At 36.8% G+C, this 72,089-nt stretch overlaps 1 protein-coding gene across 1 annotated transcript; it reads left to right on the forward strand.

The window, feature by feature from the left end:
* Nucleotides 1-12,189: 12,189 nt before the first annotated feature.
* On the forward strand, nucleotides 12,190-59,382 carry LOC149939355 (ATP-binding cassette sub-family C member 3-like). The gene is made up of 25 exons (XM_090179143.1): nucleotides 12,190-12,239; nucleotides 12,353-12,481; nucleotides 12,610-12,724; nucleotides 16,696-16,833; nucleotides 16,901-16,962; nucleotides 17,722-17,874; nucleotides 19,501-19,675; nucleotides 30,068-30,322; nucleotides 30,680-30,883; nucleotides 36,059-36,205; nucleotides 36,270-36,372; nucleotides 36,431-36,622; nucleotides 36,855-36,931; nucleotides 37,423-37,599; nucleotides 38,346-38,513; nucleotides 39,602-39,825; nucleotides 47,153-47,270; nucleotides 47,853-48,383; nucleotides 49,047-49,246; nucleotides 51,737-51,863; nucleotides 54,614-54,715; nucleotides 55,790-55,936; nucleotides 56,836-57,161; nucleotides 58,109-58,303; nucleotides 59,201-59,382. Exons 1-25 carry the CDS (start codon nucleotides 12,190-12,192, stop codon nucleotides 59,346-59,348), a joined length of 4,263 nt encoding a protein of 1,420 aa, XP_090035269.1. The 3' UTR covers nucleotides 59,349-59,382.
* The last annotated feature ends 12,707 nt before the right edge of the window (nucleotides 59,383-72,089 follow it).

The following is a 72,089-nucleotide window of genomic DNA, read 5'->3' on the forward strand; positions in this document are numbered from 1 at the left end:
CCGTTTAAAATGAATTTCTAATTTGCAACGAAGCGGTCCAGGTGTCGTTGGTTCTACGGTAGATCACTCGCCTGCCAAGCAGGAGGGCCCGGATGCTTATCCCACCCGACGCTTTCACATGTTGATAATAAGACGTAAACCGTGAACATTTGGCGGAATCCCTGCCATTTTGATGCTAAGACGTTAAACGTAACCGTCCGTCCCAAAAATCAATAACTAGTAGCAGAAGGAGGGTAGAAAAACCAAAACCCAAAAATAATAATAATAAACACAAACAACAATTAAAAACACTCCAACATATACACAATACAAACTCACAATGGAAACAAGAACGGTTTTGAAAAACACCTTTGGCACAATTTGAAAAACTGCGAACGCGGTGATTATACTTTACCCGATACTACAAACGGGCTCACAACGAACAGACAGACAGTTATGGTGAATAATAAACCTCTCTGTTAGCATAGGCCAAAAGAAAAACAGTTTTCTATATGGGGCAATAGTCATTAAAGGAATGTCATAAAATAGGTTTTAGCATGTGATTTATCCAAATGAAAAAACAACTGAAACCTACTAATAAAAGATTTTTTGTTGCTATAACGCAAAGGTCGGTTGTCGGATCCTACTTAAAGCGACATCTTTCAGTTTAAAACCATTCTCTAACATTTATTGAGTCTAATCAACAACTATACGACTTTATCATCGTGAGAAGGGCGCTTTTACGGTCGAGTTTTTTTTTATGGATATGCCAATAGTAACGATCATGGAGTTAGTCAAATGTTAAATATTCGCTATCCCGACAGAAGACCGAGTCACAACATCGTTTTCGCAGCTGTTCAAGACTTCGACAACTACAGAAACGTCGATCCCAGGTTCCATAGAAATGGTCGGCAAAACCTCAACAGGGAAGAAATCATTCTAGCGTACTTTGATGCGTAACTTCGAGAAAGAATTAGAGGTGCAAGAGCCGATCTTAAGTTATCAAGGACCTACGTTTGGAGAACTCTTCAGAATCACCAATTTTATCCTTATTGAGCTACCTTCCACCAAGCTCTTCACAAAGGAGATATGAAAGAACGGTACGATATCTGCAAATGGCTATTTAAATTGTCTAATGATGACTTAAATTTCATCACTCATCTATTGGTGAGAGAGATGGACTGCCAAAACAAAGACTAGTTATGAAAATCGACACTGAATTAGTTACCCTTACCATCGTGACCAACAATTTCGACTTAATGTTTAGGCAGGTTTGGTCGGAGATAGAGCTATCGGCCCCGTTGTGCTTCCCAATCGTTTTAATGGACCAACTTACTAGGCACTCTTGCAGAACGAAGTAGCAGGCGCGTTAGACGACATTCCTCTGGAAACTTACAGAAAACTAAAGTATAAACATGACGGTGCACAACCACATCAGCCTCGATCTGGTGTGGAGCATCTGAAGAACGAGTTCTCTCAGCGTTGAATTAGTAGAAACGGTTCCGTTCGAAGGCCTCTGAGGTTTCCAGACTTAACGCCGATGTCCTTTAACTTTTGGGGTTTCATCAAGAAAGAGTTAACGAGATGCCCGTCGCGAGCATAGATAAATAACGACCACGAATTAGTGCAGACTTCGCACTTCACACTCCTGGTAAGATCGCCGGCTCGTTTCGTGTCCGAATGGGCCTTAGCCTTAGGAGTGAGTACCGTAAGTTCTGTTGGAGTAAGTTTTTTTGGTGACGATTGAGAAAGTTGGGACCCGGATGGTCGTTTGGTTTGACGGGATGTTAGTTTTGGTGTGATGAATTCGGTATTTTTTGGTTTTTTGGGCAATTCTTTGAAAGAATTGAGAAAAGCTGGATTTAAAACTGGCAAAATCGGTGACATATCAAAATCGGTGGAAGTGGGAACCTTGAGTGTGTTTTAGGATGATTTTGATGGATCAGATGAAAGATTGGGTAGAACAGGCTCCAAATCTGGCGTAATCGGAGGCATATCACAATCGGTGGTTGCCTCTTCAGATGTGGTGCGAAGCACATCCTTCGAGGGGTGCTGTGTGTCGAGTTCGGGAATAACGAGTTGCGGGCAGTTTCCGCGGACATGACCGGTAACGCCGCAATGATGACATTTGATAGAAGTAGAGATGAAAAACGTTAATGGCGAATCGTCGAAGTCCACGAAAACACGATCTGGCAGTGCGTCACGGGCTGCGGAAGAGGCAAACTTCATATTGACTTGACGGCGGAAACTTAACATGGGTGGAAGGTCTGGATCAGAAAAAGAGGCTCTTAAAGTTTTTATCGGTCCTATCACTTGGCCGTATTCGGACATTATTTCGAAACTGGACGGAACATCCGAAACAGTGACGCGAGTGGGCGGTTGCCCAACTGGATGGCATCGAAAGACCATCGAAAGACCATCGGTAATGAGTTGCATGGCCCAGGACAAATCATTAAAATAAATTTGAAATTGACCTTGCACGCGTGAGAATGAGTAAAACTGTTGAGGAGGTACGTCTTTTTTGATAACGTTGATATAGTCTTGCGTCGAGTAGGTATAGATGGAAGCATCAATGACGAGGCCGTGATTTGCTGGAACTTGAGCGCGGTGACCGTTGCGAGGTTGAGAATATGATGAGGCGGAGGAACGAAAAGTAAAACGGTGACGAACATTTGTCGTAGAACGGGACGGGTTTAGAGTTGAAGAATACAAACGCTGAGATTGGTCATCGTTGGGTCGAGTAGGGTTGGTTGAGGAACCGGAAGCAAAATCGTTTACATTTATATCGTTGGATGAAAGCGACGGCCAAGCGTTAGGCGTAACGCCTGTTGCCATGGCGATGTTTTTTTTATTTTACGAAAGCGCGCGCGCGCAAAATAAATTCAAAACGTTAGGGTTAAAAAATCGCGAAAAATAAACTTTTTTATAACTCGACCCACCAACCGCAAAAAACGGTGGTGGGGTCGCTAAAAACCGGAAAACACGGGAAATAAACGTCAGACTTTGTAACGCGAAAGTTGACGAGCCGGAATATATAAAAAATTCAACGCGCACTGTGGTTTTTCTATCACTATAATCAGAAAATACGGAGCACAATTATAGCATGACCGCACTTAAAGAACACGAGAGAGAGAGAGAGATCGAGAGAAATCGAGAGAGAGAGAGATCGAGAGATCGAGAGATCGAGAGAGAGATCGAGAGAGAGATCGATCGAGATCGAGAGAGATCGAGAGAGATCGAGAGAGATCGAGAGAGAGATCGAGAGAGAGATCGATCGAGATCGAGAGAGATCGAGAGAGATCGAGAGAGATCGAGAGAGAGAGAGAGAGAGAGAGAGAGAGAGAGAGAGAGAGAGAGAGAGAGAGAGAGAGAGATCCGCGCGTCTGGGTCACGAGGGGGGTGTGTCTCTAGCGCACCGGCCGCTATCCACGTGGGAAGGGGGTGTGTCACGGGAAAACCTTTTTTGTTATTGTCAAAAATAAAAATAGTATATTTTATTTCATTCTGGTTTCAGCTACGCGGTGATAATGTACCCTTTTTATCACAGTTGTAACATCATACTTTGCGGGCCTAGCCAAAGTGGTAAGACATATTTCGTAGAAAAACTGATTAAACTTTTAAAACAAATGTTTGGACCTCAAATTGAAGAAATCCACTGGTTTTACGGCGAGGATCAGCCAGGTTACGATAAACTTAAAAAATATAACGTTATATTTCATAAGGGTTTACCAGATCCTGACTTATTTGACGGCTCGAAACGTATACTAGCCGTTTTAGACGATTTAATGGGAGCGGGTCAAAAGGGAGAAGTTGCCCAATTGTTCACCAAAGTCTCGCATCATCGTAAGGTTAGCTTTATCTACATAAGTCAAAATTTATTTCATCAGGGTCGCGGGTGTCGCGAAATTTCCCTCAATGCGCACTACATACTTTTAACGAAAAATGTACGGGACAAAACACAGATTAATTTCTTAGCGCGTCAAATGGCCCCTGATAATTCAAACTTTGTTATCGAAGCGATTTCTGACGCGAATAAGGAACCAAACTCTTACGTATTGATTGATCTTCAGAAAGATTGCCCCGACGCACATCGGATCAGAACTAATATTTTCCACGGCGAACAAGTCTCAGTATACATCCCGAAATAATAATAATTTTCCGAGGGTGGTTAGTTACCACACACCCACAGCGAGTCGAATTCATTCGATGTACAATGTCTCGACGGCAAATTAAAGGGCGTTAAGAGACGTTATATTTTAATTAACGCCAATAAAGAGTTGATCGAAGCGATATCCGATTGCGTGTATAATACGCTTATAGGGAATATACGTCTAACCACGAGGCAAAAACTACGATTAAAAATACACCGTAAAACGTTACGCAAAATTGCCCAGAAAAAATTGGGCTGGCAAACTAAAAAACGAATATTAATCAATCAAAAAGGTGCAGGATTTTTCTCGTTTCTTCTGCCTAATGTGTCGTCGCTCGTGGGAGCCCTAACAGGTTGAAAATAAAAAAATGTTGAGATACTCGAAAAAGATGACTTTAGCGCCGATTACGGTACCCCATCAACAACTCAAACCGGATATTGACACGGAAATGGCGGATATTTTAAAAAGCGAAGCGATCGATGACCGAACCAAGTGGAAGATACACGAAGATATGCTACTGAAAAAGCACGCTCGAAATAAACCGATTGAAAATAACGAAACGCCCAGTTTCGAAACATTAGTCAATCTGTTCCCGCTAGGATATAGAGCGAGCGCCCGAGCTATATTTAATCATTTGATATCGGACAGCGGTCGACTAAGGTGGGATAGCCAGGGGCAGATTTTATTAGACTGTGAAATACAAACTGATGCTGATATTGTTGATTTAGTGTATTATCTAATAAGTCCCCACGCGCCGAGACCCCAGAGTTGTTCAAAATTTAATAACCTGGTGGGTAAACTACGAAAAATCACCCCTCAAGCCTTCCCCACCACCACCCCATTGCCGTCTACTTCGTCTTCGTTCGTAACAGCTTCCGCCCCCCGGGCCCCCAACTTTCGCTCGCATCCTCCAAACGAAAGAAACCTTTGTCGTCAGCGGTCGGGCCTAAATCTTTCGCGACACTTCGACAGTCACCGAAACTTTGGTCTCCTACTATTAAGAACCGTTACCGTAAAAAAAAACGCCGAGTGCCAAAATTTTGAAATGGGAGAGTTACCGATAAACGTTACGACTAGACTCGAAAAAATATATTTCGATTCTCGTAATCCAGCTAGCTACGGGGGTGTTGAAAAATTGTACGACTCTGTCAAAGAGCTCGGAATATCTCGGGATAATGTTGAAACGTTTTTGCAAACTCATGACGCCTATACGTTACAAAGACCAGTTTTTCGAAAATTCCAAAGGCGAAAGATTCGTGTAGGAAACAGACTAGACCTCTATCAGACTGATTTGGCGGATATGCGCTCTTTAGCGAGCGAAAATTCCGGATACACATTTACTCTTACTTGTATAGATTGCTTTTCGAGAGTGGCATTTGCCGTCCCCCTAAAACGTAAGACCGGCGCGGAGGTTGCCCACGCCCTGAAAATAATTTTTAAGAGCGGGGGAAGCCCCGCGCTATACAGTTCGACCGTGGGTTGGAGTACGTTAATTCGACTATTTTAAAACTCCTAAAAGAGGAGGGCGTTAGACATTACCATTCCGAAAATAGCGACGTTAAAGCCGCTATGGTAGAGCGTTTTAATAGGACCCTGAAACAGCGCATGTATCGTTTTTTTACTCATAAAAACACGAGACGCTATCTCGACGACCTGCCCAATTTAATTCATTCGTATAACGCCAGTTATCATACGGCAATTAAAATGGCTCCCTTCGATGTAAACGACAAAAATATTCTTAAAGTTTATATAAATATTTACAAACCAGGGCAGTCTCAGACCGCCGCCTTCAAGCCCCGAAAATGCCGCATCAAAGTCGGCGATTACGTAAGGATTACCCTATCTCTCTCTCTCTCTCAATCTCTCTCAATCTCTCTCGATCTCTCTCGATCTCTCTCGATCTCTCTCGATCTCTCTCGATCTCTCTCGATCTCTCTCGATCACTCTCGATCACTCTCGATCACTCTCGATCACTCTCGATCACTCTCGATCACTCTCGATCACTCTCGATCACTCTCGATCACTCTCGATCACTCTCGATCACTCTCGATCACTCTCGATCACTCTCGATCTCTCTCGATCTCTCTCGATCTCTCTCTCTCTCGATCTCTCTCTCTCGATCTCTCTCTCTCGATCTCTCTCGATCTCTCGATCTCTCTCTTTCGATCTCTCGATCTCTCTCTTTCGATCTCTCGATCTCTCTCTTTCGATCTCTCTCTCTCTCTCTCTCTCGATCTCTCTCTCGATCTCTCGATCTCTCTCGATATCTCGATCTCTCTCTCTCTCGATCTCTAACGCGGAGACGGCGACTCTCGACCGCGGAGACGGCGCCTCTCGACCGCGGATAAAACCCGAACTTTGTCCATTACGGGTCGATACGCTTTTTCCAAGTCGACGCTAACGAGCGTATGATCCAGAAGTCGGCGTATTTGTTTGGGCAGAGGCACGGCAAACGCCTCCGGTATTTCAGTTTCTTCGTCAGTCACCCCTAGCATAGTTTTTAAATTTTCGCCGTTAATGATATGCTGATTACCGACATTAATTCGAAATCCTTTCACTTTAGTAACGTTAAATTTTTCGCCCGTATCCGGATTTTTCACCCAAAACGAGTAATTTTTCGGCCCGCCATACGCGGCTTCGTAAATAAAAGAATTTTTTCCATAAACTGATAACTCGCTGACCATATCGCCCAAATAATGTCCCGTAGTTAAAAGGGGGTGCTTCGAGACGTACTGGATGGCGTCAGTGTCCAAATATAACGCGTTCTCTCCGACTATTTCTAGATATTTTAACAATACTAATCTCGCTTGACAGGTTGTATAAGCGGAAATTACGCAATTTGTATGTTTTAGAGGTATTTCCGCTTCGTTGAGGGGGGCTGATTTCACTAGAAGAGTCGTATCGTTGACTGTCAAAACCGATTTTACGTTGATTTCCGGATTTGATAACAGTTCAAAGAATACTTTGGGTCGCGAACGATTTCAGTTTTGGTCACAATGGAACGCTGACCGAGTTTTCTGGAAAAAAAATCTCGTTTTAATATCTATCACACTACCCAATATGATTTATAAGTCCCATAGGCTAATAAAATCCATTCAGACCCCCACATGGAATTTAGTATTAGTTTAGAGATGGCGCGAAGTTCCTCGTTTTTCGATACTTTGGTGGGGTCCAATTTGACCCCTTCATGACGCTCGAAAGCCGCAATGTATTCGGCCCGGGCTTGGATAGTCTGACATTCTGACGGCCAGCCGCTCGCCTCCACCTTGGTTTTTAGGAAACAGTCGACGTAGTCTCGAAAAATCCCACCACTGTCCGTTACAGGATCGTACTACATCACCTTGTACGACCAGGCCTCGATTTTTTTTATAATTTTGTATCCGCGATTTACGGCCCATCTTAATTCGTCGATTACCCAAACGCCTTTAAGCATTCTTTCATCGTCAGAATGGTCGCAGTCACCCTGGTACCGTAAATCGGCGCACGTCCGGCATAGGGTAAACGTTAACTTCTTGTTAACGAACCGATACGGAAGGAAAGGATGGAATAAATTGGTTGGCGGGAGCACGTTACATAACAATAATCCCTCAAAATCGTCAATGGCTGGAATATCGGTACCGAGCAGAATTGTCGGTCGGCCAACGGGGACTTTACCGCTATAAAAAGAAAAAAAAACACTTAAATATTTGTTTTCGTCATATATGTTTTTTGGTATAATACCGTTTGTTTATATAAGAGTACAGGCTGCAAATATCCACGTAGAAAATTTTATCGTCGGTCCCTTCAACGTTACAGTACGATCGAAGGGCTGATACTCGACCGCCGAAAAAAGCGGCTCAGGGATCTAAACGCTCAGTTAAAGTTTCCGAAAAATTATAATTTTTTAAAAATGCATTTATGGCAGGATTTTGTTGTTTTTCAAGCACCCATTCGCACCCCCATTGTTGAATGACGGTATAACCCATTTCTTTAAGTTTATTGGTTGTCCTCATCGTGTTGGAAAATCGTGTATTAAGGGTATCGCTCGCGTTAGCGTATAAAGGCTGGTTCCTATTTACAGAGTCCCCGAAGCAAGTCCTACATCCGTGAAACCTTTAGTGAAAAAAAACCTGTTTATATTTTGTCTCTTCGAACTTTTTAAAATAATACTTACCAACAGCCTTGATATTCTAGAGCGTTTTTCTTACCGATTAGACCATCAATTTTAATTTTTCCAGCACGCGGTTCTCGGCCATTCAGAGTTGATACGATGGTAACATTCCGGACATGCGCTTCCCAAGCCAGCCATTCTAATGCCTCGGTGGATTGAGGCTCGGATAACCAATACAAATTAGCCGGTATTATGCCAATCGTTTCTGGCTCCAAAATTTTTTTCCTTAGCACGCACGTAACTACACACTGACGCGATAGTCACACCAACGCTAAACGGATTAACTTCGCAGAAGTCCTGAAATAGTTTCATAAACTTTAAACATTCTTTAGCTAGTATGTGGGTATCTCTAGAACAATAGAGTTTTAACATTTCAAGGTAATTAAATTCCGAACTCTTTTCGGTTTCGAGAGCGTACCATTTGTTAAAACTTTCGCGGTCTTTCACCGTGAAATATTGGCCACCGTAAGCTTCCAAGGGGGCCAGCGCGTTCTCCGAGACGTTGTTTGTTTGCTCGGGTTTGTAAATGTCAAAATTATTATCAACTACGTTGAATAGAAAATGGGGAAAAAAATCTTTCGTATATTCGCGGCCCAGATCGAACGTATCCGCGAATTTCGACAGAGGCATTGGTATATAATTATACGAATCCGATAGAGTTAAATTGTGTAGTTTCAGTTGCAAGATGCGAGTTCCATTTATTATCGGATCGGGCTCAAACGAGTCGGCACTCTCCATTATAACTTGCAATATGAGTTGCGTGTCGTAGTTACTAGCATTATGTCCCAGCGCGGTCACTCTTCTTATCCGAGCCAGTGTTCTTAAATATTAGAAAAAGTTTCGCGCGGAATCTGAACCCAGAAATTGTCTTTGGCTAACGCCGCAAAATTTACGTGCTACGTCGGGGGTATCCACGCACGCGCAACAATAAGTTTCCGACACGCACAAGATGGGTTGGTGAATATAACAGTTTTTCTTAACAGGGTGCCGTTTGGTTTGGACCGTTTCAAAATCGTAAAATATCCACATTTGCGTAGGCTGACCGTTGGAATCGAAACGTGGTGAGGGCCGTCGAGGGTCTTTGATGACTTGGATGTAACATTGATGTCCCAAGGGGGAAAACTTACGACAACCGGTACAATACTGTTCGTTACAAGAATGCCGCTGGCCTTCGCGTTTAGTCAAATCGATTAGAATCGAACATTCCGAGCAATGAAATAAATTTTGGCACAATGATAATTTATCGCCGGTTAATTTAATTTTATGATGCGCGTAGCACTCGGACCCCGTAAAATTACGTAAACAGTCGGCACACTTTATTATACCTCCGGTACATTTTATGGCCCTGCAACACGCGAAACAATAGTCTGAACATGCGTGGGATCTATCTTGTCTGTACCCCTCGAGACACTTTGAACACAACTTTTCTTTCCCGAATAAGGGAGCCAGCTTTTTAACTAGATTGAAATGCGCCCCCTCGTTTAAAAGTACAATACGTTTTCTGTCCATACAGGCTCGTATTCTAGAATCGTACACCAAGGTCGGCCAGCTGTTTTTAATTTGATAGATTAAAATATCGTATTATTTGAGGTACGTTCTAAATTTTCTAATCGACTCTGGCGACGCGCATTCTTTGTTAGGTCGGACACCCGATTTGACGCATAGGAGGAGCGCCTCGACTCGTTGGGCCAGATTGTTTTCTTTGGTATGGGACAAAGTTTCATAGACCGTTTTTAGTCTTTTGTTTTCGGGTTCGTTTTGGTATTTACACAGCGCCACACCGACGCAAAGAGCTCTAGCGAGACAGATTGAGTCGCTGTTCGCAATACGGACAATTGATTGTCTATTCCTAGAAAACATAGCAAATGTCTCTAGTCGTTTCCGTTTTGCGTAGCCACCGCCTTGGGGTAGACGGACAATGGAAAATATTAAATTAACGGGTGCCATGAAAAACGCTACTTCCTCATCTGAATATATAGATTCTGAAATCTCGTCGAGAAGGGCCTCAATATCAATTTGGTCACGCCTCCTAAATGAAATGGTAATATCGGGATGCGCCGCACCCAGCGCCGAACTACGGATTACTAGTTGTACCATGTCAGCGGGGTTTACATCGCGTAATACCCGTTCAGTGACCCTGGCAAGCCCTTCCGCTTCCAATTCAATTCCCGTCTTATTGAAGTTCGGGAACTGTTTTTCGTGCTGACCCAAAATTACTCAATTAGGGTGCTCAAATTCAATATATCCCACAATTGGGAAATCTCCCTCCTCCTCCCCGTAACCGCTTTGGTTAAGTAGTTCGTTGAAATATTCGTCCACCATTTCGGCGGATTCACGCGGTTCGGGGTCTTCGACCGTGACGTGGTCTCCAGTATCATCGGCCGTGACAATTTCAGGGGTGTTTATAAAAAATATATATTTTTTTTAAATTTCTTATTTTTAATACGCGGTACGAGAGAAAAAAACTTACTCTTCAGGTAGTCCAACACAGGTTCGTCATATTCGGCACCCAACATAGCATTCCACTCGAGTTCGAGTAATTCTTTTTCCCTCTTTTTATATCTCGCTTCAATAATTTCGCCTAACGGAGACGGTAATGCTTGATTAAATAATCGGACTTCGGCTACCGTTTGGCACGCTTCTGGAACGTGGGGTATAGCTTGAACAGTTTCAAAAATTTCAATAACCGTCAAAATTTATTTAAAACTCAGACGGCTAAAAATTTCGGGTAACTTATTTGGTGCAAACCCCGGCTCTAAATTTAAAAATAAACATATTCCGTAATAAAATTGCAGCAGTTGTGGTACGGACCAGGGTCTATTTACCGCCAAATCGTCTAGAAACCAACATAAGCTTTTGCTATCCATTTTTTCTAGGCGCTAAGAAAACGACTTCCAACTTGAGAATTCCGCTGATTAGTGAAGTTTCTTTGACCGATCGGGCTCTATTTATACGTATCTTTTGGGGCTGTATAAAAATAATATCACGTCGTTAATTCGAAACTCTATTATATAAAACTCGATTGTTTTCTAAAAGATGGGCCCAATGTTTTTTACGCCTATAAATTTAAGGATGGATAGTGATCAATTGCTACTTTAATGATAGCCCCATCCCCCATAAATTTGGTGGCGGTTCATCCTTTTATCGCTGACAAAAGTTTTTTTTCAAAAAAAGAGACGAAAAATCTTTTGACTATTTTGACAAAGCTGGATGAATATACGAAAAAAAACTTTTTGACGGTGCCCTTCTTGTTCTCCGAGCGGCCAATTTTTTTTTACGAGCCGCTGTTTTATTAGACACCAAACCCTTAGGGTGGAATCCTTTGGGCCCACGCCGCTCGAGCCTTAATTGAACGATGTAGGCCCCACCGGTCTTTTTCTTGGAAGGGAAAATGGTTTAGGGCTCTTTTTTTGTATAAACCCTAACCTTTTTTACGATGCAAATTAAGTTTGTCTTTGATCCACGCGCGACTCCTGAATTTAACATGTCGCGTCAAATTGGGTATTGTTAAAATAGTGCGATTTTTTTTCGCACCGAAATGTTTATAAAAAGCGATTGTTTTCACAGCTGTTTTTAAGCGTAGAAGGATGGTCATGGTAAAAGAGGTGACAGTTATATACTCAAAAACCTTTTAAAAAAAGACGTTTCAAAGTGTTAGATATTTTTTGGGGACAAACGTTTTGTCGAAAAATGGTTAGAAATGAATGTTGTTGCGCGTAGAATTTTATGGAGCCCCATAAACTATGTGGAATAGATCCTCTTAACTATTTCAGTTTAAACTATGAGGGATTTTTGTTTTTACATCCCAAATGGCCCCAACGTATGGGGTGCCCCTCAAAGAGTGTATGGGGGTCCTTTTGGTATAAAAACCCTGGAACTGGATCCCTAAGACATCACAACTCTGCTATCATGACATCCAGAAGTCCATCGCCACTATTCTCGGATGAGGACGTCGACCTGTGAGTTTTTATCAATTTTTAGTTCGGTGATCTCTAAATGTTATTTTGATATTTCCCAAATAAACCTTTTTTCGATTTTGGCTGGGGTTTTTAATAATAATATATATTTTCAGCTTCGCCTTAATACAAGAGGGTGAATACCTGTTCAACCCGCAGGGTTTGGAGGATGCTGCTGAGGCGGGTAGCTGGAGTCGCTCTTCTTCGGAAGTTATCCGGAACAACAATTCCAGCCACCAGCCGACGTAATCCCCACCGCCGGAATCCCCACCGCCGGACCCGGTTTCGTCATTGGCGGGGATGGGTAAGCTTGAATTTATACCTAAATATTGATAATAATATATTCCGTATTTTAAATTATATATTTGTTTAGTCTCATCAGAGACATTTCGGCCCTCTTTGAGGCCCGGGCGTTCCTGACGGTGACGACCTCCCCGTCATTGGTGATGTCGGCGGTTCAGCTGGAGAGCGACCTCCAAACCCGGAGGGTTTTATTAGACCTCATTTTTCATAACAGGGTGTTCTTATAAAAAATAAAATGCTTTATCTTATACCTTGTCTCTTTTTTTATATAATTCTATTATTAGACACCCCATATCAGGCTGTGATACCTTTAGAGCCGGTCGACTTAGACCAAATTGACCCTAGGCTCCGGTTATTCCCGCCTAGCGACTCGCTTATAACGTACGCATATATTTTTTCTACAAAAAACGCCGTGTTGCTCAGTCTTATTTTCTAAAAAGGAACCTCATGGGAGCAGACCCCCGACACCACCAACCCAGTCTCGAAGTCGTGGCATTCCCCCACAGGTAATTTTAATTTAATTCATACGATTTAAATTTACGTCACGCAACGGCACCACACCTTTTTTTAGACTTTCTCTCGAGATAAGCGAGTTGTGTCGGTGGAAGGTTGGAGCGTGTCTCGCGTACGCCGACAGCGAGGAGCAGTCCCAAGCTGTATACGACACAGAGGGGCTGTTCCACGACATGCTCCAACAACTACTCGTCGACAACCAATAATTATTGTATATATATTTTTTTTTCATTTGTTAATAATTCCTTTGTATATATTAGTTATTTGTCAATATTTCTTTTTGTATATTTTAGTTATTTGTTTATTTTAATACTTTGTATGCCATTTGCTTTTATTATAAAATATATAAAGTTTAAATCCGTTTTTTGGTTTATTGATAAATTTAGTTTAAAGATAACTTCCGGTAAGGAAGTTTCTATTCCCGCCTCTCCCGTTAGTCGGCTTATCGCTAACAATCCTAAAAACGCATTACTAATCGCGTTGATTTTACTTTTAAAAGGACTTGTAGAATTTCTATATCTTTGGTTTACCAATATGGGCGTCGCTATACACATAACACCGCAAAATTTGACTAATCGCGTGAGTCATTGAGTCAACCCATTACGTCATCCTGATTACGTCATCAAATTATTATCTATATATAAGGCATTCACCCCCGTCATCCATCGGCAGTACACTACAAACCGTTTCTCGAGCATCATGTCTAAACGAAGCTGTGTAGATAACGTTCCAGGGCCTACTAAAATGTCTTAATTTGATCCGACTCAGCGTAAAGTTAACCCTCGTTATTCATTTTCATCCGAGCTTTTCGTTACTACGGGGTTAACGTCTGAACTCGATATATCTGTAGCTCTATGCAATAAAGTCTCACACCAGGTCTTTGAGATGTCTTCGCGCGCCTGGGATGATTTATACGGCCACTGGGAACAAATAAATGACCCCAACGGCTGCCCTTTCGATCACCGTTCCCGCTATCTGATGCGCTAGTGACCGCCGCCATGTCTGACCAAAAAGAATTAACCTTGCAAAGTACGATATCCGAAGCGTCGGTCGTAATCAAAGCGCCTGAAACTCGAGAATTGGACAGACTCAAATATTTCATTAATTCGCACATTCAACTCCTTAAAGTGAACCAAAAACTCTTTGAATTAATGGGTTACGTTATAACCGATAATTATCGTAAAATTTACGAAATATTGTATAAAGAACCATGAGCACCCAACAATTTATTTCTATCGGTTTAACATGAAAGGTATGATACCGTTGTACGCTACGCGTCCAATTACGTAACAGCATTTAAAATTATTGAAGATTTTAAAGAAACAGTTGCCAACCAAAATATGTTTTGCGTATTTAACTTTTACAATTTGTTCCCTATGGTATCTACAAACCATAAATATATAAAAAATAAATTATTTTATCTTTAAGCGTTTTTTTTTCATCGGCTTAATGTACTGTAACTTTGAATGTATAAATAAAACCTTATAATTTGTATACTTTCTGCTCTTTTTTTCCAAAACACTTTTACCGATGACCACCCACTATTTTACGGTACCCTTTTACAACCCTTAGGGGCCCTAAAACAGCGAAAGTGTTTGAAAGTGTTTGTCGGCGGAAACCCTTTGAACTATTTATTACCAACTCGAAAAGACAGGTGCCCTAGGCCCGACATTCATCTAACCTATTGACCTAGGTTTTATGAGGTGGTATAACATCGTAAATCATCTAACCTATTGACCTCGTAAATCAGCTAACCTTTTGACCTACCGAAAATGTACGCAAAATGGGGGGAATGGGGGGAATGCTTACCCCCCAGGGGCCTGTTTCACCCCCGTTTCCCCCGCCCGCGGGGACCCCTATCGGTAGACACACTCACTTATCTCTCACCTTATCTCTCTCTCATGCTTAAATATTATCAGCTCGATCGGAAACAGTGAAAACCTCTGAAAATCGATAAACACGGTTTTTACTACACGGTTTTAAGGAATCAAAGAAGAAGAATCCTTTTGGTAATAAAAGATGTATCTGAAGTAATAATTAAGCGTTCTTAATTGGCCGAGAGAACGAAGCGAGGAACTACTAGTGGAGTTAAAATATTTTGTGCGTGTGTTAGTAAAAGTTTATTCGTGACGCAAAAATAAAAGCTACATAAACCTTAATTGTTTAAAATATGGCATAACATGGATAAGTTTGCTATATAGATTTTGGTGAATCTGCGTAAGAGAGATAAATACCGTGGAAAGATCAGAGATGTTATTTCATTCAGTTCCATCTCAAACGTCGTATGCAAAATTAAAATTTTAATGAGTACTCTTAGATTACATTTTACCAGATAACCCACAATAAGCGGTTTTATAGTAAAAAACTATTTAATTTTCAATGAAGTTATGAACGTGTTGAGTCAGTTAATCTAGAATGTAGAAACAAATAGACTTTTAAGGTGTTATTGTTAATTTAAGAACTTGATGATAGTTTTGATATAAAATGTAGGAATTAATATCATCATACAGGGTGTCTACATTTGATCAGCCCAGGCATTTTTTCTCAAAAACTTTACCTTCTATAAATCATTGTTTTACTTGTGAAAATGATTTGGCTCAAAACATGTTCATTTTTCACAGACAATCATTACAATAACATGAGGCCTAAAAACTTTTGGGTAGTACCAACTTGTTTTTTTTCATGACCTATTATTTCAGTGACAAATGAACGATTTTGACCATATTAATTCCATTAAAGGTTTTCGAGTATGCTCTACAACTTACTCATTGAAACGTTTCGTCTACCACCTAGCGTTCAAAAACTACAAATTCTAAAACCGTGAAAAATTTCACGATTTTTGTGAAATTCACAAATAAAAACGATCTCCACCGAGAGAGTACATACTGAAAATTTCACGTTTCTAGAAGGTATAGTTTTTGAGAAAAATGCCTGGGCCGATCAAATGAAGACACCCTGTATAGGCTAACGGTTTCTATAAAAGCAGAGGCTTAGATGGTTAGGAGGGATTATAATTATATTAGTAACGGTGATGATAATTTTGATAAAAAAAATTATAATTATATATCTTCAAAGAAATTTTGAAAGACATACCCATAACAAAATGTTTATTTCTTCGGTAAAGTGCGAAAAAGAAGATACACCCGCTAAAGTAAACTCGTCAGAAGTATCAGTGAAATAACATATTTCATTTAAGTAAATTCCATTTCTATTTTTTCTGCAGTTGTCAGCACCATTTTGACCACTGGTGATTAATTTATTGAACCAAGATTTTTATATAAATTTATTTTGCCTGTCTTAGCCATAACATTTACTAGAATAAACGTAAAGTTCTTCCAAATCAAAGAGCCGGGTTAATTTATTATAAATTTTTTTTATAAGCAAAATACCCATCAAGCCACTAAATTATCAACTTCGTTTTTCGTAAATTAAAAATGTCAAATTTGAAAAAGCTCAAGCAAATAAAATAAGAAGTGTCGAAAGAATGGGTAATTTTTTACCACAGATATATTACTTATTTATCTGATTATAAAATATTTGGTTTTTACAGTCTTTTAACAGACCACTTCTATGTTGTTGGTCATATTGAGACGCAGACTTGCCAAAAAATGTTTTTACTAATTATTTTAATTTTTCCGTTTAGCAATTTATAGAGCATCCCGTTCCTTTCATTTTATATATGATCGAATACCCATTGTCGTGTTTGATGTTTGCATTATCGTTTCTTTCGGATCAGAAGTCTATTTATCGAACCGCAAATGACGACGATTCAGATACATTGGTAAGTTTAACAATTAAAGCTTAATGAGCGTTAATGGTCATCTGATATTGCTTTTAATGTTTCACAGAACGAATCCCAGGAAAACGACGCGTCTTTCGTTTCAAATCTTCTGTATTCATGGATGAACGAGTAATAGTTTGATTCTATCTTTTCTATTTTTAATTCGCTTTGTTGTTATCATCATATAAATTTAATTTCTTGACTATGATTAAAATAGTTTTTATAATATTTTTTAAATAAACGTAATGGTTAAAATTTTTATTAGTTAAAAATGACCGCGTTTGTTAGCCTTTTAATACAAGACCCCTTTTCAAGCGCCTACACAGTGTACATGCAGACAATTTCTCAATCAATTTAAACGTTGTAGCCACTTGAAAACGGGTCTTGTACTCAAAAACTAGAACACTCTCAAATTTAAACTAATTCAAATATTTACCATGAAGTATCATCAGTCACGTTTATCCAAATAAAACAATTAATCAACTGTTAGTTATAGAGATGGGTTGCATCATACACTTACTTGTTTAGCAGCAAGGAAATGCGAACATAAAGGTTTGGGTTCGTGTGATAGGTAAAAAAAAGACTTTGTAAACAAATCGAGGTAACCATCGCCAAAAAGTAAACTTCAACAGTATTTAAAGTCTTTGCTGCTTGGTTTTGTGCTTGTTTCAGCCTACTTCCAGGGGCTAGTAGGCCACACTTAGAAGCTCTCTGGCGCTCTTTTAACTCATCGTAGAAAAAAAACAGGCATACTTGTCAACTCACCCCCTACAGTTCCTTAAAAGTTTTGCTTAAGTTTTTGAAACACCCTGTATAATGAGGGTCTCAAAATCACACGCGTGAGCGTTTTAAAAAAGTGTTTTATTAATTTATATGGTTGTTTATTAGATTGCTTTTGAAAGGATACAAAAAGCCGTTAAAAGATTCAGACGTCTATGATTTGAGATCTTGTTTACGAACTGCACAAACAAATCAATACCTGGATAACTGTACATTTGGAAATAGCTTAACGGAACCGCCCGAAAATCAAAATGAAGAAAGGTAAACAGTTTTTATGCACAATTTTAAATGAAAATTGTCACATCAACTTTTGTAAAAGATTTAAATTAATAAAATTATTTATTAAAAGGAATAATTTAAAATTATAAAAGTAATTTTTGGAATTATTTATCATCTACAAATTCCGAAAACAGGCAGTCATGATTCGTCACTTTATTTAAGAAATTAAATGTTATTGATTTTTTTAACTTGGTGTAATTAGTACGATTATTAATCATATATTTTCTTAAATTATTTTCAGGGACTCCGCTTATTTTCAAAAAAATAATAATTTTTTTTATAACAAATCACAAGAAAGGAGACCAAATATTACTTCTACGCTGATAAAAACCTTTGGACCCGAAATGATACTTCCCTGTATTATGCAAATATTTTCCGAAATAATTGTTTTTGTTGTTCCAATTGTAATGGCGTAAGTAATTTAAATTTTGGTCTTTTATTTTCCATTTTTTTTGCATTGATTTGCTAATTAGGTAAATTTCTAATAACATTTTTTCAAAAAAAACTGTTCAAGTTTCATTGTGTACAAAAAATGTGAGATCTGCGTGATAATGCTTTTTAAAATACAAGTTGGTTGTACATATTCCCATTCACATTGATTTACACAATATACAATGGTGTTTAAAATTGCTTTGGCATGACATTTTTCTCAAAAGTCTATAACCTACAACTAATACATAATTCTATTAAATGTATCCGAATTTTTTGATAAGTTGAATAAAGGTTGAATGTTGTTTTGAGTAGTAGCAACTTTACAATTTCTCGGAAATTTAAATATTATGAAGTTCCCCAATTAAAAATATAACGTATACTTTTGGAGAAAATGTGTCTAGTCAAGAAATTTTAAGCACACTAATTTATAAATTATTTTTTTAATAATTTTGGGTTTCATCTCACAATAGTTAAAAAATTTCTATCATTTGATGTATCACTTACCCATGCAGCAAAGTGTTTATGATTCCGCCAATGAAACCTTATTGCGTGAAACCAATAAAAAATATTCCTCTTTCGATGTTTAAGATGGGCTTAATGCATTATTGGTGAATTATATAGATTCGCAAAAGTATCTACCACAAAGCGAAGAAAAGGTTAGATTTGGGGTTCTCAAAACCATCTGGCGAAAAGGTTGTTTTTGTGAACATTATGAAAACCATCGAAATGGTTTCGAACCCAGATGTCACTGGACATCCAGTTGTTATAGGTCCCGATTAAGGTGAGGATGGAGGAGGAAATCCTTTGGCAAAGTTAATTAGATATTTCATGAAAGCCTCGACTCAGCTCTCTTTTGCTACTGAAATTTCAACATAAATACTTTTTTTTGTAAAGCAGGTCATGTCAGAATTTTATTTTTCAAAACTTAAATTAAAAAGATGTTTCCCGTAATTTTCCCCCACAGAATGACAAACGATCTTGAACAGTTTTTATTTCTTAATACTTTGATTTCCAAACAAGGTACTGTTTTTCAAACGTCTACGCTTACAAGTCATTAATGACTTGTAAACTATCAGTGTAAAACATAAGAAAACTTCTGATAAATTAAAATTGAGTTGAATGTCCTTTTAAGTGAAACGCCCTGATAAAACCTCCTTTACTTTTTTGTCTTTATAGGTGGTTAATCGAGTACTCGTCAAGCGATGAACCGTTATGGAAAGGTGTATTCTACACCTTTCTTCTCTTTATTCCTGATGTCATAAAAATCTTCTTTGTCGAATACCGAATCAAACGTGCCCTCGACTTGTCGTCTCGTCTGAGATCAGCTGTTACTTGCGCAATCTACAAAAAAGTAAGTTAAGCATTTTTGGTAAGTAAATTTTAGAAGTGACCAATAAAGAAAAGAAACTAATTAGAGCTTTCAAAATTAAGATCGAGAAAAAGAGAAATACGGATTATTGATCGAGGTGTGCAATATGTATTATTTTATTTTCGATTATTGAAGTTTCATGTCGGGTGACGTTGAAGAGATCAATAGCACATTGCCGTGCTGGTCTGGTTTGTAAGCGCGACTTATTAAATAACCGGCTGGTCTTATCAGTTCCTTCTAAATCTCAATTTTTCGATCAATATCTTAAGCCAATTCGGTTCATGCGAGCAACTGCACCAAGAATTGAAGGACAGATAATGTAGTTAAAGTGGAAGAAATATTTTCCTCATTTTTTAACCTTATTAACTTTGTTCGTATGCAGATTAGATTTTCCAATATTTAAGCACTGACATTACTACACGGAAGGACACTTACAATGTTAGTGGTTATAACAGTGGTAGAGTAGTTAGCACTTTTGCCCCGAAGAAAGAGGAGTGGATTCGATCCCAGCTTGTGGCACGGGGGAAAAATTCTAAATACTCCTTCTTCGTTGAGTTTGCTTGATATCCCCCCACTGGTTAAACGGATTTTCCCACGAGGTCTTTGGTTTCCCCATACATTAAAACTTGAGATTAACGGTAATATTGAGTGTAGGGAGATGGTGGCTTACTTTGCGTGTTTACCTTCTCACCACCCTCCTACGCATTGAAACTCGGTCACCTGAATTAAAAGCATTAAGATTCGCGGAACGATTTACGCATAAGGTGGTTCCTTTTTTTATTTTTTTTATTATTTGCGTGTTTGTGTGGGTGTGAAAAAGCAATTTCTTACATTTTCTCCACTTCGTCGGTTTTTAGTATAAAACAAGTGAAGTTAAACGTAAATTTATAATAATATTTTTCAAATCGGAAATAAATAAAGATAAATTGCAAAAAATATTGTACAGGGTGGCTTAGGTATTTTTTTGCCAATAACTTCTATGGGAGAGTATTATTCCACTGAAAATATTTTTTCCCCGACTATATCTGGTTAAAATATTAAAATGAAATGTTAAATGAAGAAAGATAAAAATTACTGATTTCATTACCTTGGTAGGCTTCTTCGAAAATTCACCAACAGAAAGGTCAATTATAAGATGTGATTTTAATTTTATTTGTAATGGCTTATTTCTCCCGCAAACCAGTTATTGTTATCTCTATTAAATGTTTTTTTTTTGGAAAATCGAGTAGATGAATTTTTTTCGGGCAAAAGCTATGATTGTGCCTTGAAACAACAGATTATTTTACGACGAATATGTTCTATCGCATTTTTTTCAAAACAATTGATGAATGGACGACCACTTCATTTAACATTTCATTTTAATACCTTAACCAGATAGTAGGGAAAAACTATTTTCGGTGGAATAATACTATCCCATAGAATCTATTGGCCACAAATAACTAAGCCACTCTGTACATTCTTATTTACAATTTAGTTAGATTTATTTCCGATTTGAAAAATAGTATTATAAATTTACGTTTAACTTTACGTGTTTTATACTAAAAACCGACCAAAATGTAGACCCAGCCCTCTCCTTCCGCTGACCAACGCGCTTTAATGGTCGAATTATGATTTTAGTGAGGCCCATCGAAACGCTCGTAGGGTATGTCAACTTTTCAGTATGCGGTGTCCTGACAGATATCCCAGTCACAACACCGTTGTCGGAGCTCTTCGATATTTCTAGAACCATGGAGATGTCAATCCAAGATACCGAGGAGCTGGTCGTCAAACATCGACGAAGAAGAGCTAGTTTTAGCGTACTTTGCGGCATATCCTCAAGCAAGTATTCGAAGTGCAAACGTAGAGTAGGGTTTGCCCAGAATCCCCATTTGGAGTATCCTTCACGAGCACAACTTCCATCCTTATCGAGCAACATTTCATCGGCCCATTTTTTCTGCCAAACCGTCTAAATGGGCAGAGTTAATTAGCTTTGTAACAGAATGAAGTCGTAGTCGAGGGAAAATAGGATTGAAATCTTGAAGAAATTAGGAGGCAGCTGAATTTTTGGAGGATGGTAATATATAACTAGTTAAGCAAATCCTGAAACGTCCCCATGATACCGAGCGCCCCCCCCCCCAGTTGGAAAATGCAAGTTTACACTATAACTACGTAACAGCTTAAGGTAAAGAGACAAATGAACATTCATTTTAAAGGTTATAGTCAGGGCTTAATTCCATTTTCAACGTTTTGGCGGGAAAATAATAATGTTTACCAAAAACGCGATTTTTAACAATATTCTACAAAATGTTATATTTTTATAATTTTTTTTAACTTTTGTTATACTTAAAGATATGCTTTAAGCTTTAGATATATTTATATATTTTCACATATTTAATGCTGAAAATGTATTTCCGTTTCCTATGTGAAAATGTCTCCATTCTCGAGATCGTCGTCATTGTTAAAATTAATTTCATGAACGTTTTTACAAGACAATCCGTGACATTGACCACACATGGCAGTACAAAACAGTCTACTCTTTCGACAACCACAAGATTGTTTGCATCCTGTTTTGCAATTGCAAGATAGTAAATTTAACAGTTCGTCGGGAGCTACGTTTAATAGAGTAGGAACTGGCTGATATTTATTAGCCGACAACGTCCATCCCCAATCGGTTGCGTTGAGATCGTTTCCTTTCCATTGTTGTATTTGAAGATATGATCGAAGAGAGTGTTGGCGAGCAGCTGCACTAGTGGGAGGTAAACTTGATGAGGTTAACGGTGATAGTTAGTGTAGGTAGCTGTTGGCTCGATCGTGTGGCGTGCAGGGCATGTCACCACCCTCCTACGCATTGTAACCCGGCCACCTGAATTAAAGGCTTCAAAAGTCGCTCGATGACTTAGGCCTAAGGTGGTGCCTTGGGTATTAACCTAGCTGATTATTATTTATTTATTTACTTGCCAACTCAAATTTGGTCTTTAAATTTAGTTTTGCCGTCGTTTTATTGTACAAGTAATATCTAATTTCATCCAAGTTAATTTGGTCTGTAGCGCCATATAAGTTGAGGATAAACTTTTATCCTGCTTGAGCAATTTGATCTTGTGTTGAACCCGAGTTAAGAAAAACATCTATTTCGTTTTGCATAGACGAATTGTTTTTCAGCATTCGTAGAGCTTTCATTTTTCCTTTCTCATAGAGTGCTGATGTGGTGTCGCACCCAGTTATCACGTGAATGAAAAGCAAATATTGACGCAGATTTGAATACTGCTTCACTAACTCGTTGATATCGTAAACTACGCTAGGTTTCGAACTTGTTGAAGGTTTCATGAAAAATAAATTTTCAGATCTTTTGGGGGCGAGAGCAATCATGAAGACGAGTAAATCGGTGTCTTGGCCGACTACCACTACATTTGCAGTTTGGTGTTTTTATAGAGCTATAGTAACAATATAACGGTCAGCGTCATCTTCAGCAACAAAAACATCTACGTTTTCTGATTGAAGGCTTTCTTTTAAAACCGAAATAAACCGCTTTTTATTTAAAGAGTTCCTAAGAAACTCTGCTTGATTTACGGTACATGTCATAGAGTTTGTAAAACGAATCTCTGGTGACGATCTGTTGTGAGTACGGCGAAGGTGTTCAATGTCCTTCGTTGGACCGGTTTCTTTGGGTAACCATCAAATAGAACCGTGCAGTTAGTTCAGAAGTGATACTATACATGTGTTACGTAACTTTCCAGAATATTTATAAATAGATCTGGTTTTGGCCATACTAAGCTATATGGAGTAAATGACCACCGTCTAACACTACAGCCACGTCTTTTGGTATAGTCTTCTCTGGTACAATCCCACCGGTCAAGTCTTTTACGAGGGAAGATTTTGTTCCTTTACGAAGAGATACATCGTCAAACAAAGAAGGCAGCCGTGAGACTAGGTCATATTTGAAATATGACTTGAGATCTTCTTGACTTTGCAAACGCAGATTAAGCGATTAAATAGCTGTTCCGAGGAGACCGTTACCATTTCATTTCTGATTTTGACACTCGATTTCGAAAAAGCCATTGTGGTAACCATGTCGTGAAAATTAACTTCAGACATTTTTTTATACACGACAAACCGACTTCGTAAGCATGATCACACGTTACATTCTTATCAACGACCAGCCCAGATGATAAGCATACTAAGTCCCTGATTTAATTCCAATTGACGAACGATCAGTTAACCAATCTGTGAATTTTCGTATGTCCTCAGCGTCTCTAGCTTTTCTACTTACACGCAGCTCTTAGCGTGTTGTTTATTAAATTCTGAAGATGTTTCAGTAAAATACTGTAACGCTTCGCTAATAATAACAAACGCTGGGCTACAGAGAATTCAGTTATTTAGGATGCTATCAGTGATTCCTCTCCCATGAGTTAGCCCTCCCATTGCCTTAAAAGAACACATGAGAGATTGTTCTATGCACATATCCGTCCACGTTCCAGAAAAATATTTATCCGTTCTCCTTATTGTAAAAAAACCGTTTTGCACGAAGTTTTTGTGATCTTCCTCATTCATCTTTGACTCGAGGCTTTGCATTAGTTGCGCCTAAGACCATTTACACCTGGACTGGAGAGGTAACGCTATTCCGCTTTTTCTGAATTGTCCCCACCAAAACACCATCAAGCGGAGAAAATCCGCGAATTTCGCGCACAAACTCGTAGTCCCCCTTTATTTTTCATCCGCCTTTCCGAGGTGGTGAACGCTTCGTGCTCCGTAGTCTGCTTCCAAGGCAGCGGGATGCGCAAATGGAAAATTTGACGGAGAGAGAGAACGAAGTAAACGTTTCTCAGGCCCCCTTTTTTTGTGGGTGAAAGTTTCATAAGAGGGCCAGTGGTGGCGCTTCGGTAGTGGGGACTCTAGTAAAACGGAAATGCCTATCTTGATTCCAGTCCAGTTGTATATGGTCTTAGGTTGCGCGTACAAGTGAGCTGATTTTGCATAAGGAAGGTGCACTGCGGCATGGAAAAACGGATGCATTTCAATAACCGTTTGTAGATGTGAATTCCAGTTCCCAGGGCGTTCGGCGAAAATAAACTTTAGTACAAGGTCTATGCTTTCCATGTACTGAATCCAAAGTTTTGAAGCGCGACTTTGGGATTTCATTGAATCACAAGTATTCGAAAATTCATCTAACAAGAGTAAAACCCCTTCGCACTGAGATAATTCGTTCAGTGTAATTTCGTTCTTTAAAATCTTTTCGTGAGCCATAAAAGTGTTCATGAAACCACTCCATCCTGGTAGTGCGAAAAACCTCTTACCCATAGGAAATTTAGAGGAGACAGTGATCCGAATTAAATCTGGCTACTCATTGACTTGCAATCTGTGATATCCTTTAAAGTGACCGTGGTGAACCCCGAGGTTGCTGGTTTATTATAAGGAACAATGGGTATTTCTTCAGGGAAGCTTCCTCGTAATCCAGGTTTTATACGAGGGACTTGGAGCCTCTTTTCAACGCATTTGCTTGGCGTTATACACCGAATACCGCCCATAGCGTGGGATGTGTTTAGTCCATCGAGAGTTCTAATATTTACATCCCCGTTGTCAAACACATATTGGACAAATGCATCCCCCGCTACTTCTGGAATCCCAGAAGCTTTTAAAGATTGCGGATACAATTGAGCCTCCTTGTACGAAACACAAACCCCCTTTTAAATGTTTTGAGCCATAGCGACGACTTAAGTACAAAGATAAACCTGTCAGAATTGGGGGGGGGGGGAGTGGTGCTCGGAATCAGGGGGACTTTTCAGGATTTGTTTAACTAATCACATACAACCATCCTACAAAAATTCAGCTGCCTCCTAATTTATTCAAGGTTCACGGTTTTTTTTATTTATTTTCCCTGGACTATCGCGGGTGCATTAGAAGACATTCCTCTGGCCAACTACGGACGACTCTTTTATCAACAAGACGTTGCACCTCCACGTCAACCGCGAGCTGTAGTAGGCCACTTTACACCGAATTTCAACAATGATGGATAGAACGAAACGGACCAGTCCAATGGCCTCCAAGATCGCCTGACCACCTCACACCGATGTGGGGTTTCATCAAAGATCATGTCTATGCGACGCCTGTTACGAGTCGGACGAATTACGTCTCAGTATCATCGGCGCTTTTCAATTGGTCACTCCCGACACGATCCACCGTGTATTCCGACGTATGTTTCATCGCCCAGAAACATGTATCGTGGCCGAGGAATTATCGAACCATACCTGTAATTTCGCAACCCTTTCATCGCTTTGATTTTTTTCTTAGTTTGATTCGAAAGTACTGGTTTATCTTTATCTCACTTTTTTGTACCAAATAAATGGTTAAATTATCGTAAATTATCATGGTTTTTTCCAAAAACAATTAATTTAACTAAGCTTTGTAAAAGATCCATTTGGCTTGCTATGGCGAACTTGTTTTCGTTTTTTTGCTGACCTCATTATTTCAGTGAAAAATCGTTCGTTCGTGATCGAACAAACGTTATTTGTAAGTTTTCAAGTATAATCTACAACTTTCTCGTTGAAAATTGTTCCCTAGCACCTAGTGGTCAAAACATAAATAAAAAAACGTGAACACGTATTCGAGTTTTCGGCAATTGAGAATTAAAAACGTTCCCAACTAAATACGCATAGCCTGAAAATTCCAAAATTATATACCAAATAGTTTTTGATAGAAAAGCCTGGTCAGAGCAAGTCGAGCCACCCTAAAGATATTTTTTTATACTAATATGTAACATATGGAATTTAAATATGTAACGTAAATTAAGTAATAACTGTTATATTTGAGAAATTTCTAACCTCGATAAATAATGTATAAAGGTTCGATAATTTAAGAATATATATTCTTCCTTGCAATTTTTGTTTTATTTCCGATTTGAAAAATAGTACTATAAATTTACGTTTAATTTTACTAAAAACCGACCAAGTGGAGAAAATGCAAGAAATTGCTATCACGGATGCCCCCTTAAGCACACCAATCTCCTTCTCATACGAACGAGTCACGTGGACAGGCGCTTTTTCGGTGGTCGTTATAGTAGGACGATTGCACTTTACGGCGCGTTTTAACCACCGTTTCGTAATAGATACGGATGGCCTCCCGTCCTAAATAGATGGAGCAAATATAAAATGTATCGCCCCCCCCCCCCCCCGTCTGTGAAATCCGAGGGGCAGCGTCCCCTCAGTTTTGCAGTTAGAGTTACTAATAGGTAATTTGTTTTGCCAAAAAAACGGGTAAGTCTTGTTTAAAGAAAACGTATGTTTCAAAAACCATTGCAAAGAGTTCGAAAATTTTAAAAGCAAGAAAATTCATTTCCCTTTGAATATCCCGCCGAATCCTCTTCAAGGTTTTTTAACGTCGACATACATAACTTCCCATTTTACATATAGTAGACAATTAGGCTGTGTCCGTGAAACTGTTGGAAATAGAAAACAATAACGAATGTAGAAATCATCGCGGATTAAAAATGCGACAACCTCCTTCAGAATACCATTATAAGACAGTTATAAAAGTGGGACAAAGCAAAGGCTTAAACTATCGTAGCCGTCTAAAGTGCAGATACAGTGAATAATGAATATAAATCTATTTAAGCTTTAAGTTAGTCAAAACCTTTTAGATAATATAAAATGTACGAACAGTATGATATTGATATATTGAGATTATTAAAATAAAATCTAAGGAACTTAGTAAGCTAGATTTCAGCATAATTATACATTATTAAGATTTATTATTTATTTTTAATTTAGTTTATTAGTCGAAGATTTATTTGATACGAGTTTCACGTTTTTTGTTTGCTCGAAGACCTATTGGTACGAGTTATTAGTAAGTTTTTTTAATTTCTTCAAATTTGTTTAGGATTTAGCTATATTATCCCTTTTAATTATGGACTAATCTACTTTTTTGCGTATTTTATCATCCTACATTATTAAATTTTGGGATAACGCAGGATACGAAACAAGAGAAAAATAGTTTAGATAAAAGAAGATGAAATAATATTTTGACATTAAAGCTTTTCAATACACGTGGTAGGCCAATAATACTTGCCTTCACCCGGGCCCAGACTGATCGGGGGCCCAGGCCTGCTAGCCCATGCCCTAAGAAGGCCTTGACTGCCAGATAGAAGCAGGCGAATAATTTCTATTTATTGCAAATTTAGATCAGTGTCTACAATATGTTGTTGGATATTTGTAATATATTTTACGTATGTATTTAAAGAAACATAACGTAAATTTAACTTATGTTACAAGTATATTTGGTAATATTGTATTACTCGGTTTACACCCCTACTTTTAAATTTGCGTTTGAAAATGAGATTGACCCAGGAAAGTTCAAAGTCCACGGATTTGTCCAGAACTTTCGAAGGCTCTAATTATACGGCGGTTAACAACAGTGACACACTTCTAGATGAGAAATTATATTATAACTTTGACCAAAGTAGGGTTTTTTTAGTAAATTGATTATTATACTAGGGTTTGAGCTGAATTTTTTAAACTAAATTCATAATTATTGTTGATTTTTTTATTTCGCCATCTCTGCTAAATTTCGTGATCTTTGAAAAAAAAGTTGGGGCTACTCCTCCCGTCTCCCCTGGCTACATCCCTGTACATACACCGCCGAGCGAGCAAGCGAGCGAGGCCATTCCCGTCCTTGCCCCCCCAGCTCCAGAAATGTTCCGACGCTACTGTCTGGCGCACTTTATACAAAACCAAATAATATTATTCAAAAATATTATCTAGATTTTCTTAAAGTTCGATTAATTGAATCTAGTTTGAACGCCATCAAAAAATCTTAAAAATTGGAGCCTACGGTATTTTTATGATGTACGGAGAAATTGTATTACATAGGTAATACAGGGTGTTACGGATAAGAGTACCGAAACTTTCTATATGCATTCTATGGGTCTCTATGAGTAAAAAATTCCCAATAAACAGGGGTCCTAAGTGCTTCGTTTCAGAGATATGGGCTCCCAAAAAATACCCCAAAAACTGAACACAGCCTTAAATCTGGCAAACAATATTCTTCCTTGAACCAAGTTGTTTTCATTAAACTCTCAATTGTTTTTATCCGTGAGGCGACAAACTTTAATAACAAGTGGCAAAAGTTCATTTATGTCCTTTTAGAAGTAAAATGAGTTCAGAGACAAATACAAACCATTTTAATTTATTGATACGATTTTAATTATTTAATCTAAAGATACAAATGTCATAAAAGTTCTAAAGGGATGGTTTTAAAATTGTCTAATATGGCACATTGGTCCAGGAACGCTTATTGGACGGACGGGCTCAAGAAAAATGGGTTAGAAGCTCAAAGATTCAACCAGCAGTAGATTCCTAAAAGACTGGTGTCAGATCGACTGGCGTTTGAGTCTGTAATTAGACGGCTAAGAGAAATACAAGAAATTTGCTTCTTCTAATTTATTAATTAAAATCGTTACAATAAATTAAAATGGCTTGTATTTGTCTTCAAACTCATTTTACTTCTAAAAGGACATTAATGAACTTTTGCCACTTGTTATTTAAGTTTCCCGCCTCACGGATAAAAAACAATTGATAGTTTTATGAAAACAATTTGGTTCAAGGAAGAATATTGTTTGCCAGATTTAGGGCTGTGTCCGGTTTTTTAATGTAGTTTTTTGGGAGCCCATATCTCTGAAACGAAGCACTTTAGGACCCATGTTTATTGGACATTCTTTACTCATAGAGACCCATAGAATGCATATAGAAAGTTTCCGTACTCTTATCCGTAACATCCTGTTTACTTTTTTAGTAGTTTGTGCAAAGTAGTTTCGCATGCACTACTATACACTATAGAAAAATAATAAAGCCGGTTTTATGATTTATAAATTCTAGGTGATAAGACACAGAACCGATTTTAATTGCTTAAAAACAAATAGTTAATGTATAATAACTTGCTGGTTCTGTAACTGTTTAATTGCACAATAAAATTATTTGTTTATATTCTATCTACATCCATATATATGGATATATATTTAAATACATACATATCTATACCTACATATAAACATAACTATACATATATATGTATAGATATGTATATATATATATATGTATAGATATGTATATATATATATATGTATAGATATGTATATATATATGTTTAGTATGTATATGTGTATGTATACATTAATTTTTATATATTAAGATAAAAATCGTTAAGCACTTTTTTACTTTTGAATATTGATGTTTCGAAATAAGCATTGTCTTGGCAGCTCACTGAGTAAACCAAGCAGTAAGTATTATAGCACGGAGATGTTAAATATCCTCTCAAATCTAAGAAACGAGTTCTGGTTAACATTTGATTTAAAGCCAATTGCCAAAAAATTTATTTATTAATTCAAGAAGCATATACGTTTCTTTTTAGGCTTTGAGGCTTTCAAGCACTGGGAGGCGTAATATCAACACCGGAGAGCTGTTGAACTGCATGGCAGTGGATTCACAAAGTTTTATGACTTTCGTCCTGGCAGCGCATTATTTTATAACAGCACCTCTCACAACCGTTATCGCAACTGTGCTTTTGTGGAATTTTCTCGGAGTGTCATCTTTATTAGGAATTGTCTTCATTGGTCTTTCTCTTCCTCTGAATTTATTTATCGCAAAGTTGAAGAAAGAACAAATGGTGAGGTGCAAATATAAAATTGCACAAATTAAAGACAACGTCATACGTGTAAACCTGGAGATGTTGACTCTGATACAAAGTTTTAGAAAAAAAACGCCGTTTTTTTGCTTGATAGGCTTCTTGGTTCGTTAAACGCACCAAAATTTAAATTGTTCGCTATCATTACTATTTACTTCTAATCATGTTCAGTTTTCGCCAAAATTTATCGCGTTTCACATTGAAAATTTGGTGTAGCCAAGTCAAGCTAATATTCAGCTAGTTAGAACTATAAGCTGTGGTGCGTTGCTCTTTTGTTTGTCAAGTATGAACCTAGCTAAAATGCTTGTAATTATTTTATTTATTAATCTTTTTTTTCAGCGAAAACTAAAAGCTTTTTCGGATAAGCGTATCCAATTAATGAACGAAGTTGTGAGTGGAGTTCGAATATTGAAATTCTACGCCTGGGAAATCTCCTTCCAGCAACAGGTTCAGACACTGAGAGACCAAGAAATAATTTGTTTAAGGAAACTAAACTATCTACAAGCAATCTACGTAATAACATTTCACATCACACCATTTTTGGTAAATACATTTTTAAATATGTTCTCACAGAGCAAGATTTGCGGTCGTTTCTTTGGCATTCTGCTTGTATTATACAGGGACATTAATATATAAAGTGTCTTTTTTTGGCTCTGAATGGAGGTTTTTCTCAAAAACTACAAAAGTAACGGATCTTTTAAAATCCAAATTTTCATAAAAATTGGAACATTGTTCACGATTTCGAACAATTAAATTTTGGGCTTGATGGTGGTAGACAAACCATTCCCACGAGAAATAAGTAGAGCATCTCCGACCGAACCCGCCCACACTTTCTGTCGAAATTGTTGTTGTTGATGGAAAGGAATACCTTAGTTTAGATTTTCATTCGAGGTTGAAAGGCCATCTCTCCCAAAGGAACACTCGTTGGTCACCAGAAGATGAGTGATGAAATTTGTGTCCTCGTCAGATGTGTTAATAAGGCAGTTGTAGAAATCATACCGTCGTTCCATATCTCCTTCGTGTAGAGCTTGGTGGAGGGTAGCTCGATTCGGATGAGTGGCGATTGTGAGTTCTCCAAATGTAGTTCCTTGATAATCTTAAATCGTCACTTGTATCTCTAATACTTGCTCAAGGGTATGCAACAAAGAAGGCTAGAACGATTTCTTCCAAGTTGAGGTTTGGACGACCTTGTCCACGAAACCTGGGATTGACGTTGCCGTATTGGTCGAAGTCTCGAACAGCTCCAAGAACGGTGTTGTGGCTTCGTCTTCTGTCAGGATAGCGAATACTAAACATTTGACTTACTCTATAAGCGTTACGATTGCCATCGCCATAAAATTTGAGATACTTGTTTTTTTTTCATAATCCCGTAGCTAACTATGAAATTAGTCCTTTTCAATTATTTTTTTGTACATTATCGACAGTGCCTTTCAGCCAAAAATTTTATATTTGAAAAACGTAAAAATTTTATATTTTTACTGAAAAGTTGGATAATAAGCGTTCCCATATTATACATAATACACTTCTTCTCTCTAATTTCTATGGGCATACGTTCTGTCACGGCCAACTTTGATTGTCGCTCGCTGTCGCGCCATAGCGGCCATCCCGCTTGTTTCCTATCTTTCGCAAAACTACGTGAGTAAATTAGTTCCTAGTGATAGTGCTAGGGGCGCCACTTACGAACGCAATTCTACTTCTGTATCAAAAAGCCAAAGGCGGGCGATTTAAACTTAATCACAATAAAGTAGTTATTTCGTGATTAACATAATCGTTTTTCACAAAATAAGCTGCAGTAAGTAAAAATTTAATATTTTTTTATTATATTCAAGTATAATAAACAGTATATGAAATAATTTAACGTACTAAAATTAAAGAAGACGCGTTGAGGCTCGGAAACGCCATATTTGAATGTGTTAGTTTTGCAACCAGTTGACGACTTTTTTCCTAAAAGTAAATTAAACAATGGCTTTATAGGACTAATATGTACTGTTTTGGCTGCAATATTTCTTTTTCTCAAAAATGCTGTTTATATACAACTTTAATGAATTAAAATAAATACATTGGTAAAATCATAGTTTAAAAAAATCATTTGATAAGTTAGAACATGAAAGTATTCATTTCTACCATAAATATAGAATTGCCATAAGGTAGTCTGACCTCTATCTCAAAGATATATTTCGTACTAGTAGAGGTCATATTCTAAAAATAACAAAAATAGCATAATTCGCGCAATAGGCATTACGCTACGTAATCTAGGAACCCAAACAGATGCCCTTTTTTCTCTATGGATGATGAAAGACTTCTTTAGTTAGAATTAATTTTCCTAGATTATCTCAAGCAGGTAAAAGAAGTTGAAAATCAATCGGTACTGCCAAAGAAACTTACCAAGCTATCATGTTCACGACTAAATCCACTATCTTTTGTATCAAATATTTATTGGAGCATGGATTTCAATATGTCTTGACGAGAAAATTGACAAGTGACCCAATAGAGCTGTTTTTCAGCATTCTCCGGCAAATGTCAGGAGGAAATGACATGCCCGATACCAGAGCCGTTGTCTTCAACATGGAAAACATACTTAAAAAGGGTACCATTACATCATCAGTAAGCTCAACAAATGTAGAAGTTAACAGTTTAACTTCAATAACCAGTTACAGAGATGACTGTGTTGTCTCTAGGACTGATTCAGGACCGTCCAATTCATCAATAAAGATGTCATCGCAAAATAATGTCTAAGAATTTTAGATGCTCTTTTAATACATCCTGAAACTCAAGAGGGCTACAATGAACCTAGCAAGTAGAGCATATGTAGCTGGATATGTTTTGAAACAATTGGAAAAGGAAGAGTTTTGTAATGACTGTATTGAAAACCTAATCCAGCCTTGTCAAAACTCACCTCTTCTCGATTTGATTAAAGCCCAAGACAGAGGTAATTTAAATTCCAAGTCAACCATTTGTGTCTGTGATTTCCACAATTGTAAATTTCATACAAAGCGCATATTCCTACATTTGTGACTCTCCAAAAGTTTTCTCTAAAATTGAGGAATGTGTTTTACCAAAACTTGAACTTTGCCCAGTATTTGTTTGTCACAATCCAAACCATGCCAAACTAATTGCAAAAAAGTGTGTCAAAAATTAATTCCTGCTGTTATTGATAATTTAACCCGCACAATTTCTGCAAACAATGAAAAGGTTAGAGAGATTGTAAGCAAGCCAATATCTAGAAAAGTCTACAAACTTTAATTAAAGTTAGCTGAGAAACAAATTAGTTACCCATTTTCAGTTGTCATATCCATCTCATTTAAGAGTTTAACTCTAGAGTGAAATTTAAAAAATGAACTTGTTTTAAAAATTTAACTTTTCATTCATTATAAGTAATAATTTATTTTAAAGAAAAACAAACTTACATTTAATATGGACAGCTGGGCCCACTTTCCACAGATCACAAAATTCACAACGTTAGTAAAGAAAAATGTTAGTTCGTAAAGACGACAAAATATCCCCTGGCGGGAAAAATGAATACTTGCAAAATTTAGGCGATTGGGATGGCCGCTATGGCGCGACAATCAAAGTTGGCCGTGGTTCTGTTTATTTTGCGAGAGGTCTACGGCAGTCGCTAGCCGCCGAAAATCTCGCTAAAACAATGGCGGATAGCGGTACGCAAAGAGCTCGGGAAATAAATTGAGAAGGAACTCTAACTCATATCGTTTTTGAGTAAAATTCCCAGTCAGAGCTAAAAAGACACCCTGTTTAATCTGCTCTAATTAAGATCGACTTTCTATAGAGCCGTCGCGAATTCCTGAATATAAAAGACTTAATATGCGTACAGTCTTCCCAAATAGAACCATGATTAGTTATTAAATTCGTTGTTTGTGCTAAAAACTGGATTATACAGACTGATAACTCATCAAGAGCCACTCTAAACGTTCAAAAGTTTTCGAAGGTTTTAGAATTAAAGGCTCAGTACCCACGCGATTATTCTCAGTTATCATTACTTTTCTCGATTAACAATAGAAATAAAAGTAAAGTTCAGGATACTTTATAAAACTTTATCAAATGATATGATCTATAATATGTGAAAATATTATAGACATATACCCTTAACGGGTCACGGTGTGCAATAACTGGTGGGTTACTGCGTAGTCGGGTGGTGGCACACTGGGAGATTTTAACCTTGATCAAATGAACTTATCTCCACCTCCGACTTCGGTCAGGTACGGGCCCAGAAAATGGGTTTCAGCTCAGACTAATGAGGAGGGTTCAGGCATCCGTGCCACTTCGAAGGAATTGGTAGCTTGCTGTATGGCGGTGGGTCTCCGTATGAGCACTGTGACCCTGTTTTCGGCCTTTTTGAGCCACACCGGAATCTCCGGTGCTAGATTTGTCAGGTGAGGTGGTTTGAGTGTTCCCATTTAGGAGCTTAATCTGTATGGCTTAGTTTCCATCTACGTAGGTAGGGTGTCGTCAAGTTATGCTAGAGCAGAAACTCTTTCGCCCAGCTTTCCGCGAAGTGGGAGCTAGTTGACCCATTGCTGCGTTTTTTGGTGAGCTGAGTGGCTTGCTTCGATGGTGCGAATGTCGGTAGTAGGGTTATATTACCCATGGCTATTTTTCTAACTGTCGGGGCTTGTGAACGCTGGCGTAGGATATAATTATGAGACCACCGGCGTAGTTGTCAGTCTTGATACGCTTAGAGCACAGGTATACACATATCTGACCACATGACGTTAAATATTCCAGGTGATTGGATTATTTCGCATTGTGTTATTTTAAAGATAATATTCCAAAATGAAATAACGTGGTATTCAAATACTATTCTCCATGTGGTTTTATTCATGTGTTAAGGGAATCGAATAGGTATTCAAATAACTCAATTTAAGGAACATAACTTCTTTATACCTTAACCACAGGGAATGTAAAAGGATAAGTTTTAGGTCTCATTCCCGTTCAATATCCTAAAACGAATTGTATTGACATCTAAGAGTGAAATGGGTCTAAAATAAATAATTTGACTATTTTTGGTATCTTAATGGTTTGAAATAAATAAGAAGTGCAATTTAAGTCGTTTAATAAACCTTCGTTTTTGACAGTGTAGAAAAAACCAAAGATTTTGTATTTTACGGAAACTTGTTCTTAAATCTGCAAACTCGTAATTTATTTTTAAATTATTTGGCTTAAATTATTGTAGAATTTTATTTTATTTAAATGTTAAATTATATCTAAGCAAGTAAAATGTCATATAACTACTCAAAGAAAGATGCGAACAATCATTTTATTTTAATTTTTGCAAGCAAAATGTACTGTGACTACGAACACCAATAGGGTAGACAGAGGACGTTTTTCGCCGTTTTTACCAAATGTCTTTACCTTGATTGTAATAAATTTTAGTTAGTTCTTTTTAATTTCCACTACAGTAGCATTTAAAATTCGTACTTTTGTAAGCGACACCATAGAACGTAGTTGGCGTTCGAGAACGCTTAAAGTTATTAGAGGCGTTTGAGAGTTACCCCTTCCCATCCCTAAGCTGTATTTCCGTTATTTTGCGATATCTTTTATCACGAGTTCTTAAGCCTAGGTTAAGATGGCCCGGCAATTGGTTGCTCTTTATTAATAAGACGCGACTTTTCATCTTCTTTCGCTTTCTAATACGTTTTGTTTTAAAAGTCTTAAAGTAATTATTTCCATCACTCGTCATTTTCACGTTTGTTTTTTAAACAGGTATCATTTCTATGTTTCGCAGTATTTGTTTATTTAAAAGATTCGGAACAGTTCACTCCAACAACCGTTTTTGTTTCGATGCGTCTTTTCGCAACTCTCGGTCTTCCCCTAACTATAATACCGGAATTGATCAATGCGACAACAATGGTGACTATTCCTTTTTTTGGTAAGCAAAATTCTTATTATTAAATGACTTTCAACGCTTCCAAAGATGTATGTTTCTCTGGGTCGAATCAACAAAGTTCTCTGTGGCGAAGTGCTGACGCCGTACGTTGAAAAAGAGAGTCAGAACAATGGATATGGTCACAATTACGGTACGTGTGCGTATTAGTGATTTGAAATTTCAAATGCTTAATGAATTTGAATATATAGCTGTGCAAATTGTCAACGGTGTTTTTTCATGGCATAAAACCCTTGAGCCTTTCTTGAGAAACATCAACTTTCAAGTGCCGAAAGGAGCGCTGGTGGCAGTCGTTGGCAAAGTAGCTTCTGGAAAGTCTTCATTGCTCACGGCCATTCTGGGTGAAATGGACAAGCTTAACGGAAAAGTAGTAGTACAGCTGGGTAAAATTGGCCTAGAACAGATAACCGGGACCTAAATACTAGAAATCTACTAATCTAAAGTAGATAAAGTATATAACCTTATTTCTCAATAATAGCGATTTCCTATAAACCTCATTTTCATGACTTAAAAGATATTTCTAGCCTTATCTTATAAAAAGCAATGAAAGAATAACAATTAATTTTTATTTTGGATACAAATAAGGAATGGTTTATTTTAACACTAATTTTTTAGGCCATGATCAAAACACATCACCTAGTGATGCACGGATATCAGCCACCGTAAATGTCTGCTATCTAGTTGACAATCATGTGTGTTTTTAGTTTACTTATGAAAAGCAAATGCGAGACGTAACCAAAAGTTCTGCAAGGATCGAAATACGTAATGTGCAAAAAATCTTTATTACCCAAAGTTCGAATTCTGACCGTTTCAAAGGAAAACGATGTTGATCATCGAAAAAGGGACACTTGAAAGGAAATAAATAGCTGTATCCTTAAAATGGGCAACTTACTTTTCATACGGAAGATTAAATGATTTCTCTAAATAAATACTTCAAGAATGAAAATGATTAATGAAAGATAGCATGTTTTTCGCAGAAGCTATTCGTCCACCAAATACAGCCTTTATTAATGCTTAATCAGTGATCACTGACATAATTCATTTAATACACCAATTACTGGAATAGATCCGTATCTCTCCACAAAGCTAGTACGACAAATGACTAACGACATACGAATTGGCATTGATCAACCGTCGGTACCCATTTAATAAATATTGTGAAATCCGAATGTTAATTAAATAGGGTTCATTGGCTTACGTTCCTCAACAAGCGTGGATTCAAAACACAACTCTCAAAAGCAACGTCATATTCTATCAAGCAATGGACCGAGCCCTGTACGAAAGGATCATAGAAGCATGTGCTTTGGATGATGATATTGACATTTTACCAGCCTACGATGAGACAGAAATTGGTGAAAAGGTAAATGGGATTGTATGTAGGAAATAAGGAAGTGGTTGCAACCTTTTTTCAAGTAAAAGACACTGTAAAAGACAGCTTTGTGTCTCGAGATTGTAGTACTTGCACCAACGGGTTCATATTTATATTTTACAAAATCAACAAATATAAGTTAAACAATAAGTTTTTATCAACATCAAGGTAAAATACATCAGGGGTGTCCTATATGAGAAGTCCATTGCAATTTATAGTGAAATTATTCACAATTATATTGCATGGTGGTCGCTTTACAGCGGACATCTCCTAATTATAATTTAGATAGTTATCTAAAGTTGGATTTCAACGGACGCGAGAGCGTTGTCGAATTTTGGTTGCAAATTAGAAAAGCCGATATTTTAGAGTTCGGAATGTAAATATAATTGTTTTTGTAAAGAAACAAAATTTATGCCCACACTTGGAGGTAAAATTAAATGATTCGGTCAATGAGTTCACAACACTTCATTTTATTGGAATGATATTTTGAAGATTTCATCTTTAAAGCTGAAAAAAATTAAAATAAACAAATGGTAGTGAAAACCTTTATTGAAATGTGTTCCTGAAACCAACTTTATCATTATGGATAATTATCAACGCATTTGATATAACTCTTAATAATCAGCATTTACAACATTGAACGTACATAGTTTACCATAGCTGTAGTTTATTTGGCGCTTGCTCTGTGAAACTAGAAATTTATGATGTATGCCAAACTTTTTCTTCTTTCACTGCAGGGAATAAATTTGAGCGGTGGTCAGAAGCAACGAGTCAGCTTGGCCAGGGCTATTTATTTAGACAGAGACGTTTATCTTTTGGACGATCCTTTGGGTGCAGTTGACGCTCATACTGGTAAACATATCTTCAACAAAGTGATTGGGCGAAACGGACTACTCCAACATAAGGTGATCAAGTTCGTTTCAAAATAGTTGTTTTATTAATTAATAATAATAATTATATTAATATTATCATTATTTATCAGCTAGGCTAATACCCCAAGCAGTACCCGTGGCTTAGGTCAACTAGCGACTTTTACTGCCTTTAGTTCTCAAATTTCTTACTCCATCACCATCCTCAACTAACCTTTTTTAATCTGCTCTCTATTCATTAAACTTTAATATACAACTTTCCTTTCCAATTAAGTGTTTTCATTTAAGAAGAATAATAAATATATTCATAGGATAAAATTAGTATGTAAAAATTACGAGTCTCTTCTCCTTAGCTCATCCCGTTTTCTCTCAGATTCTATAACTAACAGAAAAACGACCATCACGTTAACCTGGTGCCTTTAAACTTTTACTGTTAGCGTGTTACCTATCGTTTTGCCTTCGTATGCTATTGTCTACGATGAGAATCTAAAGCATTGGTACAAAATACTTTTATGAAAATCATCTTTTTATAGCTAGTTTCTTTTTTTTGTAAAATCTTCACCCAATATTCTTTATATCGTCAACTTAATTATCTCATCAGCGGTCCTCGCATATCATTAATTAAAATCATCTCCTAATTGCAACAATTATTTCTTTACAAATTTTTATGCCATCTCGAGTAAATAAATGTACTCTCTTACACTGCACTAACTTTAATTCATCTTTTATTAAACTCATCTCAATCTCTTTTACTTTCAATTTTTAAAGCATTCCTTTTTTCTCAATCACTCTCATTGAAGTGATATAAGTAGCATTGTTAAAAGACAACAAAGTTGATCATATAAAATAAAATAAAATTACGTAATAAAAAGACTGGATACTTCATGGCTAAAATTTATATATTTTTATTTACATTTGTAATCCTCGGCTTGAAAAGGGACCACGGTCCGCAGCTCGCCCAGGTAAATAAAAATATATAAATTTTAGCCATGAAGTATCCAGTCTTTTTATTACGTTATTTTATTTTATTTTAAATTCTAAAGCCATGGCAGGTAAAACCTTTCAAATTTTAAAGTTGATCATAGTTATCTGAATAATGTCGATGTATTATCTCGTTATTGAAGACCAGAGTGTTGGTGACGCACAATGTGGCGGTTCTTCGTGAAGTGGACATGATATACGTGATCAAAGACGGAATGATCTCTGAAAGTGGAACGTACCAAGAGATTTGGTCCAAAGACAGCGATTTCAAAGATTTCCTCACTGAATTTGCCAACGATGAAGATTTTAATACAAACCAGACAGAAAAGGAAGATCTGCTAGCTCGTCCTCTCTACACACCGAAATGGTAATGTTAAGTGAATTTCATTCCTTGTCTAATAAAATTTAAATCTGAAGAATTAATTTTAAAACGAAATCCGTTTTATCAGTTATGCCGAAGCAGTATTTATATATATATTACGTAGTTAGTTAGGTGTCCAAAACACCACATTCAAATACGATTTTTAGGGACAACGATAAAATGTGATTTTCAGATAAATGGGTGGTTAGTTTCCATGTGCAGAACCTTCCATTCCAAAATGGCGGTCAACTGAGATATTGAGATAATAGCTCTAGAAATTTGAAAGAAAAGTCGGAAGTCGGTGATATTAAATTCCTTAAAATCGGTTAAGTGTGCTTTCAGTTGAGCTGCTAAAGTAAACGAATACGGTCCCAAGAGAATTTTAACACATATAAGAATTATTACTTAAACCCTGGTACATGAAGAAAATAAAAATGTGTTTAACTAATACTTAACCGCGCCTGATGTAAGACTCTAAGAGTTACTTAGAAAAATAAAAGTTAGTTTTTTACCCTGGTTTACTGTAAATCTGTCTCTGGTTGAGTTTAAATTATTCTAAAAAGAGCAACCTATTATCTCTCGATTTCTTGAGCTGAAAATTATGGTTATATTAAGACTTTATTCAAACACTAAAAATATTATACTACTTGTCACATATAGCATCAACCTCAAATTATAAAGGTTTCGACAGCGACATAAAAGGCGTCAATAAAAGCGTGCAGTATGACCACGTTACTTCGGCGTTGACGTTCAAACATCAAGAGATCTCTGCTCTCTGTAATACTGATATCTGATCTTCAACTGATATTTCCGGTTTTGTCTCAAATTTTCCTTTTTTTTTATAATGTGCGATGGTAATTTCTCGTTGAACGCACTGCCTGGCTTTCGAGAGTATAAGTAGTTTCAATGTAGTTTTGACCTGCTGCAAATATTACTATTTGCTTCAGTATTGCCAAATTGTGGTAGTTATAATATATTTTATCACCCCACACTCACGTTCTGAACTTAACAGCTTGGTTAAGGCTTGTTTTAACTACCCTGCATATATATTTGATGCGATTAAAACTTAAAAAGGGTACCCATCTATTGACGAAGGCGTTTTAGCTTATTAAGTGGCCACTTTTATCAGTAGCGGCTCTTAGGGTAAGCTTCGGGAAAGCTCATTTTTAGTTCCACATCGATATATATATATATATCGAAGTGGAACTATTGCTATGGACGGAATGTCGTTAAGTGTTTGTTAGTTTGTTTGGCGTGGAAAGCGACGACACGGTAGGGGGCGCATTTCTTCCATTGGGGGCGAACAAAATTTTGCGTTTACTCAATAGCGGTACAAGTAGATTGTTAACTAGTAGTGCCCGTAAAGGCGGGAGAGATAGATCCGTTCGACATTGCAGCAGAGAGCATATAATATTACATGCTCTCTGATTTCAGAGAGGTCTACGGGTAACCTCTCTGAAAGAGAGAAAACTGGAAATCAGTCACCCCGTAGCACTCGCAAAGGTCAGAAGTAAAAAATAAGTGTGGCACTTTCTTATCGAAACCGTGTATGGTCAGAAGTAACAAATAAGTAAGGCACTTAATTCTTATCGAAACCGCGTATGGTGAGAAGTAATAAATAAGTGTGGCATTTTCTAATCGAAACGGTGTATGGTCAGAAGTAATAAATAAGTGTGGCACTTTCTTACCGAAACCGTGTATGGTCAGAAGTAATAAATAAGTGTGGCATTTTCTTATCGAAACGGTGTATGGTCAGAAGTAATAAATAAGTGTGGCACTTTCTAATCGAAACCGTGTATGGTCAGAAGTAATAAATAAGTGTGGCACTTTCTTATCGAAACCGTGTATGGTCAGAAGTAATAAATAAGTGTGGCACTTTCTTATCGAAACCGTGTATGGTCAGAAGTAATAAATAAGTGTGGCACTTTCTTATCGAAACCGTGTACGGTCAGAAGTAATAAATAAGTGTGGCACTTTCTTATTAAAGGGAGAGTGACCGAAAAAAACAGTTGGTCTTATTTGATAGAACTCTTTGACGCGTACGCAGTGCCGTTAATTTCCGCCCCCTCCGACCAACCCCCTTAAAGGGAGAGTTACCGCAAAAAAGTCGGTCTCATTCGATAGAACAATAAAAGTAAAAGATTGGAATCGTCTACGCTCGCGTCTACGTGAAAGAGTGGGACCAAAAAATCCAAAGCAGTCAAACTTAGGGCCTGTTGCAAAAGTCTGCTTTGCTAGAATCGCACATGTTAAAATCAATGGGCTAGCACTTTGGCTATTGATTTTGCAACAGGCCCTTAAGCTGCAAAGTATGCTACCATAGGGACAGAATCTCCGTCTTGCCATATTCTTAGTACATAAATACATTTTTGCAATAATATGATTCATGCAGTTGTTGATAATCCATGTTAAATATCAGCTCTAAGAAAATACCAATTTAATCACCGAGATAATATAAAATTCGAGAAGGACATATTCTATTGATTTATGTTCTGCAAAATTACATTAATGGAGGGTTTTTTTTTATAATTTCCGAATTTACATGACTTTTGGTGCCTTAACTACCCAAATGTTTGATATAAATTTCATAAAATAAACCCATTTTAATCCCAGTTTAAGAATTTCTTTATATCATATTTCCACTAATTTCAATAATTTAAAATAATTTTGTTTGTCGTGTTTTGCTTACCTGTTTCACCTTTGATAATTTCCATCTATCTAACGATATTAAATCAAATAGCCTCAACAGCTTTTGTATTGGTTTGGCCACCCGGGTATCCTGAGGGTGGGCGGTGGCCACTCTTTAACATAGGATGGTGAATTTTATATCAAACAATAGGAAATCACATGGGCTCAACAGCTTTTTTATTAGTTTGCCCACCCGGGTCAGCTGATGGTGGGCGGCATCCACTCTTTAACTTAGGGTGGCAATTTATATATCAAACGATAATAAATCACGTAGCCTCAACAGCTTTTGTATTAGTTTGCCTACCTGTGTCTACTAAGGGTGTATGGGTTTGCCCACTCGAATACATTGATGTGGGTTTAATATTACGGCCTGGGCCGACTTGTTTAAATCTTTATCTGAAAGAGTTATTTTTATTATCGGATAAGGACTACGTTGAGCCGACTTTTAGCGGGGCTTCCAATCCCCCTCACGATTGATCATTAAGCTCCTTCCACCCAAACCATCAAATCGTCCCGTTTCTCATTGTTTCCCTAAAACCACGCCTTTGGAACGCACGTCGATGATGTTTTAAAATGCTGCTACGCCTGGGGGATGTCCGAATTCTATGTAACAGGACGTTGCCAGTGGCGTTCGACTCATTTGAAAAACATTTGGCCAAATACCGACCTAAGTAAAACCCCACTGATGCAAGCGTTATGTACTAACAGTATTGGCTAATATAATTGGAAAGAAAGCTAAATGAAATCCGACAATTTCTAAAGATGATTAAACCACAAATTGCAGCAGTTTTCATGAAGGACATCGCACTTCTTCTATGGAATTTGGCTTTCGACCGATTTTTTTCAAATTGAAACATGTTGTTGGGCTTGATCAAAGGAGCAAAATTGTCCATTGCCATCTTTTCCTAGCTTCTATAGTTTAGCCAGTAGCAGCGGTCAAAAGTGGACGAAACTTAGTGTAGTCTATTTGTTAAAAGAAATCTCGGCCCATCGCTTAGCGCTCTATGTTTGCCCGTCGCTTGTCCGAGCTCACTATCAATAGAGTTTTCTTGCCGAAATTCCGGGTGCTTCCCAAAACCGAGCGTCGTATTTGGTTTCGTTCTGTTCGTACGACGTTTTCATCGCACGATGAACGAACTTAGTAGATAAATAGTTAAGTTTTGAGTCTTAACTGTCGTGTGACCGTGACTTTAACCGAGTATGTGCTGTATCGATAAATAAGTGTTTGATGTGTTGTTGAGTGACTGTTTCTTACCTATGAGCGAGTGTTGAATGTGGGATTCAACGAAACGGTTAATCAATAATCATATATATTCTGATTTCTTTAGTATTTATTTTATTTTATTATTGCTCATAAAATATTGAAAAATAAATAATTCCACGTACGAAAATTCATCGAATAATAAGTTGCGAGAAAAGAAATAATGAAGTAGAGGTGTAAAAATCTTGGCAAGAAAACTCTATTGATAGTGAGCCCGAACTAGCGACGCGCAAACATAGAGCGCTAAGCCGTGGCCAACTTCGCGCACTCACTACGCTCGCACCAGGCGGCCTATCCAAAGAATTTCAAATCCATGTATTGGCGCGAAATAAAAGTTTGGTTTTTAGTGTCTTCGACGGCCGTCGGGTGCGCTACTTCCGGACCTTAAAGTCGGCTCCTTTTACGATATAAATAACATGGTTTTCTATGGCGCGAAACTTGACCATAATGAGTACAGAGTACTGGAAATTATTTAAATATCAGAAAATTGTATTTATTTTTTACTTAGGTTATAACTTAAAAGTTCAATTTCCATAAATAACCCTCCAAATACTTCATTACTTAGGTAATTTTTAAATAGTTTGTATGAATAGTTAAGCCTTGTTGGATTTTAGATTTGTTGTCTTTTAAACAATTTTCGCGGCGGGAAATTCGAACACTTGATAATTACTTAATGCTGAATGATATTAGATTTATGTAAAAAGATATTTATTTCATTTTTCAATTATTATTTAAAGTTGTTACATATCAATAATTTTTGTATAAATTACCCAAAAATGTCTTCGAGTTGCGTTCCCTATGACCCATCTGTAAAAGGCAAAACACGAGTTTCCTTCTGATGGGGCGTTGAAAGGCATGTGGCTTGAAAATATCTCTCGGGATAATTTTCAAATAAATGACAGATCAGAATTGAGCGTTGTATGTAGTTTACATTTTTGTGAAACAGATTACCGTAAAGGTCTTAAATTATGAACGCTGGAAAAAACGGCAATACCTACAGTATTCCCACAGTTGTAGCCAACCTGGTCAGTGGCAGTCATATTGCTAGTAGGCCAAAGAGGCAAACCCTTATCTTATTAGGCGTAACTCCCAAGGGCGCGGGTGGTGGCACCAGTGTGGGAGTTGGTATAAAAGGAGGTAGCAGAGAGAGAGATAGGGCTTTTAAGAGCTGTAGAGTCAGTGGTTAGTAGCAGTCAGAAACTAGTATGGGAGTGGTTAACTCCCAGCTAGCTTGCTAGTCAGTTGTAGTTTTCCCCCAGTGGCTGCCAGGTTGCATTCTCTTCCCTTGGTGGGAATATCTAAGAAATATTAGTATCTTATTATAATAGGATAGTTATTGTATAGTTCGCTCTAAGGCCTCCGAAGGCAAGTTACCCAACCTTCTAGATTAGAGTGGCTATACAGTATCCAACTTATATGATACCAAATGCGTTGAGTACAGAGCCTGACACGCAACGAACCACTTTAAAATTGGCAAGTTTGGCTTACGTAGCTGGTTTTGTGGTACAGAAAATGGAGCAAGCTGAATTTTGTAACTTGTGTCTCGAGTGCATTTCCGGACCCTTCTCAAATTCAACACTTTTAGACTTTATTAAAACATCCGACAGAGGAGGTATAAGTTACCCAAATAAGGATTTTGTAATGTTTCATTGTGGCAACACTTCCTTATTTTCGAGAATCAGCAAGAATTAGCGAAAATATTGAATCTCCCGTGTTGCCGAAACTTGCCAGGTGTCGCATTTTGCATTGCAATTTTAATGTCCCTCATGTCTTGATATCTGCCAAATTTATCTGTGACAAAATAATACCACCGGTAGTTGATAACATAACTAGGACAATTTGATTTGAGAAAGTAAAGGAACTAGTTTACAAACCTCAATCGAGAAAACTTCATTATGGATTTTCATATTTTGATCACCATTCACCAGTGATACTTCATTGTTTTCCAGAATTCTTTCATATCTACCATTCATAATTACCAGTATTCATATAATCATATTTACCAGCGTTCATTCATATCTACCAGTATTCATACTTTTTTTACCAATGTTCATTCGTGTTTTGTTCATTATCACTATTATTCCAACTATATATGTCTCTAAAATTTAATGAAAAAATGCAATTATTAACTTTTACGTCAAACAAATTATTTCATAAAAATATTAAAAGTATTTTTTATGCTCATTACGCTAAAATTTTAGTTGCATCACTTTAAATATCAGTTTAATTGTTTATCTACTTGCCATCAAATAGTTTAAAATCCAAACCAAAACGTTTGATGAAAAATTCCACATGTCGGTTTGTTTACATTCCATTCTAAACACGTGATTTTCACTGACGCCTGAGCGGTGGCACTTTTGGAAATAGTCGATCTCGGCGGGAAAAATGAATTAGAAAATTTTGAAAAGGGTTGTAAATCATGGAAAAAGGTTTATTCTACCTCTGACATCGACGAATATATCGAATAGTTTTCAATAAATTCCTTAAAGTAACGAAAAACCATAATCGTTCCATTCGATTCTATGCTAATAGTTAGGTCCGGAGGTGGCTCCAGCGCCTCCGTAGCGGCAAAGAACGAATTTCGATATTTTTGATCTTTTGGGTAGGCCGCCTGGTGCGAGCGTAGTGAGCGCGCGAAGTTGGCCATGGCAAAGCGATGGGCCGTGACTCCTTTTAACAAATAGACTATACTAAGTTTTGTCCACTTTTGACCGCTGATACTGGACAAACTATGGGAGCTAGGGAAAAATGGCAATAGACAATTTTGCTCCTTTGATCAAGCTTAGCAACATGTTTCATTTTGAAAAAAATCTGTCGAAAGCCAAATCCCATAGAAGAAGTGCGATGTCCTTTACTTTAATTAATTCATATTTTAGGCCATCATCCGAGGAACAAAATGATGATGGCTTTAATAAGCCGAAACTAAAGTACGTTTTTTTTAATATTGTGCAATAAAGTCCTTTGTTTTTTATGCACAAGAAGCCTTAAGTAATTCATTAGTTGAGGTTTTAATTTTAATTAATTCCGTTTTACAGCCAAGAGGTCGTTGCAGTTGCCAATAGCTCGTTTAAAGGGATTTATAATTATTTAAGATACAATTTCACGTGATAGTTTTACATCATGCGTTGCCTTTAAAGCGAAATGAACTATGTGATGATACAGTCAGAAAACATAAAAATAAACCAAGCGGAATATTTAAAAGTAAATTTGAGGGTTTTCTTTAATCACATTACTTCTTGGTCGCTAGAGTTGAAGTTTGAATACTGAAACTTTTCCTAATATACCAATTCTTCATTGTTTTTTCAATATATATATTTATTAACCAAGATTGTATATAGAAATATGTTTAATTGAGCGTAATAACGAAACGCTCTTTTTACACAGGAAGGAAATCCCTCGAAACGAGGAAACAGAAGTGGTTTTGGAATCAACCACAGCGAAAAAACCCAAGAAAGTAAAAGGAAAGACAATTATTCAGAAAGAAAAAAATATCCACAAATCGGTAAAACGTTTTCGAAAAATATATTTTGTGCTTGAAAGATAAACTGTTTCCCTTTTATGATTGCCCAATCTCGTAATATTTAAATTTTCCCAGGTGCCTATCAAACAAGGAAGCATACTTACAAGAAATAATCTCTTATATTTAAACAAATAAAAATATTTATATTATTATTTAGTAAATTATTCCCTCTTTAATTCACGTTTTTAAAAGAAAATGTATTATGCCTTTCCTTCTTTGATTTAATATCGAAATAATTAAACATTGTGATTAAGTTCTCTGAAATTTTTGAACTATCGGCTTTAAAATTAGAATTATCGTATCTAATTGTGAGATAAATAATAACGTTTTTATCTAATCTAGTAAAAAATAAACCTTTTATATAACCAGAAGTAACTCACAATTTTATTTTTTCGAAACCATCTATCAACGAAAAGATCTTCCGCTGTAGTTTTATTTTGAATTATAAAACATCAGTTTACTTTACCTCACTAATTTGATACTTCTCCTAATACAGCCCTAAATGTAAATTGAAAACACACATTCCTTAAACATAAGGAATTTAATTTGTGGATTATTTTACAGGTTTTTCTTCCAGTTTTTCGGGAGTGCGCAAACGTTGTCGGATACAATTGGTGTTTTATAATAATAACCAACTACGCTCTCTATCAAGTCGTTTTTGTTCTTTCAAATAATTGGTTGTTACTTTGGAGTGATGAGGCAGTTAACCCATCCAGCAATACAACCAATGCCCAGTCATCAAATATGAGAGTTCTAGAGTTGGGTGGCTTCACCATTCTGCAATCAACACTAATGTTCTTTGCGTTTGGAGTGCTAGTTTGGGGATTTTTGAGAGCGGCTATTAAAATTCATTCTAATATGTTGCTCAACGTGCTGCGATCTCCTTTATCATTTTTCGACACGACACCTGTTGGACGGATTATCAATCGATTCTCAAAAGACATGCAAGAAGCGGATCAAATTATTCCTTTTAACCTTATGACTTTCCTGCACTCCATCACAAGACTGATCGCTACTATAATTGCGATAATTTGGGAAGTACCATTATTTCTTTTGGCAATGGCGGTAATTTCCATTCTCTTTTTCATAATTCAGGTAAATATAATATAAATTTTATTTTAAAGAATATTTTATGAATTTGAAGACCATGTTTCAATGATTTTACTAGTATCTACATTTTGGGCGTTTTTGGGAGGGGCTGAAGTTTGAAAGTAACAATAAAGCCACCCAGTAATAATTTCGAATCCACGAATAAATAAATTAATATTTCGCCAATGCATCCCATTTTTAACTGTTAAGATATATATTTTTTTCTCCATTAAACACTGCCGAGGAAACATATTCACCCCCAGTTATCGTATCTGAACAGATAAAATCTGTCAGATTCATAGAAAGATAATAACTAATCTGCTTCTGAATTCACAAAATCGGTTAATCAGACAGCCCTCTTTTACAGATTGTAGTCTTATTGGGATAATAAAAACATTAAGTTAAAGTTTTTTGGCTTCAGCAATGTTTTTAAAAACCTTTCTTACGTATAGTAAACGTTAAGTTTTTTTTCTTATATTGTCATAGATTTGGTTAAATAAAACTATATAATTTTTTGATATCTTTATATTAAGATTACTGTTATCGACAGATATTTAAAAAAAGGCTCATCAGATACCGTTAATAAAATCTAGGTGTTATCAGATAATAACATTTTAACAAAGCTTTAAAAATGTCTTGAGCTTTATTTCAAATAATAATTTGTTTCAGAATATTTATTTGCGAACTAATCGTCAACTAAAAAGTCTAGCCACAACAACTACATCTCCTTTGTTTACCCATTTCTCCGACTCTCTGAGTGGATCAACCGTCATTCGATCCTTAGGAGCGACTGATATTTTTACGCGTAAAGCGTTTTCATTGATCGACAAGAGTGAATCTGTTAACTACCACTTGCAAATTGCTTCACGGTTAGTTGTTTTTAAAAATATTTACATATATTAGTACAACAAACTGATTTTATCGCCATCAAAATTTGAAACGTTTATTACTATAATCTGGGATGTACAAAGCCCATAAATGATTCATTAATAAGAAATGATAATCTCCCCATTTTCGGCAATCAAAAAACCCTCAACAAAAATAAAACAGGATACAATAAAAGCTAATGCAATAATTGCTTCCAACTTTTATAAAGCTTTTGTGCATTTAATTATTCATGGAGAGGCTTTTAAGGCCCACATTTTCATTTGACAATGTAGGCTTTGTCCCTAACAGCCTTTCCCTTTACTTCAGAGAGTTATCTTATTGTTTTTGACCATCGCTGCTGGAATGAATTTATTCATAATCAACCATGAATATAGATCTCATATGATACTGGGGGTCACGTTCGAAAAAGGGCTTAGCTTTTAAACCCCGGATACAGTCGTCTGCCAAACATTTTGCGTCCATAAATATTTTGAGTTCGTTTGATAAGAGCAATAAGGTGTAAGAAAAACGTGAAAGTTGCGCGTGAAATTGGTTTTAGTTTATACTAAAATAAATTAAGCCTAGTAAAGAAATAACCCAAAAAGTTATTGCTAGGTTAGCCCTTGATCAGGAGGAAATAATTTTGAAACCACAAAGGCTCAAACATCTAGACCATTTTGGCTTACGTTTGTTAACAGAAGTTGATGAGAAACCAAGTCTTGACTGTGATACTTATCAATCAAGTATTTTGACTAAATTGAAAATGGTATTTTCTAAATTCAAATATAATTCCTAGCTGTAGTCAAAGATATAAAAAATTTTAAACCTGATTTCAAATGATCCTAAGCCTAGGTCCAAAACGTTACTTTAATGAACTAATGATATATTCTTAAAATTATCACAAGAGGTGGAAAGTATGGCTTTCAAAAGATTCACTTTTGAACTAGTCATATTGGTAGAAACGGACATTTTAAAAGTATTTTTTAAACCACAATTAATGAAAAACGAAACGCCAACATGGACCCAAAATTGACTCACTGTAACTCCAGAGCTCAAGCTGGATTTCTTGCGTCATTTACTTTCACCTCCGATTGGCTCGTTTAAATAGTCGCTGTGACGTAAATCGGCAGAAAGTATAACCCTTTTTTTTAATAATAATGGTACCAGTTATATGACTTACTGTTCTACATCCATTGTTGAATATGAATTAATTCATGTTGCTGAGGAAGGTAGGGATGTCTTAACCGGGCTCGCTTTCTCCACAGTAGCGGCGCTAAGGGTGGGCTGAAGTGGGCTTTAGCCCCCCTGCATTTCTGAAAGGGGCCACATATTTATAATTAAAAATTTAAGAGGCCACATATTTAAATTTATGAATTTTCGTTATCTCTAGAAATTTGTTTTATTGCCAAGAAAAGTTTTTCTGGAAAAAATTTCAAAATTAATTTGTTTAGTCAATAAGATAGTAGACCATAAACAGATAGATTCGGGAGGAAGGGAGCGGAAATTGAGAGAAAGTTGAATGGACAATAGAAAGAAAAGAAAGGGAATTTACGGAAATACCCCGGGCATGCAAGTGTCCCCTCCAGGTTGGATACAAGGTCATAAGGGGTCTAGTAAACGCGACGAGAGCCGCACCAAGAAAACGACCTTGCTCTTCTCGCTTCCTGGAAAATTTATAAGGGGTCACTAAAGTTGTAAAGCCCACAAAATTCCTAGGGGCCGCAAAATAATTAGCCCACCTGTGAAAAAACCTTAGCGCCGCTACTGTTTCTTCACCTTCGGAATTCTCCGTATGTGGTGAACTCTAACCCGAAGGATTAGGAGCGGGGTAAAGTTTACGGTGACGCTTACTATTGCACCACAGAGAGTCCGCAAAGATTTCTTGGCGGGCTTTTTTCTCCAGCCAATTAGCTTGGAGGCCGGTAGCGTCATCCGAGGTGCCCCTATATAAAGGGAGTCGGGACAATGGACTCGCTCTATTTGGTGTGACCGAGTGAGTTGAAAATATTTCAATTCATGAGAGCTAAAAATGGGAATTTTAAATATTTTGAAGAATTTGAATTCGATTAAGGGTTTTGAAGATAAAAAACCTAAAACAAAAACTATAAAATAGCCAAATAAAAATAATTTAGAATTTCAATAAGGTTCACTAATTATTTTGTCAAACCATAGCTAAATAAAATTAAGTTAAAATGCAAATATATAAATATAACGTTTAATAAATTTTCAACATGGACAATTTCAAAAGTTTTTAACTTAACAGAAATAATTAGTTTTGAGAAATCATGCCCTTTTTTAAATTAAACTTACGAGATACGAAATAATGTATTATGTGTAAGTTTTATTTATTGAAAGCCCAATTAAGGTTCCTACTAAGCGTAAGTCAAAAATAGACGTATACATCACATCATGAAATATGGAAATATTTATCTAGTTATTTTGCATTTTTGTTCTACATTGACCTTGTACTTCCGAAATACTTTAATTTCCAGATGGTTGTCAATAAGAGTTCAAATTCTAGGAAGTGTAATTCTTTTCGTCGCTTCTCTTTGTACAGTGCTCGGCAAGGGTTCTCTTTCTCCAGGCACCGTTGGTTACATTTTGTACACTACCACTATGGTAAGGAACGGAATCATAGGTACTCGAATTTGATAAAAAAAACTATTTATATGGTTTTACCGAAATTTAAATATTTCATAATATTTGAGAATATTGCTATAGCTGGTGAACTGAATATTTAAGATGATGTTCCATGCTTCGTCTTTATAATATTTTTAAAATTGTTAAGAGTCAAATGGAATATTTGTTTGTTTTATTAGCGTTACTATAGAGTACATCTATAATACAAGCTATTAAGAAGCACGTACAAAAATGCTTTCAAACGATATACGTGTAAAAGGAATTCGACGTTTATGATCTTACACGCTTAACAATGATCCTGGATTAACTCTTTAAAACTTTATACTCGTATTTATTAGATATCACTTTATTACACTTTCTGACCAACTAAAGGTTAATGGGTTAAAACATGATTTTATTTCCAAACTACAGATATTACCGAAAATTTACAGTTGCTAGTTTGATAAATTCTCAAAGCATATTGCTTAATTTGCTTCTGTTACTCTTTAACGTCACAAAATAATATTTTTTAACTGGAAACTGAAAAAAATATTCGGGGTGTTTGAAATTGATCGATACAGCGGTTTTCGCCAAAACTGTGTATTGTTGAATTACGAAATCTTCAGAAAGTATTCAATGACTAGTAATCGTTTAAAATTTTCACTGTCTCGAAAATCAATGCATTTTTCATGGTTTTGGAAAAAGTTATTTTTCATCAGTAGGTTGCAGACAAAAAGATTCAATGAGAAATTGAAAGATCAGGCTATAAAAGGTTTGGTTTTCTTAAAATTGGCCTTATTTTCTATGAAATATGAGGTCATAAAAAACTAGCTGGTCGTAGGAGCCAATAGCTTTTGTTCCATTTATTTAATCAAAAATTGGCAAAAATGTTTTTATGTTGGAATTGACCACTGGGAATTTCCAAAGAAAAACATTTTAAATTTAAATGAAGAATAAGCGTAGTCATCTTTTTTTACTAACTTTGACCCTTAAAAAATTGCCATTCGGAAATTATAGGTGTACTTCTTCGAAATAAAATCATTATTTGAAATGATCAATTTAAGTTAAACATGCCTCGATATATAATATGGTTCACCGCACCCATATGCTTGAGCTATTTCTCGGTGTAAGTAATCGGAACGCCCGAACAATAAGCCATTTATTAAGAAATCTTTTTAACAATTGTAGCCCTAGTCTCACAACTGTCCTCAAAGTCCTAAGGGACTGATACAATTTTGTCAACAACAATCCGACGGATCCTGCACAAGGCCGAAACAACTTTGACTTGGAAGACGTTAACCTTGCCTATTTCGTTGCATATCTTCGATCGAGCGTCAGAGTTGCGAGCAATGACCTGGTTGTTGCAAATAGCTTCATCGGGAGCGTTCTAAACATTCACCATTATCATCCTTACTGAGTTACTCTCCATCAAGCTATAAACAAAGGAGAAATGATGCGCTGATACAAATTCTGCAAATGGCTTAATATCATGGCTGACGAAATTTGGAATTTTCGGCGTCTTATGCTTATTTCCAATGAGTGCCCTTGGTTTCCGCATGACGGAGCGTCAGCTCACCAGCACCGTGATGTCATGAAGAACCTCAACAACGAATTCGAAAATTGATGGATGGGAAGGAATGGTCCTGTTTGTTGGCCTCCTAGACTCCCAGACTTCACAGTTCTGGATTTTTTCTTGCGAGTCTTCGTTAAAGACGGCGTATACCGTACGCCTGTGGCCTTTGTTTAAGAGCTAAGCGTTAGATTTGTAGAAGCATGTCGTCTTGTCACTTCCGAAATGATCCAAGACTCTTTTCAAAATCGTTTTTACCTGGCCCAGATGTGCATCGCAGCGGACGGTGGTTTAATTAAAGCACATTTGTAAAGTTATTTTGTTTTTGGAAATTCCAAGTGTTGAATTCCAACATACAAACATTTTGGCAAAATTTCGATTAAAATAAATAGAGTAAAAAGCTATTGCATCCAACGGTCCATTTGTTTTTCCTGACCTCATATTTCAGTGAATAATTGGCAGAATTTAACCTTAGCTAGTTTATTCTAACCTCTTAGGGTCTGCAATTTCACTTTCTTATTGAAGAATATTTGTCTGCAACCTACCGATGAAATTGGTATTTTTAAAACCACGAAAAATACCCTGATTTTCGTTAAAACTAAATTTCAAACGATTCCTAGTCATCGAATTCCTCTCGAAAATTTTGTACCTCTACAATACATAGTTTTTGCGAATAACGCTGGTATCGATAATTTCAAACACCCTGTATAACTCGTTTAGTTTTTAAATTTATATAATCTATTAAAATAAGTACAATTCATTCATAATTTATAACAACTTAGATTTGAAAAATTAACGATTTGCATCGTTGTTTTTTACCACCCAATTTTCAGTGGCAAAGAGCCACCGTCTGAGGTATCACTATTTACACTCAAAGTCTTGAATAAATAGAGACCGGCTGTTAAATTTCCTACAGGAAAAGGTCTGTAATTATTAATAAATTAAAGTAATTAATTTAAACGCCCTAAATAAAATAACAAACAAAAGTCATATCATAACTATAAATACTTTATGCGCACTAGTAAATCATAGCGAGAAGTGTGCTTCTGAGGTTTATATTTGACAATAAAAGGAAGAACCAAATAAGAACATTTCAATATTAGTTATTAGTGATTTTATAATGCGTAACTTGAATTATTAAATCATTGATGTAATTCATTCTGTGTTTTTTTTATTTCAGCTTGTTTTTACTTTTCCTTTTGTGATATTAACTCTGCCTGTATTGGATTCTTCATTTGTTTCACTGGAAAGAATATTTGAGTATTCCAAGTTGAAATCAGAAGTAAACTAGTTTTCATACTTCTTTAATTTTTATTTCGGGAAGGGCACTAAGAACGTGTCCGCTCTGGTCTTAGATTTGCCAAGGCTTTAAATGTCAAAAGAATGTTAATTCGCTTTTTCGTGTAGAAAAGACGTTTTAGTACGATTTGATATAAATAATAATATAATAAAACGTATAAAATATACTAAAAATAATTTAAAATAAACAATACCTATTTGTTGTCTAACTACGAGAAACTTGGTAATTTGTTAATAACAGCAGACGAAAATAATTTTTTATCGCCCGTGATGGCTTTAATATTCCGAAAGTTCAAAAAGTCACCACTACATAGTGGTTGCGCTGATCAGGTATATGATAATTATAGAATAAATAAAGGGAGAAGCATGTACTGCGGTTTATAGCTATCACGTTATGCTGTTACACTGACACTTCAGTCTTTAATCCAATAATACCTTTCATAGAGTTACGTGCAAATTAAAATCAGTTCTAAGTTAATGCTGCCGGATTTAAATAATGACTTAAGGTATATAAATACAAAGTTTAATTTGAATAAACCCCATTTTGAACCAAATGGTTAATGACGGAAAATTAACCAAATACTTTGCTGGGGGATATAAAACAAAAAACTATTAAACCTTTAAACAGAAAGTTAATTAATCGGAAAACATATAAGGTTTTAATGGCTATCAAGCGTTTGTCTCAAAATTGTATAAAGCAACCTTCATAACCGGATTAATAGCCAAATTTATTTAATGATTGAATAATTCCTATTTTGATTTCTTTATTTCTCATTTTGTAGTAAAACTGGTAGGTAGTTATTCCCTAGTAAAAATTAAAGCTTTAAAATCGAATATCTAAGTCAGGGATGCTTCATTGATCGTTGTTTAGTACATTTCAACCTGAAAACTAATTTAAAATAGCCATTACGTATAGAGCGATTTAATCCTTGGCTAATTGTTTATTAATCTGTGAGCTAATTGGCAACTGGTCAATAGCTCACGTAGTCGCTGTGGGGAAAAAATGCCTTCAATGCTAAATAATTTGCATTCGTTTAATTATTTTTCGTTAAAATAGGCAGAGTGGGATAAGCCGGAAACCCGCTTACCAGAATCTTGGCCACAACAAGGAAAAATCGTCTTTTGGAACTATTCTACTCGCTACCGAGATGAGCTGGATGTTGTGTTAAAGAACGTTTCATTCGTTGTTAATCCCAAGGAGAAGGTGATACAAACTTATTATTGTAGTGGTGTTACGATTTTTTTATTAAATCGTCAATACCGATTCCGTCTTTTACTTTGAAAAGTTTTGTTCGTTTGCGCATATAATAAAAGTCTAATCACCCGAAGGTTTTAACAGGAATAATTGAAATAATTTTAAATTAAGTATTTATATCAATCCACATTTCAGTTAATTTTTCGGTATCTTCCCATTGCGCCGAATCCCATTCGACCGAATTCCGCCAATGTTTTTGATGAAATTAGCCCAAAGGCGGGTTTTGTATTTTTCTAATCGGTCGACGCAATATTCACAATTGAGCGACCGCAAAAAAAAAAGTTTTTCTTTCTACCTTAGGTTAGGTTAGGTAACACTGCATGCTGTTCTGACAGATGCTGAAACGGATAAAACCGAATCCTAAAAACGGAGAAGTGCGGGTTTTTCGGTCGAATGGGATTGGGTTCGGTCGAATGGGATTCGGCGCAAAGGAACAGATTCAATTTTTCGAGCATCAGATGACGTTTTGCAAAATAATGCGGTATTACTGCTGAATGTGTTTTTTTATTCACGAATAAAGCAAGTTTTAATTTAGTTTTGTTATTATGGAAAATATTCAGTAGAACCGTTTTTAGTTTGATGGGAATAGTGAAATAGTTTTTTGTAAATCTGCGTGTTAAAATTCCTTAGTTGTCTTGTTTCTAAAGTCAATCAGTGCAAATTTCGGTGTAGTTATGAAATTAAACTTAAAGGTTTTCCCTATATTCTGTTCAGTTCAATAAAATTTACTTCTGATGTATATCTTTTTCTGGTTTTCAATCCGATATTAAATTATATGATACATAACCTAAATTCTAAAAACAGGGACAGAATAGGTAATTTATGTTTAAATTTTGTCACACATTTAGGTTGGAGTAGTTGGTCGTACTGGGGCTGGAAAATCTTCTCTAACTTTAGCCCTGTTTCGGATTATTGAACCCTTGAGTGGAGAAATACTCATCGACGGCAGGAATGTCCTGAAGCTGGGCCTTCACGACCTTCGCTCCCGGATCAGCATCATCCCTCAGGATCCGGTTCTCTTCTGCGGCACTCTGCGACTGAACTTGGACCCCTTCGAGAGACACAGCGATGTTGAGGTCTGGAGAGCCCTGGAACAATCCCACTTGAAGCACTTTGTCAAGGCTTTCGACAAAGGATTACTTCACTATATCGAGGAAGGTGGAAAAAATTTGAGGTTTGTATAAAGATTTATCGTTATGTTAGTCCATAAGACATGTTCACGAAATTAAAATCCTACTTTCTCAGATATAGTCCAATTGTGTTTCAGAGATTCTATGATTTTGCTTTTAAGATATGGCAATTAGTTTGAGATATTAGAAAGTGAAGCAAATAATAAAATGGTTAGTAAAGCCTTGATTCAAAAACAGGCCATCTTTTAAAAAAGTACTACGATTTCAAAAATACAGTAAAAAATTTCGAACAATAGGTAAGAGGAAAAAGGATTTGATAATTCAATCGAATTTGGATTTCACCAGTCATTAAAAAAAATGTTTTATTAAAATAAAATTCTTTTAATAAACTAAAAACTAATATTTCTAAAGCTTTTTTAACTCAATGCTATACCTGAAGAATGTAACATCATTTCTGTAAAGTCTATGGAAACTTCTTAAGCTCAGTCATTTAAAGACGTAGTGGCGATTTCACTGCTCGTTTTATGATCAATAAGCTGTGAAAATCAATTTAGAAATACAGATATTCACCTTAAACCTTTTTGCATCACCTTTCAATCATATCTCATAAGCAAAAGTGACACTTTGCGATAATGTTTCTGAATTAGTATCTTTGTTTCTGCCTTAAATTAGTAAACCTTGTACTTTCCACAGTTGTAGCTGCCCTTAAAAAAGCAATTTCATAGGAAAACAAATTTAAGTTTTTAATAAATATATAATTGCGATCCACCTTTTTAATGATTTCAGTTTTAAAATTATCAATCGCGTTAATTTTACTCTGGTTTTTAATTTAGGTAATATGCCTTCTTTGTGACGAATATTATTAAAAATGTAATTCATTTTTATCCAAATTTCCTTAATTTTATATCAACAAGGGTTTTGATCTGGCCTTCTCTCTGTTGACTTAACAATACTAAGAACATATAATTTTATTAAAAAAAATTATTTATAGTGTTGGTCAGCGACAATTGGTTTGCTTGGCCAGAGCTCTGTTGAGGAAAACGAAAATCTTGGTTCTGGACGAAGCTACAGCGTCTGTGGATCTGGAAACAGACGAACTCATTCAAACCACCATCCGGAGAGAATTCGCTTCTTGTACCATCCTGACAATAGCCCACCGCATTAACACCATTATAGATTATGACCGGTAAAAGTGCACTTACATTATTAAAGTTTCGTTAGGGTTCACATTTTACTTCTAATAGCAGGTGTTGGGGTGGGGATGTGAATAGAATGAAATCTATGCTTACAATAGTAAATTAATGTTAAGGCAATTAAAATATTATATTTGATTGCATAAAAATGGTCAGATCGTTCATGGTATTTTGTAGATAAAACATTTCGTGAATAGAGGACGTGTTTACAAAAAACACTAAATGTGGTTTAACTTATTCTAGCCTTTTTTGTATTTAGAAACAGTTCACGTTTGGTTGATATTCCTCGAATATTGGGGAAAGAGCGGTACTTAAACACAAATGTTACATTACTCTTATTATTTATTATAAAAGCTAAATTTTACTTGGCTGTATATGTAGGGCTCGGGAAAAATGATAAATTGACCTCCAAAATTTCAATTATTCATAAAAATTTCGGTGAACTGTTTATTTATGGAATTATTCTTCGCGGCTATAAGTTTTTTATTGAGATTAAACAAATACAATCAAAATTTTTGATCTAAGCCCCGAACTCTATGTATCTGTGCAAAAATGTAATTGGAACATTAGCCATTCATATAAATTAATTGCTTAGACGTGTCAAAGAAATTAAAATTTTCTACAGTACAAATTTCATCCAACTTCTTCAAAGTCGGGAATCTTTTTCATTACCGTTAAAAATGTTGCATGAAAACCACGCATAAAAGCTTATTGGATTCATTTAATGACTTGTGGTTTTAAGCTACAATCCAATTGGCAAACTTGGACAATTTAATAATTTTTTAATTTGCATTTAACCTCACAGATTATTAAAGACAAAACTCTTAAATATTTATATCGTGTTTTATATCCTCCACCTCCAGTTGAACAATATTTTTTTCTTCATTTAGAGTTCTAGTGTTGGACCAAGGATCAGTTTCTGAATTTGACAAGCCCGAGGTTCTCCTTCAAGATTGTTCTTCTCTTTTTTATGAACTAGTCAAAGATGCCGGACTTGTTAGTACTCAGATAAGCGAGAACAAACCGAATATACAGTAAACGTTTACATAAAATGAAGCGATTAAATTGTATAACATGCCTTTTTGCCGTGTCGTTACTAGGCCCAGTATATTGTAAATGCAGGCCTTCATATTTTTTCGTTTATAAATGTGTTAACGTTATGGTTTAATTAGATGTCTGTTTTCTTATATATTTTTTGAATTGAGATAAAAAATAAATTTTAAAAATAATAGTTGTATTAAAAGTAAAACCCAGAATTCCATTACGTATAACATACCAAATTTTTCGCTCGAACCTCAGCATGCTCATATAATTGTCTTATCTGTCCTTTTTGACTAAAGTTTTCATAGCCTCCAAATCGAGATGTCATGATTACACTTTTAAGTTTAAAATTAATAGAAAAACGGTAGAATACGAAATTTTGAACTTTCTTATATAGTATCAAGTCAATAGTTTATCTTTATAATATTTTATTTTAAATCTTTATCTTTTACTAGAGATATCAAACATAAACCTGGTTGATCTCAAATAGGACTTGTAGACTTCGTATAATGTAGAAAAATATTGTAAATTTCTTTTCATTTAACTATTGATTCAGATGGTAATTATTCGAGACACTCTTCAGCATTATCATGTATTTCCTAGAGAAGTCCGAAGTTGATTTCTGTTTCTCATCATTAAAGCAAGTGGTCCTTTTGTCGCTGTAGCTTCTGCTGGCCCCTGGCTTATTAAGCGGTTAAGATTGTAAACCGAAATTTACTGGTTATGGAGGTTGAAAAATTAGGTAAAGAGTGCACATTTTTACGAAGAGGGTACATTTGAAGATTCCAAGATACTGAAAGTCGTGCAATAGTGTAGGCCTGTTGTAACTTTAAGCCGAAAAAATAGACTGTTGTTTGAAGTTTAATTTCTTATCAGTCGCGCATAAAAAAAGGAGATGTTTGGTTTTTACGTTTAACTTGTATATAAGCGGATTGAACAATTGTGTTAGATTCAGTCAGCTCCTGCAATGTATAAAATTAAGCTCTTCACATCAGTTAGATTTTGTTAACGCTACTCAATGAGTAAAGATTTGACCGTTTTTACTACAAGAAGTATTTTTAATTTAAGTCTCTGTCGTATTACTTGTCACAACTCGTTGGAATCATCCTACTTTGAAGTAAAACGTAACAAGGCCTTTTACGTACCTTGCCTTATTATAAATAAATTAATATTTTTGTTTGCAAGCCCAAGAGAATTCATCTGCATAAGTAAAAGAAGTACACGGGTTATAAGGTATAATTCATAGACTTATTAATTACTTATAGATTTTGGTCAAGCCAATGTACCACGATTAGATTTTAAAAATTGGTGTTTTTGCCTGTATATATGTTGAGATGAAACAAAATTACGGTTTTGATAAGAATGGAAATTACTTAATAAACGAAAAACTAGTATGGAAATTTTTATGTTGAGAAGTATATTTATTTTAACATTTGTAATTAAGGAACCAAAATTCGGAAGGTGGCTTGATGGTTTGTGAATATCCATGACGCATCATTTTACATCAACTTCATTGAATGAAAACGTGAACTAAACAAATTCCATGAAGTTGTTAATTCTAACAAAACTTGACACGCTTCTAGACCGAAAATGTCCCGCTATACGTCGTGCTTCAGTATTTTCATAATTAGAAGTATCTTTATTATAACAATTGTAATATTGTAAAATTTGGAAGGTTGCTTGATGGTTTGGGTTTCATACAATGGCCTCGTCTCCTTCTTTTTGGTAGAGGAAGATTTTTAGAAGTGACGGTAAAAAAAGTAAATCTTCTAATATTAATAATTTCACATTTCACAAACTGCCAGACAATAATTAACGCTATTGAGTTTATGCATGTCAATATCGAATCACGCACATTAAATAAAACATATATGGATAAGAGAGGTTACTCTTAGGGTGGAAATGGTGTAAAAGCTTACTTTTGATCTGTTATGTAAGTTTTTAATATTAACCAAATTGATTATAACGTTATGAGTTGATAGGCTTAAAGCACTTACCGCTTTGGCTTTACTTTCATAACTTTTACTTATGTCGAAATAAAGGATTCTGATTGAACAGGATATTAATTATGTAGGAATGTTGAGCGAATTAATATATAAAATATGAAACTTTCAATGTAAGGTTTGCATCATAAATGAGTAATTTACTATTTATATATTATTAACAGTAAAATATACAGGGTGTTTTTATGCTCGAAAAACTGATTTTTTTCAAAAACTATGTTTTCTAGAAAATTGAAATTTGTACTGTACATTACACGTGCTGGGGAACACTTTCTACCAAAATATCATCAAAATCGAAAAATATTTGAACGTTTTTTGAAAATTTAAATTTTAACCGCTAGGAGCTATAAGAAAATTGTAGAGCATCACCGAAAACGTACAAATAGCGTTGGCGCGAAAAAAATAGGCGTTTTTTTTCACTGAAAAAATACGACTTGAAAAAGTGACAAGTTGGGCAAGCTAAAATAACTTTTTATGAATTCCATTGGGAGAGTAGTGTAACTTAAGGAAAGTCAGAATTTTGTTAATCTGGTGTTTAATGCAATAAACACCGCTGAAAAATCGAGGAGACAATGGCGAAGAAGGTTTTACACGATTTAATTTCGTAGGATGAAAAAACAAAGAGACATTTTATTTATCTACTTAATAACAAAATTTATAAGTAAAAAATACCACCTTCGGCTGCGATGCAGGCTTGGGCGAGAACAATCATATTGTGGAAGGCGGCTTGAATCATTTCCGGGGATACTTCCCGGCAAGCGCTTACAATTCGTTGACGCAGCTCTTCAAGGGTCTCAACCGGAGTGGGGTACAACTTGTCCTTGACGAAGCCCCAAAGAAAGAAATCCAACGGAGTCAGATCGGGCGACCTTGCAGGCCAGTGTACGGGGCAGTTTCTCCTTATCCATCGTTGTGGAAATTCGTTGTTTAGGTAACCTCTCTCGGCTCTGTGGTAATGAGCCGGGGCCCCGTCTTGCTGAATCCACAGTCTTTCTCGTTGCGCCAACGGCAGTTCGTCAGGTTGTTGTTCTAGCTCATTTCTCAAGAAATCTAAATAACTCTGGCCATTTAGATTTTGCGGTACGAATACTGGACTAATTAAAAAGTTTCCAACAAGACCAATCCAAACATTCAAGCGCCCAAATTAAAATTGGTGACGGTGTTCATATCCCAAGTGTAGATTTGTGGCTTCCTAAACATGATTATTAAGGGCCGTCTCTTGCAAACGAGGATTCATCCGAGAATAGCATGTTGCGGAGGAATTGTGGGTCGTCGTGCACGGAATTTTGCAGCCAGTTTCAAAAATCCAGCCGTTGTTGAGCGTCTCCATCTCGTAAACCGTGGTGAAGCGTTGATCTGTAAGGATGGTACTTATGCTTATGTAAAATTTCCCAAATTCGAGTTTTACTGCAAGCCAAATCCTTATTCGCGGCTGCACAACTACTACGTGGGTATGCGGCAAAATCGGCTAAAACGGTTTTTTCAAAGTCCAAATCCCACTGACCAGGCCCACGAAATAGAGGTTGTACGTTACCATACTGGTGAAAGTCATTTACAGCTCGCCTTACAGTAGTTATGGATGGTCTTCTATCTGGATGTCGTTGCTCAAAGATCTCACTCACTTGTCGTAGATTTCTTCCACCTTCCGCGTAGTAAATGGCCACTAGTTCCGTTCGATCAGCTCTGGAATATTGAGGCATGATTGTTTAGATTGATTACGACAATAATGTTGCACAGTTTGTATTACAGTTATTTAAATACTAAATAAATTTAAGGTTTTTACTGAACTTTAAACCTGGCCCTCAATGGGTTAGAATGTGCAATAACTGCTGGCTTTACCGGTGAGTCGGTGTCCGGCGGTGGCGCACTGGGAGATGTTAGCTCTGATCAAATGGTCCTACCTCCACCTCCAACTTCGGTCAGGTTTGGGCTGGATACTGAGCTTTGGCTCAGGCTAACGGAGAGGGTCCGTGCAAACTAGCCACCTCGGCGGATTGGGTAGCCTGCTGTGGGGCAGCGGGCCTCCGTATGAGGGCACGGCGATCCTATTTTCCGGCCTTTTGGACTCACACTGGTATCTCTGGTGCCAGCTGTTCCGGGGTACTTGGACTGCCGTTTGCTCGTCGTTCCCCTTTAGGAGCTCTCTCCGAAGGGTTTGACTCCTTACCTGTGTAGGTAGGGCGTCGGCTGGAGTTGCTACAGCATTCATTCTTAATCCCACTGCTGCACCTTCTGCTGGGTTGAGTGGCTTGCGTCAAAGGTGTGACCATCAGTAGTAGGGTACTGCTACCCATGCTGGATTTGTCACCTGTCCGGGCTAGGTGGACGTTGGCGTAGGGCACTATGATGATAGGCCTCCGGTTGTATGGTCTCTGTTACTTGGTACACCGGGCTATAAATTCTGACACACTGACCTTAAAACCTGTGGTCAATTTATCTTCTCGCCTATCAGGGTTAAAATAGGTTTCGAATACGACTAGATGCAAACACAGGCTTACATGTATTAGATTTAAAAAAATAATATGAAAGTCAATAGCTAAATGAGCCAGATTGTGGTTTCAAAAAGAGTGCCACGCCTCATGACCCCCGAAATTTGAAATACTGTATTTCAAAACGATGAATAGGGTGAAACGGTTCGGCAAATTGGCCAGAAAGGTCGCCAGATCTTACGTAATCGCCATTAATAATTTAATTAATTAATTTAATTTCTTCGCCATTGTCTCCTCGATTTTAAGCGGTGTTTATTGCATTAAACACCAGATTAACAAATTTCTGACTTTCATAAAGTTACACTACTCTCCCAATCGAATTCAAAAAAAGTTAATTTAGCTTGCCAAACTTGTCACTTTTTCAAGTCGTATTTTGCCAGTGAAAAAGACGACTATGTTTTTCGCGCCAACGCTATTTGTACGTTTTCGGTGACGCTCTACAATTTTCCCATTAATAAATTGAATAGGTCAACCTGGAGTTTAGGTCCAATTAGAAGTATGTCGTTAAGTGATATTCCATTCGACGACTTTGCAGACGCATCAAAAACTATGCGTACGTTAGTGTTCGTCCTTTCTTTCTTCACAACGGCATGATGAGGTAGATAAAAAGTTGGTAAGGAGACATTGTCAATGTCTTTTGTAGGAGTGGGTTTCATATGACCTAAATCGAGGTACTCTTCCATGAATTTCGTATACTCTTCCTTCATTTTAGAGTTGGTTTTCAAATGTCGTTCTGTTTGAGAAAATCGACGTAGTGGCATTTTCCGAGATTCTCCAAGAGAGTTGGGACTCTTTTTGAAGGGTAGACGAACCATATATCGTCCGGACTGATCCCGAGAATGAGTTTGCTCGAAATGTTTTTCGCATTGCATTTCATCGACGGTAAGATGTTTTCGTGAACGAATCTCTTCTATTTCCCAAAACTGACGTATCTGGTCTTCGATGGTGCAATGATGAATTCGTACCTTTTGTGCAGAAGAGGATGCATGAAGAGGTCCTGATATAGTCCAACCGAAAACGGTGTTGAAGGCTACAGGCATGTTTTTGGCGCCCTTGCATCTTCCATCTTGAATGAGGTCTCCATAGATGTCTGCTCCTAGCAGGATGTCGACCTCCCCCGGTTTGTAAAAAGAAGGATCCGCTAATTCTAAACCCTTAATGTAGGGCCAGTTGCTAGAGTCGAAGGTTTCGCTTGGAAGGTATTCGGTAGCACGCTTGAGTACAATGGCTTCAACTTGAAAAGTTAGGTCATGGTTGATTCTGGATCCGATCTTTAATTCGACGCTGTTCCGAGCGTTTCCAGCTCTGAGAGCTCCTATTCCACCAATAGCAATGTTCAACTTATCCCGTTTCAGTTGAAGCTTTTTAGCGCAATTCTGTTATGAAACATGCTTGCGAAGCTGAATCCAATAGGGCAACTGCCGAATGGGTTTGGCCGTATACGTCTTTGACTAGAATTAGTGCGGTTGACAATACAACTTGAAAGTTTCCAAAGGATTGTCTTGAAATATGTGATACAACATCGGAAGTCGTTGATTGCTCTTTGTGTTCCGTTTTGAATCGTTATGTAGTAACGTATTGTGTGATCCTTGACATTTCTTGCAACTTCCGGCTTTACAATCACTAATTTGATGTCCAGATCGTTAAGCAGTTATAACATAGAGGATGTTTCTTGACTAGAAGCCAGCGTACATTTACTGGAGCTTTAAGAAGAGTTGAACAACTGTAGATGGCGTGCATTTGATTACAATAAAAAATTCAAGAATGTTTGGTGAAGTGGTTCCAAGATGATCGTTAGATGCTTTCTTTATATTTGAAGACGAGTGAGACGAGGGTGTTTTTGATTTCAGTGCTTGGGTCAGTGGCGTAGGCAGGATTTTGTTCCGGGGGGGGGGGGAGGGCACGACATTGAAAAAAAAGTAAAAAAATAAAAATATTTGTACGTACGACCATACGTTTCGGGGGGATGTGCCCCCTGTGCCCCGCCCCTGGCTTGGGTGGCACCTTCTGAAGCAGCCAAAGCTCGAGCTCGTTGTTCCAAAAATGTTGGGAGATCATCGAACCTTGGAGATGTACACCCTTTTAAGGAAAGTTCCCATTGCCGACGTGACTCTTGGTCACGTTTCTCCTTTGTAAGGTGTATTAATATAGAATTCGAATGTTGTACGGGTTCTTTTAATACCTTGAGCCCTCGAATACATTCGGTAGTACAATCTATCAATTTCCGTAACCCTGCTTCATATTCTTGGTGGACCTTTGGCAGACTAAACAGCTGCTTAATGTGGGCATCGACAATTTCTCTTGTGTTATGATAGCGCTTTGACAGAATATCCCATGCTTCCAAATAATTAACATCAGTTAACGTAAGAGATTATGGTGATGCGGTGCTTCTTATTCAGAGAGCGTTTTTCAAATAATACAGCTTCTGTGAGCCAGACAACGACATATTGTGGTGAACGGTTGCCATTAATAAATCACGAAAAGAAAGCCATTCGAGAAAATCCCCTCCGAACCATGGTAGATCAATTCGTGGTAATTTGATATCGGGGGAAGGAGTGAACTGGATGGTTTGATTAGATAACGCAGCTGCTGCGGTAGCTTGTAGTTGGCTAAGAGTATTAGTGACGAAAATGGTTAAAGCTTCTAACCTGTCTACGAGGTCACTATACTCCTTCTCATGGGTATCAAATTCCTCAGGAGCGCCAATCTGCATTATAAACTCGTGCATGTCTTCTAAGTCGACGATGTATTTGTCAACCTTTTTGAGATATAGACTAGTATCGAAGGGGTAAATTGAAACGTCACAGGTCGGGGGGAGGGATTTTTCACGTAGGGGTAACCACAGAATGAAAATTTTTGTGAAAAATGAATCGAAAACATCGCCGATGTTATGTGAATGATTGTATCGGTAATAAAGGTGAAAAGAAAACGGACGATTAAAAATCAAGGCGAAAACACCGAGGAATTATCGTTAGATCGGCGGTGGCAATGGATTTTAAAGCTAAGGCTTAACTAGGAATACCTGATAATGCAAGAGTATGCTCAAGACATTTTTACTCCGGTATGTTTTAATATTAAATTACTATTGGAACTGTTGTATTTATCCTAAATATTATCTTGTTTCTAGGAAAGCCGTCCAAGCTACAAGATATCACTAACCCAGATTGGATTTCGCAGAAAGGCTTAGACGGATAATCAATAGAAAATTCTTTAAATGAAACTAAAGTTGTTAAGCGGTATGAACGGAAACTTAAGCGGTCAAAGAAGAAGTCTATCGACTGTAAAGCTACAAAATTAATGCGAATTAATATACACAGCCCTATAGCTACATCTACACCTTCTATTAATCGAAAATCATTATTGAAGAATCGTAAGATAACGGAAATCCACAGGTTTTTCATACGAATTTCCATAGTTTTGTTCTTTATGTAGGTTATGTAGACTCAGCAATAGGAGTATCATTAGATTTCACTAATAGACGAGAAGGAACATTATTTTTAGGTGACTTCTCTACAAGTATTGACAAGCCCCCGTCTGAAGGAATTACTAGAGTTGAAAACTGTAGTCAAACTGAGTCAGATTTTAGCAGTTCCTCCGTGGGTACTCAAACTCATTTTGAAACGTGTAATGTCCAGGTACAAACTCAACCCGACTTGGTAGATTTTGTGGTCCAGGCAGGACGTAGCTTAACTGATTACTCGGAATTTTCAACGCAAACTGAAGTTAAAAGTAATGTTAACGCAGTTTCACAAACAATTTTAAGAGTTTGCAATAAATTTGAATTTGAAGCTGTTGAGATAAAATTGAAAGAGTGTAGAGAATTAATTGATAGTCTGAACTCTCAAATTATTGAATCAAATAAAAGTAGAGCTTACATTGATAAAATTAATGAACTAGAGCTAGAAGTGAAAAACAAAAATTATGAATTAGTTAAGTTTAAATTCAGCCCGTCTTATTTTCGTGGTGACTACGATAAAGTTTTACTTTTTACGGGGTTGACCTCAGAGATAAGGGAGTGCGTATACCGATAAGGGTCCCTGCGGGCGGGGGAAACGGGGGTGAAACGGGCCCCATTTTGCGTACATTTTCGGCAGGTCAATAGGTTAGATGATTTACGATGTTACCCTCATTGTAGGTCAATAGGTTATCTGCCCCTATTCGGCAGGTGGTGTGGACTGACACGATGTTATGCAAACAGCTATAAACCTATCCGTCATAGTGAATGTCGGGCCCCCCTGTCTTTCAAGTTGGTAATAAATAGTTCAAAGGGTTTAAGAGGTTAGATGATTTACGATGTTACCCTCATTGTAGGTCAATAGGTTATCTGCCCCTATTCGGCAGGTGGTGTGGACTGACACGATGTTATGCAAACAGCCGTTAAATGGGTCCGTCAAAACCGATCCGTCATAGTGAATGTCTGGCCCCTGTCTTTCGAGTTGGTAATAAATAGTTCAAAGGGTTTCCGCCGACAAACACTTTTCCGCCCATTATTTTCGAACACTTTCGGGCCCCTAAGGGTACAGTAAAATAGCGGGTGGTCATCGGTTAAAGTTTTTTGGAAAAAAAGAGCAGTGTCCCACTTTCAAACACTTTCGGGCCCCCTAAGGGTTGTAAAATAGCGGGCGGTCATCGGTAAAAGTGTTTTGGAAAACGTCAAAACCGGTGAATGTCCGGCCCCTGTCTTTCGAGTGGGTAATAAATAGTTCAATGGTTTTCCGCCGACAAACACTTTCCCGCCGACAAACACTTTTCCGCCCATTATTTTCCATCTTATATATGTGGGCCCCTAAGGGTTGTAAAAGGGTAAAATAGCGGGTGATCATCGGTAAAAGTGTTATGAAAAAAAAGAGCAGAGTGTATACAAATTATATGGTTTTATTTATATATTTTTCAAGTACAGGCTGTATAATACGATTTACATTGAAAATACGTCTTTGGAAATGTATTTATATCATGATAATTACGTCGATCTTCGTAGGGTATATACCGAAGTTCACTCAAAGGGTTGAAACGAACCATCTGAAATTAGCGTTTTTACGAGCATTTTCATTAAATGTTCTACCTCGAGGCGTTTGATGGTAAGAGTTACGATTACGTCGTCGCCGGGTCCCTCGGGGGTGGTTGTGGGTCCGCCGGAGATGTATTTTTCGTATGGCGGGATATCTTGGCCCTCGAAAGCGGCGGGTGACGGACAGTTGGGATAAAATTTGTCGTGTTCCGCTTGGGGTACGTCACCGGTTTCCCAACTGCCTAACTGTCCGTGGTTTCAAACAACATTTAATGACTCATTTATCGTGTAATACAATGAAAGAAGATTCGGATCTGGCGTGTGATTGTGATGCGAGTGAATCTCTCCATTACACGGAGGACGAGGAAATGTCAGATGATAAAATTATCGAACATCTTAACGAACTTATTGGGGCATGTAAAAAGCGCGGTGCCACAATAATATCAACCGAACCAACTACATCTAACCTGCCAGCCGAATTAAAAATGCCGACTGAAAAGGTAATGGCTGCTCTGATTTATTTTCAAGAATATTGTAAAACTAATCAAAGTCATAATATTAAAACCGTTGTAAAGAAAATGTGAATAAACGTTTTTATATTGAATACATTGTTATTTTTAAAGGTGACCGTATAAAGTAAATTTTACATTGGTAAATTGACACTTAATATTTTTAAAATTCTAAAATACGTTTATAATATTTTTCCAACGTGGGCGAATGAATGGACACAATGAACTATTAATTACGTAATCTAAAAAAAATGACGCGAGCAATGAGAAATAACGAGTCTGATTTATAAGATAATAAAAATATTTATTTTTACATAAAACATTTTTATAAGATGATATATTACAAAAATTATTTTTCTTTTACGAGTCAAAATATTATATGGTGATACAAAAAAAAATAAAATGTACATCGTATTTGACTGTCTATTTCAGCGCGGTTCTGGGTAATCCAGTCGGCGAAAAGTAGACTTCGTTCCAAAGAACACGGTTGTCGGGTGTTTAGAGTTTGATGTCGGAATAGACATTTCACTGGCGGGGGCGTATCAAAAGTCGCAGCTCGGAGACAGTCAAAAGTCTCCAAATCGTATATGGCGGTCTCAGTATAATCGGCTAAAAATTTACACTTTACGTCTCCTTTTGTAAAAATCATATCCGCACTCGATACAGCTGATATAAGGCAGGCGGGTAGTTTATAATAGGGGAGATACCCCGCTGTCCAGCAAATTCCGTGAAGGTTCCTAGACACCCAGCCGTTTTGTCTTTTAATGGCGTTCGGAAGTTGTTGTACTGGATAGGGTTGTTCGAAAGTCCAAGCTTGAACGGCGGGAGGGGTCGATACTGTTGATATAGCTAGTTCCTTCACGACAATGTCGGGGGCTCTCCGCCGGAGCGCGAGGCGGATTTTCCTAGTAGAAAGTCAAATTCGACAACGGCCATTCTCGCCATGACACCGACACGATACTGAGGGTATAGTCGCGCGACGGGAATTTATACTCCGTTTATGATGACGTAACAGGTTGTTAAATTTTCTCGTGGCCATTATATCATTTTTGACGTCTCTTCGTGAAAAACCCTTAAAGAAGCTTTGGTGACTTCTACGTTTTGATCGGTGACGTATATAAATCACGCAATAATGTCCGCAAATGACGCTCGTTGTCGATTGAAGTCGCCGCTTGTTGGGCGTGATTTTTCTCGAATTTTGTTTAAAAAAAGTTTAATGGCTGGCAAAATGGGCCGTAGCGCCAACGAGTCAAAATACCAAGCCCGTTTTAATTTATCAAGGTAAATCGCGACCCAATGGCTGCCCGGTTCATCGTGGGGGTCCAGATTTACAACCAGTGACGCTGGAAAACTATTAATCTTATCGGGTAGACAATCCGAGGCGAATACGCCCATAAAATTGCGCGTATGTCTCAAAAGGGCTAAAATCTCGGATCCGCGCATAATTACACGTTTTCAATAGAAACGTTTCGATCTTTGTCTACGCTAAAGCTGGCTTGAAATTCGGCAAAAACTGGTGAACATAGAATAACAAAGATAATTTTCCTTACATTTCACTATGAAAACATTGAAGCTTCTTTCAATGCGATAACTTTATTACATGCAATTTTTTTCCCAGAATTACAATTATTGAATTACCCTTAATAAAATGGGCACAGCGGGTGTCCCCCCTCGCTAGCTAAAAGTGTCATTTTGAAAAAAATCTGTTCGAAGTACCGTAAAGCTGTTTATTTCCAATCTAAAAGAATTCTAAGTATAAGAATTCCACCAGGTGTATTAAAAGCGTTACCACGCATATATTTGTGTTTAAATTGTGATATGTTAGGGACTAAGAGAGCAGCCAATTTGTCATATTGCGAAGTAACTGGTGGATGTTGTGTAACCCCGTACGCGTAACAATTTCATTATGAAAGATACTCGAAAATGGTAAAATAGTATATATTTATATTTAAAATGCGAAAACTATATTTGTAGTGTTCAATTTAAAAGAAAATTACTTCAGCTTTTTTTGTATCTACCCTATATCATTTACATATTATTTTTTTATTCTAATTTAACCATCACTTTAAAAACTTTGCACGTCTGAATAGCTGTGTAGAGTACTATTAACAGAGATGAATATTTCTGGGTTCAGTTAATGTGATGATTCGAGTGAAAAATTTGCATATGTTAAAGTTATTGGATTGAAGGAAACCTCAGTGTTTTCAGAGTGATAATTAAGGGAAGTTGCCTTACAATATAGTTGAAAATTATCTTTTTAAGTCTGTGTCCAACCATTGATTATGTTAGGAAGTGAAAAAATTTCATTTAGCAAGCTTTTCTTAAATTTCGGTATCCACCCTGTATCATTTAAAATCTCAAGCATTTGTTTTTATCAAGTTAATTTTAAACATATCTTAAAACAAGCTCCCCTCAGTCTGACTAGCTTGGTAAGGTAATAATAAAATAGCTAAATATTTTTTGGGTTTAATAATTGTGCTTCTTAGTGAAAATTTTGCATATATTACAGTATTAGGTTGGCTAATTATTTTTTTCACCTGCTACCATTCTCAACGGGTGAACATAGAATAACAAAGATAATTTTCCACTTTATTTAAGGCAACTTTCCTTACATTTCACTATGAATTAACGGTAACTTCGCTTAAATTTCACCCTGAAAACACTAAAGTTTCATGCAATCCAATAACTTTTCACTCAGAATCATCACATTAAATGGGAGCCACTCTGTA

Source organism: Leiobunum rupestre, chromosome 6, assembly GCF_980474605.1.
Source record: "Leiobunum rupestre chromosome 6, qqLeiRupe1.1.hap1, whole genome shotgun sequence".
NCBI lineage: Eukaryota > Metazoa > Arthropoda > Arachnida > Opiliones > Sclerosomatidae > Leiobunum > Leiobunum rupestre.

Excerpts from the sequence above, each read along its gene's own strand:
- LOC149939355 (XM_090179143.1), top strand. The coding sequence starts at position 12,190 with ATGACATCCAGAAGTCCATCGCCACTATTCTCGGATGAGGACGTCGAC. Across the intron at positions 48,384-49,046 it reads TTCTCTTTTTCATAATTCAG|AATATTTATTTGCGAACTAA; the intron begins GTAAATATAATA and ends AATTTGTTTCAG. Across the intron at positions 49,247-51,736 it reads CACTTGCAAATTGCTTCACG|ATGGTTGTCAATAAGAGTTC; the intron begins GTTAGTTGTTTT and ends TTTAATTTCCAG.